The sequence below is a fragment of the Schistocerca americana genome, chromosome 8 (assembly GCF_021461395.2).
Source record: "Schistocerca americana isolate TAMUIC-IGC-003095 chromosome 8, iqSchAmer2.1, whole genome shotgun sequence".
Lineage (NCBI taxonomy): Eukaryota > Metazoa > Arthropoda > Insecta > Orthoptera > Acrididae > Schistocerca > Schistocerca americana.
Window position 1 is genome coordinate 29,163,575 of NC_060126.1, and position 72,089 is coordinate 29,235,663.

A 72,089-nucleotide genomic window follows, 5' to 3' on the forward strand; every position below is an offset into this window, starting at 1 on the left:
TGAAACCGAAAGAGATCGGTTAGTATAGATAAATTATTAACTAAATTTAAGGATGACCAGTATTTTAGCTCCGTTGATCTGACGGCTGAGAACTGGCAAATCCGGTTACATCCCGATTCAAACAAGTATACTGCTGTTTTGTTCGATGCGAAATCTTACCACTTTAATGTACTACCTTTTGGACTAAATATATCAGTATCGGTATTTGTAAGAGCACTTGATAAGGCTATTGGACGAGAGTTACTGAAAGAACTAGTTAGTTATGTGGATGACATCTTGATTATTTCACCTACTTGGGAAGAACATTGTAGGACATTGAAAAAACTTTGGAGCAATTTAAGGAAAAGGGTATCACCTTAAAGTTAAGCAAAACTTACTTTGCGAGGCAGGAATTAAAGTTTTTAGGACACATCTTGGGAGTAAAAGGCATTAAACTAGACCACAAGAGAATCGAGGGTATTAAAAACTGTCCATCTCCTCGAAACGCTAAACAACTAAAATGGTTTCTGGGAATGGCAGGTTATTACGACGCTAGATGCAAAGCCAAGAAATGAACGACCCTAGACTTTTAAGATTATTACGTAAAGGTATATCATGGAATTGGGACCAAGGGACCCAAGAAGCCTTTGACAAACTAAAACAAGCTTTAGTAAATGCGCCTGTCTTACAACATCCCGTAATTAATGAACCTTTTAAGATAGCAACTGATGTCTCAGATTACGGTATTGCAGCATAATTATTCCAAGGGGAGTGGGAGATAAAAACATATGATCATAGATCTATAGCGTTTATTAGTCGAAGCTTAAATAAGCATGAACGAAATTATGCAGCTACCGAGAAGGAATTGCTAGCGATGGTGTGGAGTATACAAAAGTTCCAAACTTTGATATGGGGTTGGGAAATCTACATTCATACCGACCACCAGGCTTTGTCATTCCTAATGAGTAGTAGGTTGTTACACAGTAGACTAATGATGTGGATGTTGTTTTTACAAGAATATGATATTAAAAGACAATATATAAAAGGATCAGAGAATATAGTACCCGATGCTTTGTCGCGACTACCTCAAAACATGAAAGATCTACAACGTACAGAAGGACCTGTGGTAGTTCTTGCGATCAATTTGATAACAACAGAATATCCAACAAGGGAAGTACACGAGTTAGCCCAAACGATAACGGAAAATATTAAACATGACCCTTATTTTACAGAGATCTATGGCATGTGTATAAAAAAGTCATTACCGGTAAACAAAAGGGAACAGTGGAAGGTAACAAATCACAATTTGTACTGGAGAAACAGCAAAGAGTCAAGCTATTGGCGGCTGTGTCTATCACAAATAGCAGAGTCTAAACTAGTGGATATGGCCACTTTGAAGTGAAAAAGTGTATACCTCACATGAATAAGTTTTATTATTTTAAGCGATTAGGACGTAAGGTAACTGCTACTATTGAAACGTGTGACATCTGTCAGAAAGCTAAGGAGAATAACACCCATGTAAAGTATAAGATGTATCCGATTATTGCTAAAGCATTAGATGATGTCACAGCTGCCGATTTTTTTGGACCCATACCCAAAGGGAAGGGAGGCGTGGCTTATATATTAGTACTTATAGAATGTTGGTCGAAATATGTAATTAAGATGGCTAATGCGCAAACCCTGATCAAGTGTTTGCAACAATATTTTATACCTACAAGTACACTTATGCGTTTTCTTTCTGATAATGGACCTCAGTTTACCAGCCATGAAGTTAAGGAATTTTTAGCCTCGGAAAATATACAACACATTTCAATATCCAACTATAGTCCATCTTCGAATCCTTGTGGAAGAGTAATGAAAGAGATTGGTAGGTTTTGCCGCACATATTGCCACGACACTCATACCTCATGGGCGGAAAGAATTAAAGATTTTGAGCATATTCTAAACGAACTACCCCATTTCTCTACAGGAATGACGCCCGTAGAAGCCATTGGCAAACCATTTATAGGAGAATCTCTAATTAAATGTTTTACGTGGACGAGCAAAAAGCTACCGATGACCAAGCAATTCAGGAAAGAATTGGTAGAAACTTACATAGGAGCGCCCAACAAAGGGTAGATAAATACAATGCAACCGCAACTGACCCAGAATACCACGTAGATGACTTAGTATTAGTAAAACAACACCTTCGAAGTGAGAGGCACCCACGTGCCTCGCTCATACTGTGGCATCAAGCAGTCAGGCCTGCAAGATGAGTGGTCTGCCAAGCGAGTGGATTCATTCTTATTTATCGAGTAACATGAACTCTCGTACTCACAATTAAGTTACAAATTATCCTCCTGTATGAATAATACGCAACGGAAACACGCATCTGACTATCAGTAATTTACCGATCTCTGACTGTTCACTACGCACTGGCAATACCACATTTTCTTTTTGTCTTTTTTTTTATTTAACGGCTTTTATCAACACGTGGCCATCGCACTGAATATGAGTGGCGCACACATTATAATTTCTGGATATCATGACAACATACAATTCGAAGGAAAAGGCCACCAATGTTTTTCTTTTCACTATCTTACTTATTCCGATAAATTCTATAACCTAAACACATGCCCAGTGGGCATGGCCTTACATTGGTGAATCTCTATCTTATGGTCTCGTAATTATTTAACGCTACAGTGCACTTTCTAGATAGGATGGTGGATCTTTTATTATTTCTCACACTTCGACTCTCACAATCATCATCACGAAACTTTCCTCCAGACCTAGCAGTACAAATGGAACACGCATAACCCACTACCTCTGAAACTACCTTGCTACTCTCCCATGCAAACCACACATACTTAAATTACATGACATACACCACACTACAAAATGAAATACTACACAATAAATAGTCACAACATTATCACTTTCAGCTTTCCCACTTCAATTAATATTTATCCCAGTTTCACACGACACTGCCCCACTTTGTAATTCTACTTTCCTACTATGAACTCTGGAGATATATGCACGTCTTCCTGTGCAATGCAAGCCAAGTGGCGTTGCTGGATAGACGGCCGACTCACCTTGCTTCTCTCTCAGAGTTTGAATCTAGCGTCACACGGAATCATATCACGCAAAGTAATATTAAGAACATATTCATCACACACGCGAGTCCTCAACCGATACCATGGACGAGTACTTCTCTTTATCCTTTGTCTCATACACAGATACACAGAAAGAATTATACCTAGATGTCATAAACTGAACATGTGTATGAAATACAAAGTGAAGTGACTAACTGAACAACTATTTGATTATAGTGTGTATAATTTCTATTTTTATAGAATGTCTTATATTTTTTGTAAAGTGTGATGTGATTAGGGAGGGTTTATATCTAATTTTGAAAGGGGTGGGTAGCATAGGCACACATACGACCTTCATACAACCCTTCGCACAACCCTCGCAAGCAAGTGTGACTGGTTCTTCATCATTTGCCGTTCCATAGGAGTTGCTAAGATCTTTTCTTCAGGGACTTCAAAGGTGACGGTGAGAATGTCCGTTCTGCATGAGACGCTGATCATCATACCTCCTCCGGCTTCTCACTTAAGTACCGGCGAAGTGGGGATCCTGGGGAAGGGGGGTGGGAAGGGTTTCCTGTCTTGGGGCTGTCTTATTTCTTTCTTCGATCTTAGCATCCAATTCTTTTATTTGCTTTCTTACTTCTCTTAAGAGTATCAATTTATCTTTCCATCTCTCCACATTTATATACTTCTATCGCTGAAGCCCTCTCTTTTTCGTGATTTCTATAAATCTTCAACCAAGAACCTTAGTGGGCCGGAGAATCAGGACGCACGATCACACTTCCACACTCAGACAATTAAATACAAAGACGCAGACAGGTAATACACAGGGAAATGTAACATCCGTCACAGATAAGGGGGGACGTAGTCCTCAGGAAGGGCTCGAGCACATGTACTAAGTAATGACGGTTGCAGATCTCAAGTGAAATGGTATACTAAGCTTAATCTAAAGGAACAAGGGGGGACGAAGTGTATATCCACCTGTGTTCCTAGCTATAGTAGTACAAAGTAATATGAAAGAAGATAAAAAGAAAGTGAGCTGTAAGCAATGAATAAGCAAAGAATTTAAGCAGGTAGGCTGAAGGACTCAGGAGGAGGAAAGGAGAGGACGATAGAAATTTTACCAGGTAATTTGAAATAAAATAGTGTGCAGAGGAGTAAAAAAGAGGTAAGACTATGAATCATTGTTAGAGAAGATAGGGAGGGCGCATCCGATATAGATGAAATGAGAGAAAGAGAGGCAGGTAGGCAGAGAAGGCTGACCTACTGTATATTGTGCGGGCAGGGGCACCAAAAATGGGATTGACCTGTACCACAGTTTATTATAAATGGATGAGGAAGAAGCTGTTTTCATAGTATCAACGCTTACGTAGATTGGAACCCAAAGGTAAAGGGTGGTATAGTGACGGATTACCTCAGGGCTCTGTTCTTGCTCCTGTGTTATTCAAACTCTACAAAGCTGACCTGCCGAAAATTTCAATATGCAGATGGCCTGGCAATTTCATGTCAGAGTGAAGACCTTTCTGAATGTGAAGAACACCTAACGACCAACCTTACTACACTTTATGAGTATTTTGAGATGGTGACTGATACCAAGTGTTTCTAAAACCGAGGTAAGCCTTTTCCACTTCTCTAATCGCCTTTCACCAGCAAAGATCAATCCACAGTTCGGCCCTCTTGGCATAGTCACATATAACGAAAGTCCCAGATACCTGGGAGTCACTCTGGACAGAACTTTAACACACAAAATACACCTTTCCAACTTGGCCAAGAAGATTCAAACACGAGTGAACCTTGTGAGAAAGCTGACAGGCAGTACATGGGGAGCAGCCACATCAGTACTCCGAGAAGCATCCCTTGCACTAGTATACTCTGCAGCAGAATAATGCACACCAGTTTGGCTCCGAAGCGCCCACGTAGTGAAATTAGACGTCCAACTGAACTCAGTTATGAGAGTAATTGGTGGTACAGTCCGGTCTACACCTACTTGCCGGCTATCAGTGCTTTCAAACATCTGTCCACCCGACCTCCGTCGAAAGGCTGCTCTTTACAACCTCTGTCAGCAAGTTTCTGAAAACAACTCCATCCCTCTTCATGACGATTTGCTATCACTGCCAAGTGAGGCGTAGCGCCTTCTCATCGCACCTGTCACTTGTTAGGACGATATCGTTATAGGCATGAGTCATCGACAGATGTCACCAGCTGACATGGACCTGACTAACAGAGCTGCACGTAGTTGTACTAGTAGGCGGCAGAGGTCAGCAGTTGACGGACATTGCTAGCAGTCGTAGTCAAAACAATTTGTAAAGTTGTTGTTGTCTTCAGTCCTGAGACTGGTTTGATGCAGTTCTCCCTGCTACTCTATCCTGTGCAAGCTTCTTCATCTCCCCGTACCTACTGCAACCTACATCCTTCTGGATCTGCTTAGTGTATCCGTCTCTTGGTCTCCCTCTACGATTTTTACCCTCCACGCTGCCCTCCAATGCTAAATTTGTGATTCCTTGATGCCTCAGAACATGTCCTACCAACAGATCCCTTCCTCTTGTCAGGTTGTGCCACAAACTCTTCTTCTCCCAATTCTATTCAATACCTCCTCATTAGTTATGTGATTTACCCATTTAATCTTCAGCGTTCTTCTGTAGCACCACATTTCGAAAGATTCTATTCTCTTCTTGTCCAAACTATTTATCGTCCATGTTTCACTTCCATACATGGCTACACTACATACAAATATTTTCAGAAACGACTTCCTGACACTTAAATCTATACTCGATGTTAACAAATTTCTCTTCCTCAGAAACGCTTTCCTTGCCATTGCCAGTCTACATTTTATATCCTCGCTACTTCGACAATCAACAGTTATTTTGCTCGCCAAAAAGCAAAACTCCTTTACTACTTTAAGAGTCTCATTTCCTAATCTAATTCCCTCAGCATCACCTGACTTAATTCGACTACATTCCATTATCCTCGGTATGCTATTGTTGATGTTCATCTTATATCCTCCTTTCAAGAGACTGTCCATTCTGTTCAACTGCTCTTCCAAGTCCTTCGCTGTCTCTGACAGAATTACAATGTCATCGGCGTATCTCAACGTTTTTATTTCTTCTCCATGGACTTTAATACCCACTCCGAATTTTTCTTTTGTTTCCTTTACTGCTTGCTCAATATACAGATAGAATAACAACGGGGACAGGCTACAACCCTGTCTCACTCCCTTCCCAACCACTGCTTCCCTTTCATGGCCCTCAACTATTATAACTGCCATCTGGTTTCTGTACAAACTGTAAATAGCCTTTCGCTCCCTGTATTTTACCCCTACCACCTTTAGAATTTGAAAGAGAGTATTCCAGTCAACATTGTCAAAAGCTTTCTCTAAGTCCACAAATGCTAGAAATGTAAGTTTGCTTTTCCTTAATCTATTTTCTAAGATAAGTCGTATTGTCAGTATTGCCTCACGTGTTCCAACATTTCTGCGGAATCCAAACTGATCTTCGCCGAGGTCGGCTGCTACCAGTTTTTCCATTCGTCTGTAAAGAATTCGCGTTAGTATTTTGCAGCTGTGACTTATTAAACTGATAGTTCGGTAATTTTCACATCTGTCAACACCTGCTTTCTTTGGGATTGGAATTATTACATTCTTCTTGAAGTCTGAGGGTATTTACCCTGCCTCATACATCTTGGTCACCAGATGGTAGAGTTTTGTCAGGACTGGCTCTCCCAAGGCGGTCAGCAGTTCCAATGGAATGTTGTCTACTCCTGGGGCCTTGTTTCGACTCAGGTCTTTCAGTGCTCTGTCAAACTCTACACGCAGTATCGTATCTCCCATTTCATCTTCATCTACATCCTCTTCCATTTCCATAATACTATCCTCAAGTACATCGCCCTTGTATATACCCTCTATATACTCCTTCCACCTTTCTGCTTTCCCTTCTTTGCTTAGAACTGGGTTTCCATCTGAGCTCTTGATATTCATACAAGTGGCTCTCTTTTCTCCAAAGGTCTCTTTATTTTTCCTGTAGGCAGTATCTATCTTACCCCTAGTGAAGTAAGCCTCTACATCCTTACATTTGTCCTCTAGCCATCCCTGCTTAGCCATTTTGCACTTCCTGTCGATCTCATTTTTGAGACGTTTGTATTCCTTTTTGCCTGCTTCATTTACTGCGTTTTTATATTTTCTCCTTTCATCAATTAAATTCAATATTTCTTTTGTTAGCCAAGGATTTCTACTAGCCCTCGTCTTTTTACCTACTTGATCCTCTTCTGCCTTCACTACATCATCCGTCTGAGCTACCCATTCTTCTTCTACTGTATTTCTTTCCCCATTCCTGTCAATTGTTCCCTTATGCTCTCCCTGAAACTCTGTACATCCTCTGGTTTAGTCAGTTTATCCAGGTCCCATCTCCTTAAATTCCCACCTTTTTGCAGTTTCTTCAGTTTTAATCTACAGTTCATAACCAATAGATTGTGGTCAGAGTCCACATCTGACCCTGGAAATATCTTACAATTTAAAACCTGGTTCCTAAATCTCTGTCTTACCATTATATAATCTATCTGATACCTTCTAGTATCTCCAGGATTCTTCCATGTATACAACCTTTTTTTATGATTCTTGAACCAAGTGTTAGCTATGATTAAGTTATGCTCTGTGCAAAATTCTGCCGGACGGCTTCCTCTTTCATTTCTCTCCCCCAATCCATATTCACCATGTTTCTTTCTCTCCGTTTTCCTACTCTCGAATTCCAGTCATCCATGACTATTAAATTTTCGTCTCCCTTCACTACCTGAATAATTTCATTTTTCTCATCATACATTTCATCAATTTGTTCATCATCTGCATAGCTAGTTGGCATATAAACTAGTACTACTGTAGTAGGCATGGGATTCGTGTCTATCTTGGCCACAATATTGCGTTCACTATGCTGTTGGTAGTAGCTTACCCGCACTCCTATTTTTTTATTCATTATTAAACCTACTCCTGCATTACCCCTATTTGATTTTGTATTTATAACCCTGTAATCACCTGACCAAAAGTCTTGTTCCTCCTGCCACCGAACTTCACTAATTCCCACTATATCTAACTTCAACCTATCTATTTCCCTTTTTAAATTTTCTAACCTACCTGCCCGATTAAGGGACCTGACATTCCACGCTCCGATCCGTAGAACGCCAGTTTTCTTTCTCCTGATAACGACGTCCTCTTGAGTAGTCCCCGCCCGGAGATCCGAACAGGTGACTATTTTAACTCCGGAATATTTTACCCAAGAGGACGCCATCATCATTTAACCACACAGGACAGCTGCATGCCCTCGGGAAAAATTACGGCTGTAGTTTCCCCTTGCTTTCAGCCGTTCGCAGTACCAACACAGCAAGGCCGTTTTGGTTAGTGTTACAAGGCCAGATCAGTCAATCATCCAGACTGTTGCCCCTGCAACTACTGAAAAGGCTGCTGCCCCACTTCAGGAACCACACATTTGTCTGGCCTCTCAACAGATACCCCTCCGTTGCGGTTGCACCTACGGTACGGCCATCTGTATCGCCGAGGCACGCAAGCCTCCCCACCAACGGCAAGGTCTATGGTTCATGGGGTTAGGTTATGTTTGATTAATATTTAATGTATTTGCATAGTTATAATTGTTTAGTATGTGTAGTAATTAGCTGTGTGAGTTATGTATGAGTGAAGAAGAACAGAAGTAAATGAAAATTGTTTTGTTTATTCACGAAATACCAGTTAAACTATACAGGGGATTTACTATAGTTAAATGTGCAGTCAGTTTATGGTAATAATAAATGGTGAGTAGAACACAAATTAATCGGTAATTTCAGAAGGGCTAATTTTATATTTGATACTTTTCTAAATTTATTTATTAAGCAATTGCCATAGAAAGAAATGTTTTACTATGATTGGTCATTGAAGTAAAGAGCTGGTTAGCGCGGGATAATACTGCAACCTGATTTGCTGTTTGTGATATCAGCCAATCAGAAAAATGCAGACTCGCACCAATCTATGCTGGGAACAAAGCCTTTGGTGTGATCTAGGGGCGTCAGGGCTAAGGGTTCGAACGAGTAACATCTCTTTCCGACGAAAGTACTGTAAAATCGCGGAAAAATGCTAATTACGAGTTCGCGAAGTCGTACAAAGTGTATTTAAGTGAACGGTATAGTGGAAGTCGTGTGGAATTTCTGACGGAATATCAAAATTATTGCTTTTGACTGTTGGTTAAAACCGCGTGGAATGTTGTGCGATCTAAGACTGGAACAGGTATTACGTATAGAGCTGAGTGCACAACATTTGAGCGAGCATTTTCATAACTAAACTATCCAGTGAACTCTATTAACTTCGGTAACGGGTGTAAATACCATAAACTGGCTGCATGTGTGATTGTGGTGTGCGTGTGAACTTTACATTGTGTTGCCAGTTAGTACGGACTTGGCAGTATTAACTGTGATCTTTATCGTAAAAATACACCTGAAAATTTACATTGCCAAGTTAAAACTTTTATTTCAGTACTAGCCGCATCCCGTTTACCGGACAATTCTATGTATGTTGCTACCTGCAGTAGACAGTAGTCGTCTAGTATTTTCTGCTACAGCTTTTAGCTAGACAAGTGAACATTGCTGGACATTGGCAGGGCGGTATAAAGTAACGTGCCGCGCCGCACATGGTGCATCGGCCGGGAAGACTATCAAGCTGTAGGAACCGAATTCGTGATCGAGAGGAACCGTCAATAAGCAACTTTGCAACAGTGACTGTAGGTGCTAGTGAGATATTGCTGTGAAGACGAACATACGTTTTGAGATGCCATGAGGAGGGAACTTGTGGAACGGAGATTTAATAGTGAACTGGATGCTACGGGACTGAAGGCGCAGCGTAGAATTGGTCCGCTGAGCAACAGTTGGCACAGTAAGCGGACAGCAAGGCGCAGCAGCTTCCATCGCAGTGGCAGCGTGTGGGGGCCCTGAATCTGGTTACCGCGGGGAGAAAGGCAGATTGCTGTTTTCAACATGCTGCGACGATGTCGGACGAAGAAATATGACTTAACCAGAATGAGATTTTCACTCTGCAGCGAAGTGTGCGCTGATATGAAACTTCCTGGCAGATTAAAACTGTGTGCCCGACCGAGACTCGAACTCGGGACCTTTGCCTTTCGCGGGCAAGTGCTCTACCAACTGAGCTACCGAAGCACGACTCACGCCCGGTACTCACAGCTTAACTTCTACCAGTATCTCGTCTCCCACCTTCCAAACTTTACAGAAGCTCTCCTGCAAACCTTGGAGAACTAGCACTCCTGAAAGAAAGGATATTCCGGAGACATGGCTTAGCCACAGCCTGGGGGATGTTGCTAGTTCTGCAAGGTTCGCAGGAGAGCTTCTGTAAAGTTCGGAAAGTGGGAGACGAGATACTGGCAGAAGTAAAGCTGTGAGTACCGAGCGTTAGTCGTGCTTCGGTAGCTCAGTTGGTAGAGCACTTGCCCGCGAAAGGCAAAGGTCCCGATTTCGAGTCTCGGTCGGGCAGACAGTTTTAATCTGCCAGGAAGTTTCATATCAGCGCACACTTCGCTGCAGAGTGAAAATATCATTCTGGAAACATCCCCCAGGTTGTGGCTAAACCATGTCTCCGCAATATCCTTTCTTTCAGGAGTGCTAGTTCTGCAAGGTTCGCAGGAGAGCTTCTGTAAAGTTTGGATGGTGGGAGACGAGATACTGGCAGAAGTAAAGCTGTGAGTACCGGGCGTGAGTCGTGCTTCGGTAGCTCAGTTGGTAGAGCACCTGCCCTCGAAAGGCAAAGGTCCCGAGTTCGAGTCTCGGTCGGGCAGACAGTTTTAATCTGCCAGGAAGTTTCAAATATAAGTTAAGTTTATACAGTGTATTATTTGCATGTGTAAACAGACTTGCTAGTATGGATGGGAATGATAATTCTGTGGTTGTGAGAGAGGGCGATGTAAATCAGTTTGATGGGAGTGCTAGTCAGGCAAGTACTCCTGAACAAAAGCAAGTAGGGGATCCCGTTAATATGGAGGTATTAAGTAACGATGTTCCTCGGATATTTCCAGTTGTAAAGATGGAAGTGGAACATAATGTTCCGACAGATTCTGGTATTGGTGACAGTTTAAATCTTGACGATAGTCAGTTGAATGATTTCAGTATTAATAATTTGTTCGGTGTCAGTAGTGTTAATGTGAGTGAGGAGGCTGACAGATCAGATACCAAATTTGGTTTTGTGCCTTTACAATTAACTGAACAAAAAATTGTACAACAGGATAAGAAACCAGTAAATTTACAAGATATGTTTGCAGCTTTAATGACAAATATGAATCATAATTTTGGAAAGTTAGATCAGAAAGTTGAACAACAGTCTTGTAGTATTATCAAGCTAGCTAATGATCTGAAACAGTTTAAGACTGAAATTAATGAGAAAATAGAACAACAGGCTGTTGAGCTTAAGAAGATGTGGAGGACGGATTTGCAGGTGTTTGATACTCATGTAAATAAGAAAATTTCTGGTGCAGAAAGTAGGTGTAAAAAGTCTTCAGAAAATGTAAAAAGTGAATTAACAGAGCTGGTTAGCAAGGTTGCTATTGGAAGCAAACAGAATACAGATCAGATAAGAAAAGAAATAGGTCAATTCAAGTCAAATCTGACGTCAGTAGGATCTATGTGTCAAACTGCACATGGAAATTTAAATAGAAAAATTGATTCTGTGAATGAAAATTGTTTGGACAGTGTTAAAGTTGTGTCTGAACGAGTGAATGCGGTTGTGAGTGGCGTAGAACAAATTACTAACTAAACTGAACAAATAATCCTTAAATTAAATGAGCATGACAATAGACTAAACAAAGTGGAACGTAATATTAGATTGGGTGCTAACGGTGTGAACTGTAGTATGGTGACGGAAACTGCTGAAGTGTCGTATATTACAAACAGACAGTTTCTTCGTTTTGATCCAGCTGGAAATGTTCATCCGAAAGAGTTCTGGAACGATTTTGAAAATGTTTTGCCTAGTCTGTGGAGTGACCGACAGAAGATTGGTTCTGTAACATAGAAGTTTTTGGGTGAGGCTATGGTTCCGTATCATCGAAGCTTTTGGGTGAGGCTAGTATATGGGGAACGACTGCACCGGAACAGTATGAGATGTTAGAGCAGTTTAAAGAAACGTTTTTAAAAGAATATTAGGGCAAGCAAAAGCAAATAGAATTTCAAAACAGTTTCTGGGCTGGGGAAAAGTTCAATCCCAGGAAAGAGAATATAAAAAGATTTGCTTTAAGATGGGTGACTAATTTGTTATATTTGACGAACAAATTAGAGCCTGAGCAAATAATTATGGGGTTAGATGAAAAGTTGCCTCTAAGCTGCAGGAATAAAATAGTTGCCGCTCCTAGGGACAATGTTGATAAGTTTATTAGCTATTTGGAAAGAGTGGAGAAGCTTATGCAGGATGAGGAGCAGACCAATCGTAGTTTTAGGCCTCAGAATACAGTTGAGAGAGGTCAGAATGTTAATGCAAACAGAATTGGTGTGTCACATAATAGCCGAAGAAGGAGAGGAAGGGGTTGGCGCTATGCTCCAGTTCCTAGGACAATTGATACTGATCAGGGGCACGCTTACAGATCGCGATCGCCAATTCACGATGACAGTGATTTTCAGGAGAGAGACCAGGTGGGGGCGCGAGCCAGAAATGAAGCAGAATCACAGGGTATGGGAAACTAGATCCCATCTGTGAAGGGGCTGGCATTTGCAGAACGGGTAGAAGTAATTTGAATCCGCTGGCCATACCTTTTGTATACAATAAGAATAAAGTAACTGAAGTACAAATTATTGACAATAATGATACAATTGAAAGTAGTAAAGCGAAGGATGATAGAATAGGCATGCTACAAGGTGGTTATGTAGATGGGAGCAGGTAAAAGGAGTACTGTGCTGCAGGTTGTTTGGTGGAAAAAGATGTTGAAAGTGATGTAAAATCTAGCAGTGAGGGAGAAGTGTACAGTAGAGCGAATGAGGAATCTTGCCAGGGAGAAGGAGATACGAATATACATGGACTGCAGGAGCTAGATGAGAACTGGGTAGAAGAATTATTGATGTCAGTAAATAGGGACTTAGAGGAAGCTATGGAAGCATTTCATGCCGGTGATGACCAGGATGGGGGTCAGCCGAGTAAAAATAATGTAGAAGGAGAAGATATGGTAGAGGAATTAGTGGAGAAACTAATTATTGTAGAAAAGGGAGCTGCAGATTTGCAGAAGTGTTTTAATCTATCCATAGTGGATAGGCTAAAGAATGTAGGAAGGGAGAGTAGTGAAGCAATCCTGTAGATATTTGTATAATCTCTGGGCACAAGGAAGGTTTCGAAAGGAGTAAAATTGTACACGACTTGCTGGAGGAGGATGAAGTCACCGTTATGAAAGAAAAGAAAGTTCGACCAGTAATCAATCTTTTAGTGCAAGGGCAAGAAGTACAGTGCCTAGCTGATAGTGGGAGTGATTTTTGTGCTGTTAGTCAGCAATGGTTAGATGCTTTGAATAATAAAAGAGAGCTAGTAATTATGCCTGTCATGGGAATCCAGATAATTATAGCCACAGGAAAAGTGAAGGAGCATGTAAAATATGAAATGATGTTGCCTATCAGTATAAATGGTAACCAGTTGTGTCATAACTTTCTAGTTATTGAGGGCTTAAGTATAGATATGTTAGTGAGAATTGATTTCTTAATGAAGTACAAAGGGAGGCTGGACTTTTAAAATGACAGTATAAGCCTAGACGTGAGTGGGAAAAACATAATAGTGGCTTTCTCTAAGAAAAGAAAGCTTACAAAGAGGGGAGGTGAGCAGATTCCGATTAGATATAGTAGGAAGAGAACAGATCTGGAAGGGTATAACAAATATGGGGAAGAAGTGGAGGTAGTTCCTGATGAAATGCTCTTAGTAGAGAATAAAATGGAGGAAAAAGTTAGAAATATTCAAGGTTTAGACGAAACTCAAAAAGGGGAGCTGAGAGATGTCTTACTCACACTTAAAAAAGTTTTCTCCGATCAGCCAGGTTTGGTAAGAGACTATGAGTGTTATTTGAACGTTAAAGAAGGTGCACAATTTTTTAAGAAACCAATACCAGTTGCTGAAAAACATAATGAAGCTGTGAGGGATTTAATACAGAGCATGCTTAAATGGGGAATAATAGAGAAACCAGTAAGTTTATTTAACAATCCATTAGTAGTGGTGATGAAGAAGGATAAGTCAGTAAGGCGATTACTAGATGCGACAGCTTTAAATAAGGTGGTTTCACCAGAAAGTGACCGACCCGAAAACGTTGACGAACTGCTGCAAAAATTTAAGGGAGCTAAATTCTTTACATCAATGGACGTAACTTGTGGTTACTGGAACTTGCCTCTGGCTAAAGAATCAAGGAAGTACACGGCATTCTTGTTTGAAGGCCGGTGTTATCAGTTCAAAGTCGTTCCTTTCGGATTTAATATAAGTGTGTGTGCTTTTGTTAGAGCAATGTCACAGGTTTTAGGTGATGAGCTGCTTGGAAAAATTACAGTATATGTTGATGATGTGCTGCTTTCAACATCTACTTGGGATGAACATTGCATGCTGGTAGACAAGGTTTTAGAAGCTATTGAAAAAGGGGGAATGAAATTTAAGTTGGACGAGACAGAATTTCTGAAGAAAGAGTTGAAGTTTTTAGGACATATTATTAGTGGGGAAGGAATACTTCCAGATCCTGGATAATTGGAAGCAATTAGGGAATATAAGGCCCCTACTAACCGAAGAGATTTGAAGGGTATGTACGGATTATTTGGATTTTATCGTCGTTTTGTGCCAGGTCAACTGTTTAGTACTCCATGTTTAAGGAACCTTTTAAAGAAAAATGTACCGTTCAAATGGACAGCTGAGCGTCAGTCACCATTCGAAGAACTGAAATCAGCGTTATGTAATAGTCAAGTACTACACCACCCAGACTTAACAAAGCCGTTTTGTTTAGTAGCAGATGCATGTGGGTATGGAATTGCTGTTGAGTTATTTTAAGTGGATACAGAGGGAGAAGAAGAAAATCACAAGCCTATAGCGTTTGCAAGTAGGTCCTTACAGCTGTCTGAGAAAAATTATTGCATTTGAGAACAAGAAGCCTTAGCTATTGTTTTCGGTTTGGGTAAGTTTTAACAGTATTTATTGGGACATAAAGTGACTGTATATAGCGATCACAGGGCTTTGACTTACATACAGACCTGTAAACGTAAGAACCAGAGACTAACCCAGTGGGCAATGTATGTACAGCAATTTGACATAGAAATTAGATATATAAAAGGATCTGAAAATGTGGTAGCAGATGCATCATCTAGAAGTGTGGAGAATGAGGAAGAAAGTGAAAGTCCAATGTTGAGTAAGGCAAGGGTATTTCATTTTGCAGTTATAATGAAAATAGATGAGGAAGGAGAAAAAGATTTATAAAAATCTACGAAGGAAGCAGAATCAAGGTGACAATGTCAAGTTGGTAAAGACTTATTTGGGTGATCCTGCACACCCTAAAGTAGCGGAATACTATCAAATACATAAGGGCATTCTGTTTAGAACAAGGAAGAATACCGACAGTCAGTGGAAAATTTGTTTTCCTGGGCAGCATGTAGATCTACTTATTGACTATGCACATAAAAAATTTGGAACTTATGGGGCAAAGAAGTGCATAGCAAAGCTGTGTGAGACAGTAATATTTAATAAAATGTGGCGTCGAGTACAGAAGAGACTAGAAATGTGTGACCGATGTCAAAAAGTTCGAGCCAATAGCAGAATTGTGCAGGGCGAAATGTACTCGGTAGATCCTCAGAAGAGACTAGATCCAGTCGCGGTGGATCTTTTCGGACCATTGCCTGTATCTAGAGGGGGGTGTGAGTATGTGTTCGTTTTGGTAGATGGGTTTACGAAATTTGTGAAGTTCTATACAATTAGGAAAGCAAATGCAAAGGTATTTTGTTACAATAGGGGCACCAAAAGCAATATTATCGGACAATGGTCCGCAGTTTGTATCAAAAAGATTTAAAGAATGTTTGGAAAGTAAAACTATTGAACATATTAAAATTTCGCCATACTTTCCTCAGGGGAATATGTGTGAGCGAATTATGAAGGAGCTCAACAGACTGTGTTTAACGTATTGCCACAGAAAGCATACTTCATGGGCACAATATTTAGAATATTTTGAGGAAGTGATAAATCATCTAAAGCATGAGGCAACCGGTTTTGCTCCTTGTGAACTGATGTGTGGTGTAAGACCTAATAACTTATTATTCGATGTTGTGGAATTTCCAGCTTTCGTTGATTTAGCCCAGAATCAGAAGGAAACTGTAGCTCGAGAGAACATAAAGAAGAAGGCACTAGAGCGAAAGAGGAGGCATGTTGTAATGACACCGCCTACAAGCTTTAAGATAGGAGACCTAGTTCTTGTTAAAACCAGAGAAAATTCCAAAAAGATAACTTCAGAAACTAAAAAGTTTACTGACGAGTACATGGGTCCGTTCAGAGTTATTGACAATACTACTTCACTTTCTTTTCGTGTTGTCAATCTTCCTCTTCTGTCTTTATGAGCTTATCTGTCATCTTTCATATTCTTCACTCTATTGGAAATGAGAAGGAGTAGCAGGGAGTGTTGTTGTGATGAATAGTGATAACAGTGCGAGTAAAGTATGTGTGGAAAAATGAGGTGAGGAAGTTAGAGTAATGAGACAGGCGGATATAATTTGAAAAAGAAAATGATGTGTTATGGTGATTTTGCAGTAGTGAGGTGTTGTCATGTTGTATATGAAGGTATACGTTTTGAAATAGTAGTGAGAGATGTAACAGAGATTACTAATTATAGAGTATAATAAAAGGGGCAGACTAATGAGGAGGAAGGGCATAACTTGTTGTAGAAGAGAGTGTTATCCTGTTGGAAAATGGTAAAGGAATTGTGGAGTGTTGTTACAAATGTTAATGTTTGAAAAAAAATAAAGGTGTGAGTTACCATTTGATTACTAATGGAAAGCGAGTAAGATGATTTGCATGAAGATGCATGGTCATAATGGATAATGAATCTATCCCAAAAATGATATGAAATTTACCGGAGGTGACTAATAAAATAAACCGATAGAGATGACAACCAAAATATTACTAATACTAATGCTACCAGGTGTGAACGGTAAGAGTGAATGGGCGTATATAATGGATTTTGTAAATAGTTATATGAATTGAATTTAATATCTTATGTGATTTTGAAGTCGTGCTCAAGTTTTGAATTTTGTGTATTATTTGCTGTTGTAAAAGACTTCTTAAAAATTTTTGAAGAAGAAATCATAAAGTTTAGCGTATTTATGGAACCGGGTGAAAGCTGTCATAAAGACTTGGCTGTAGTTGTCAAGTTTTGAGAAAAGATTTAGTGGATAGGGAATAATCAGAATTTAACCTAATTAAGTGATTTCAGTGTATGCCTTCAATAGCAATGCATAATTTTGCTGAAGTAGTTAAGCACTTTAAAAGAAAATGCAAATTTTCTTGCAGTTTAAGAGTTAAATGTTCTGTTAATTTGCTTTGAATAGTTAAAATATAATTAATCAAAGAGTATAGCACAGGGAGAACAATTTTATACTATGTGTTGAGACGTTTATGTATATTAATAGTCTTAGACGAAACTACGTTTTGTAGGTAAAAACCACTGTACAATAAGGACTGGCCTGAGAGTGTACCAATGTGCAATGCTATGGATGCCAACCAACCAAGGTGTTGTGACATGTGAGAAAAATCGTGAGATAGAGGACACTTGTGCAGTGCAACTTGTAAGGTAGGAGTGATCTCAAAATTACACCAGGACACCAATCAAAGTGTGCGTGGAGATTCAATGAAATATTGAGTTCATGTAAATAAGAGGAGGTAAAAGGCGAAAAATTTAATTGTAATGGACAAGAACCATTTTATGTAAAGTCACAATTTGTGGAAAGTTTGGTTTTGAAGGGAAAAATTAATTAGTTCAGCTGTAAAGCTTTGTACAAAAATTCCTAAAAAATTAAATCAAAAATCAAAAACTTTTGTAAAATATTAGACATAGTTAAGCTAGTATGCCAAGTCTGAAGTAAGAATTCTGTAACTTAGATTAGTTATTTTCAAATTTCACATTTGTTTTGAGAGTAAGGAGACAGTCATGAAGTAGTAAAATTATAAAAAGTTATTTTCAACAATTTTAATAATTACAGGGTGTGTGAGGCGTAGCGCCTTCACATCGCACCTGTCACTTGTTAGGACGATATTGTTATAGGCATGAGTCATCGACAGATGTCACCAGCTGACATGGACCTGACTTACAGAGCTGCACGTAGTTGTACTAGTAGGTGGCAGAGGTCAGCAGTTGACGGACAGTGCTAGCAGTCGTAGTCAAAACAATTTTGTAAAGTTATGTTTGATTAATATTTAATATATTTGCATAGTTATAATTGCTTTATATGTGTAGTAATTAGCTGTGTGAGTGTTGTATGAGTGAAGAAGAACAGAAGTAAATGAAAATTGTTTTGTTTATTCATGAAGTACCAGTTAAGCTATACAGGGTATTTACTATAGTTAAATGTGCAGTCAGTTTATGGTACTAATAAATGGTGAGTAGAACACAAATTAATCGGTAATTTCAGAAGGAGTAATTTTATATTTGATACTTTTCTAAATTTATTTATTTAACAATTGCCATAGAAAGAAATGTTTTACTATGATTGGTCATTGAAGTAAATCGCGGGTTAGCGCGGGATAATACTGCAACCTGATTTGCTGTTTGTGATATCAGCCAATCAGAAAAATGCAGGCTCGCACCAATCTATGCTGGGAACAAAGCCTTTGGTGTGATCTAGGGGCGTCAGGGCTAAGGGTTCGAACGAGCAACATCTCTTTCCGACGAAAGTACTGTAAAATCGCGGAAAAATGCAATTTCGAGTTCGCGAAGTCGTACAAAGTGTATTTAAGTGAACGGTATAGTGGAAGTCGTGTGGAATTTCTGACGGAATATCAAAATTATTGCTTTTGACTGTTGGTTAAAACCGCGTGGAGTGTTGTGCGATCTAAGACTGGAACAGGTATTACGTATAGAGCTGAGTGCACAACATTTGAGCGAGCATTTTCATAACTAAACTATCCAGTGAACTCTATTAACTTCGGTAACGGGTGTAAATACCATAAACTGGCTGCATGTGTGATTGTGGTGTGCGTGTCAATTTTACATTGTGTTGCCACTTAGTACGGACTTGGCAGTATTAACTGTGATCTTTATCGTAAAAATACACCTGAAAATTTACATTGCCAAGTTAAAACTTTTATTTCAGTACTAGCCGCATCCCGTTTACCGGACAATTCTATGTATGTTGCTACCTGCAGTAGACAGTAGTCGTCTAGTATTTTCTGCTACAGCTTTTAGCTAGACAAATGAACATTGCTGGACATTGACAGGGCGGTAAAAAGTAACGTGCCACGCCGCACTAGGAAACGCCTCAAATCTCGAAGAGCCGCATATGAAATGCGTGTCAAAATGCCATCCACAGGATTCGACCAGGACGCAGTGGAAACGTGAGTGGCAAGCTACAAGAACCCAAAACCACGAATTTGTAGACAGTCCAACAGTTCCAGTTCCAGGCTTCCACCAACCAAGGGAGGTGTGGGAGCAGTTAAACAGATATCTTACTGAAGAGGGTAGGTGCAAATACAACATGAACAAGTGGGGCTTTTCAAGTGACAGTGTGTGTGACTGTGGTGACACCCAAACAATGAACCACATTGTGAATGAATGTGCAATCAGACGCTTCTGTGGTGGCATTGAGAAGCTCCATCAAGCATCCTACGAGGCACTCTGCTGGATCGAGTCCATCAACATTCCAGTGTAGTGTGAGCAGTTTTAAAACTTGTGTACTGTATGTAATTTCACATGTTTATTTTTATATATATTTCTTTGTTTTGCTAAATGTGTATGGCTGTAATTGATGCATACGATAACAATAACAATAATAATAAGCACGAATACCGTTCAAGAGGCACTGGAGGGTAGACCACGGGGAAATAGGAGCCCGTGGAGCCACTTTATGGGTGACTCACTGTGGGCAGGCTGCACAACATGTGTGACTTCATTGTCAATACCCATCCAAAACACTTGGCAGTCGCCCACCAACTTTGTGCTAGAAACACTCAAATGTTAAGGTGGAGAAGGCATGTGATGTCTTGCCACAGTGCGGGTGGTACCACGGCGCCATCTCTTCAGTGGCCAACTGTAACCCACAATCAAGAACTGTTAGTTGATGGTGGAGAGCATCAAACGATTGGTCCGGTAGTTTATTCGGTCAGCTATGGTTGACAAATTGGACAGAGGATTGGTCATGACATCTGCCAGAATCTGAGAACTGGTAATGGGAAAACCATTGGTGATGTTTTGAACTTCTAAAAGGAAATAGAAGTGTTCATCCTCATCAAATGCTGGATTGCAGCCATTGGAAACTGAGAAAGAGCATCTGAACTGTGTTGTGCTGTGGATTAGAAATAAATCGTTAGCTCGACAGGGCCCAGCACTCCAGGTGATGGACCGCTTTGCCAGGTAAAGACACCAAAGAATTGAAAGAGATACCAGAGGATTATGATCAGTAATCAAATAAAACTTTGATTCGTATAGAAAAATATGAAGTTTTTTGAGTATGTACGCAACAGCAAGGCCTTTCTTTTCTATTAGCGAGTAGCGCTGTCACGCCTGATTCAGAGTTTTGAAAGCAAACACAATAGAGCGACTGGAGCTGTCCACATATTTATGCATGGGAACAGCCCGAAGGCCAAGCAAGATATTGGCCTGGTTGGATGGTAACCAAGCAAGCTCTCGTAGAAGGGCGACCAGTGAAATGGAACAGTTTCACGTAAGAGAGCATTAAGTGACTGGGCCAGTGTGACCACACTAGTAAGAAATTAACAGTAGTACACAATCTTTCCGAGAAAGGCTTGCAATTCTTTGATATCGGTAGGACGCGGTAAAGCTGTAATGGCATCAACATGCTGATGTAGAAGCTTGATGCGAGCGCATGAGACTTAAAACCAGAGATAGATGATAGAAGGCTAAAAAAATTGTGATTTGACCATGTAACATTTTAAACTGACGGCCTGTGGCACTGTGAACAAGGCACAAAGGTTCGCAACTGTTCATCTGTTGAGGAACCTGAGATCACAATATTATTGAGGTAAAGATGGAAACTGAAGATATGAATTAAAATTTGTACCACAGCCGGGACTCGAACCCGGGTCTTCTTGCTTACTAGGCAGGAATGCTAACCATTACACCACTGCAGCAGTGTGGTACAAGACTTCCCAATACGTCCAACGTTGGGATGCTATTCCAATACCGGAGAGCCCTGACATTATTGACAATGCAGGGGGGAAAATAAGTTGAAGATATGAATTGAAGTTTGTGTTGGGGATGGCAACCGACTTGAGTGGTTTGTGCAGAAATATTGACCATTGTGCTGCGGTGGTGTAATGGTTAGCATTTCTGACTACTAAGGGAGAAGACCCAGGTTCGAGCCGTGGCCATGACACAAATATTAATTCATATCTTCAGCTTCCATCATTATCGTAGATAATGATGAGACTTAAATGTGTCAGGAAAAAATCAATTATAAGATTATTGAGGTAGTTAATACAGCCCAGCATGGAGACCACGAGATACTCCAAAAGTCGTTGGAAAATGGCAGGGGCGCTAGCCACGCCGGATAGGAGGCGCTGGTATTGATATAACTGAAAGAAGGTGCTCAGAATGACATTTGGAATTATCAACCAGCGGCAGTTGAAAGTAAGCTTCTGACAAGTCTATCTTAGAAAACTATTGGCCCCTGGAAAGTCATGCTAAGAGTTTATCCTGATGGGTTAAGGGACAGGTATCAACAACAGCTTGTGAATTTGCAGACACTATAAAATCATCATTGAGCTGAAGGTTGCCATTATGTACTTTGACAATTACCCGTTGAGTAGACCATTTACTAGAGGAGACAAATATGATAACACTCAAAGACGTCGATGCGGCTTGCTGCTGTAAAGTTACTGGTCTGGTTGGGAACGGAAAAAACAGGGCACGTCGTCTGTTTCATTGTGATGTGAGCCTCTAAATCGGTAGCACACCCTAAACGTTCTGAAGACAGGGAGAAATATCCCGAGCAGAGCACTTCCAGTTCTAGGTGTGGAACTTAATCCAAAATCAAATACGCTTTGTCAGAAATAGGGAAAACAAAAATTTTAATGACGTTTGTCCCAAATAAGTTTTCAGTGTTGGATCACCCACTAAGAGAAAGGTCAAAGGCCGAAAAATGTGGATATAGAAATCTGCCTCAGTATGTATATTTGGTATCTGTTGTAACCCACCAACCGATGAGAAACAGGGTATAACGCCGGCGATCCAAGTTCGACAGAGATTTGAGAATTTAACAAAATCACTGCTGCATCCGTATCTACTTGCATTTTTAACATATCTACTATCATGCGTACTGTAATGTAGAGTTTTTTGGTGCTACCATCGCTTGGGAAACACTGTTTACCATTCATGCTCATGTCTAATGATGGAGGTTGAGAGATGTACACAGACGCAGTATGTACTTTTTTTACAAGGGTAGTTGTAAAGGTTCGGCTATGTGCTCTTTTGGTTTAAATGTGTTATTAAATTACAATAAATTACAATTTTGAAGTGAAACTGACCGCCAACTTATGTGGCCCTTTCCACAATCAACTGTTCTGCCCTACTGGTTTAGTTGGCGTTTCAACGCCTGATAATGTTGGATGGGAGTGAAACCTAGGTTCTCCTGTTTACTAGGCAGTTGCCCTAGCCACTGCAATACTGGACACAGTGTTTATTGCAAATACATCGTATATCTCAGCACGCTCCCCAACTGACCCACACTCCTACATAATGTCGCCTATCTCTGTACCCCATCCACTGTAGATTCCTGCTGGAGGTCGAAGGTAGATTTGCTTCTGGACTGAAGGTTGTGGATTCATTGGCTATAAAGGCGAATCAACTATTTGAATGTGTGGTGTCTGATCTTTAGGTCATGCCTGAAAGAACAGACGCCACACAGAATCTACAGCTGTTATACATGTTATGTAAATTGAATGTGGAGTGGGGAGAAATGAAAGGAAAAGGAAGGAACTACTAATTTCAGCTGCATCAAGAGTTCGAGAAGAATCATCGGTCATGAGTGAATATGTACGCTGTACCAGGGCTCAAACTTCGATCTCCTGCTTAGTAGCCAGTTGTATTAACGACTGGACAAACCAGACACAGCTGTTATCGCAAAAGCGGTGACTATCTCGACACACTCCATGGCTACCAACACTAGCACCTAGTGTCATCTATTAGTAGCTCCACCCATGCCCTATATGCTCGCTAATTTTAGATCACTGTTGGAGGGTGAACGTATATGTGCATCTGCAGTGAAGGTTATGGATTCATTGCCCATGTTTGAAAGAGCAGACACGACATTGAATCAGCAGCTGTGATATGTACCACATCAAGTGAAGATGGAATGGGGAGAGAGGGAAAGAGAGGGAAGGGATGTTAGTCTTCTGGAGAGCACGCCGTGATCCTCCTCGCGTTTTCTACAAACAGTGTGTTTGGGTGGCAATGTGGTTAATGCAGCTGCCTAGTAAGTAGAAGGTCCCGGTTCCAGTTCCGATCCTACGAGTATTTTCGCTACTCACTGTCGGTTTCACAAAGGGTCCCGTTGCAGCTGATAGCACTAGTTCCTACACTTTCCTTTCCTTACTCTCCTCTCCACCTTCAGTTTACATAACGTGAATGACAGTGGTGGATCTCCCATGATATCTATTCCTTCAGACATATCCAAAAGAATAGACCCCAAAAATTCTTATAACTGGTTTGCCTCGATGGGCAGTGAGTCCACAACCTTCATTGCAAATGTCTTTTTATGTTCAACCTGCAGTGGGAATCAAAAATTAGCGAGTATTGAGGACATGGACGAAGACTGTGGATAGGTAGCACAAGGTAAGAGTGTGGGACAGCTGGGGATGCCGAGGTAGCCACGCATTTGTGACAAACTGTGTGTGCATGAAGCACACTGGTTAATGTAACTGCCTTGTAAGTTTGATTCCCAGTCCACCGCACAATTCTGCTCATCACTACTGATTCCGCACAAAGTCCTGGTGCAGCGTATCTCTTTACTTCCTTCCATTTCCTTTCCTTATTCCCTCTCACCTTCAGTTTACATAAAAAGTATATAAATGATGAATACAGGGTACAGTACAAAGCAGGGAAAAGCTGTACACTGGATGTACAGCAGTTACAGAGTGCCAACATGTATAAATTACATTAAACATAAAATGTAGTGTGAAAATATGTGGCATTGAAACATTATATATTTTTAGAATGTAGTGAATATTTAGCAATAGCAAACCGCAAGAAACTTATAAAGGATGGTAAGTAGAAGGAAAAGGAGGTGACTTCTGTGGAGTGTAGGCTATAGTGAGTACAAGAGACTTTTAAGGTCAGACTAGATATGAGGTACAACCATTAATGGAAAAATTAAACACTACCCAGTTCATGTGTTGTTTTTAGCTTGTAGTCCTTACACATCACATTTTCGCTGCTACAGGAGCCAAAGACTAATAATGCCTATCAGAGTATTTTCTGGTAATAAAAACAACATTCTCTTCATAGCAGTCTAAAATAAATGCATGATAATAGCAACACTGTTTCGAGGGTGTTTATTCTCATTGTACTTTCAGATAGCGTTATTATCGGCGCTGGATGCTGGTAATCAGTAAGCCAATTTACATAAGATAAAATAAATAGGAGTTATGTATGTAGCGATAGAAATAGAACCTTAAGAATTATAAGAGCACCAAATGTGCTACTACTGATAACAGATGCGTCTGTTATATGGGGACACACATAGTTCTATAAAATAAATTATAGTAATCGTATGTATGGTGGTCTCTGTTTTTTCACACATGTCTGAAAGAACAGAAAACATTGGAATCCGGGTCAGTCAGGGAGCGTGCTGAGATAGATCACAGTTGTCATAAACACTGTGTCTCGGTAGCACAGAGGTGAACGCATGTACCCAGTAAGTGGGACTGTGCCTCTTCAAGTCCTCGTCCGGCACATATTTTCACCTGTCGCTCAATGCAGCAGACATCATTATTTCCTTCCATTTCCTTCCTTTTCTCCACCCTCCACCTTCAAGTTACATAATAAATATATAAATTCTGACCACAGGGTGTATTATAAAGTATAGAAAAGCTAAATAAAGGTTGTAAAACAGGTGTAGACCGCCCTTAAACCATTACATAAATGTGAATCTTCAGGTTTTGTTAAAATCTTATTCATAGACGTCGATTTTATAAAATGTAATAGCTCTGGCAAACTTCGGAGTTATACCCTGGTCACGGCACCTTAGTTACATAAATGTCTTTTTCTTTTTTTTAAATATAGGGAAACACCGTTACAGTAAAACGTAAGGAATATCCAATGGATGAGAAGTAATAGAAAAGAGAGATGACTACTAGGGGATGTAAACAGTAGTGGGTCAACAGAGTCATGAGCAAAATATGTCTGGGATACCCTAAGAAAAAAATTGAAATTGAAGAGAACCTAATTCATGTGTTATCGTTAGTTTGTAATACTTACAAAAAAATGGCTCTGAGCACTATGGGACTTAACTTCTATGGTCATCAGTCCCCTAGAACTTAGAACTACTTAAACCTAACTAACCTAAGGACATCACACACATCCATGCCCGAGGCAGGATTCGAACCTGCGACCGGAGCGGTCACGCGGTTCCAGACTGTAGCGCCTAGAACCGCACGGCCACCCGGCCGGCGTAATACTTACAAGTCACAATTTTTGCTTAAGGTGCCGAAGGCTAACAAAGACAATGAGAATATTTTGTACCAATAAAAACAGCATTCAAATGAAATTAAAATAACATGATGATAATTGTTTTTACACCAGCTGAAGAGGCATTGAAGGCCGAACGGTACGAACCAGCTGCCATCTCATCGTCAGCCCTTGCGCCACACCGGATGTAGAAATGCGGTGTGTCATGTGGTGAGCACGCCGCTCACCTTTCCGTTGTCAGTTTTCACGACTAGTGTCACTTCTCAGTCAAGTAGCTCCTCAACTGACCACACAAGGGCTGAGAGCGCCCTGCCTGCCAACAGCACTCGTAAGACCTGTACAGTGACCTATTCATCTGCAAGACAAGCCGGACAGGAACCAGTAAAATCATGATGATTGTAACAGTTGTTTTAGGGTTGTATTTACAACGTACTTTCACATAGAATCGTTACTGGAACTGGCTCAAAGTATTCAATAAGCCAATAAGCATTTTCTAGAAGATTTAAGGAAAAGGAAGCACTTATGTAGCGATGGAAATAGAACCTTAATAATTACTACAGTTCTCATATGTCCTACTACTTATAATACAACTTGTACACTTGATGTACGAGAACACATACACAGTAGTTGTATAACAGGTATAGTATGTAATGTAAAAATGTGAGTTATTAAAATATCATCTAAATCTTTTTTTAAATATGGTGGAAATATAATTATAGTAAAACCAATGGCATAAAAAATGATGAGAAGTAGTAGGAAAGAGAGGTGATTAATATAATACATAGCTTGTAGCAGTTACAATAGAATTTTACTTGTGTACTAGAGATTACACTAATTAAAAGAAAAGTTAAAAACAACCTAATTCAACTGTTGATGGGAAGTTATGCTCCTTACATGTCACATTTTTTGTTGATATTGAAGCCAAAATCTAAGAAAGCCAGTGAGAGTATTTGGTAGAAGTAGAAGCAACTTTCTCATCATATAATTTCCAAGTCGGGTAAAATATAATCGTGAAAACTGTAACTGTTATTTCAGAGTGTATGCTAACAAGGTACTTTCATATAACATTATTCCTGTCGCTGGATTAAGGTTTTCCATTAGCGAATAAAAATTTTCTGTATGATTAAAGGAATAGAATCTGCTTTCTTAGCAGTGAAGACAGATTCTTAATAACTGCCCCAAATGTGCTACTACTGATAACACATCACATGCACCTATTGTATAGAAACACACATGGTTGTATAATATAAAATATAGAAACTGCACTGGTGGTGGTGCTTGATGTTTTGGACATGTCCAAAAGACAAAAGAATAGACACCACTTGGAATCCGCTGCTCTGATACATATTGTGCAACTCTAAGGTGGTGGTGGGGGGGGGGGGGAGGAGGGCAAAGGAATGGAAACGTAAGGAACTAATGATATCAGCTGTATCCAGTTCAAATGGCTCTGAGAACTATGGGACTTAACTTCTCAGGTATTCAGTCCCGTAGAACGTAGAACTACTTAAACCTAACTAACCTAAGGACATCACACACACCCATGCCCTAGGCAGGATTCGAACCTGCTACCGTAGCGGTCGCGCGGTTCCAAACTGTAGCGCCTAGAACAGCTCGGCCACATCGGCCAGCAGCTGTATCCGGACCTTATGCAAATCAGCAACAATGTGTGAAAACGTACGTTGGAATGGGACTCGAACCCAGGATCTCCTGCTGATTAGGCAGCTGCATTGACCATTGCGATACCCAACACAGCGTTTATCGCAAATGAGTGGTGTGTTTCGAAACGCTCCCTGGCTGAGCCACACGCCCGTCTGGCGCCATTTGTCTCCATTCCTCGTCCATGCCCCTCAAGCTCTCCAATTTTAGATTCCCACTGGAGGTCCCACGCAGCGTGTATCCATACCGAAGGTCGTGGATTCATTGCCCGTCGAGGGGAAACAACTATTTGAATGTGTGATTTCTGTTCTTTTGGACTGTCCTAAAGAATGTACACCATGTGGAATCTGTAATTGTGGCACATATTACATAAACTGAACGTGAGGGAGCAGAAAGGAAAGGAAAGAATTAATGATACCAGCTGTACCGAGCCTTTGAATGGGATCGGCAATGACTAGTGAAAATGTATATCAGACAGGGACTGCCACCTGAGATCTCTGCATACTAGGCCGCTGTGTTAACCACTGCACAGCCCAGACCCAGTGTACTGCAGAAGCACTGCTTCGGCACGCTTCCCAGCTGACCAATACTCCCTCCTAGTGCCACTTGTCGGCAGTCCCCGTCCGCGTCCTGTGTACTCGCTAATTTTAAATTCCTGCTGGAGGACCAACGTAAATGTACACCCAAATTGAAGGTTGTGGCTTCATTGACCATGGCTGGAAGAACACACACCATCGTGCTGTGACACATAATATAAATTGAAGATGGAAGGGGGGAAAAGGGAAGAAAATTGAAGGTTGTGGCTTCATTGACCATGGCTGGAAGAACACACACCATCGTGCTGTGACACATAATATAAATTGAAGATGGAAGGGGGGAAAAGGGAAGCAATGGGACTGGGCGTGTGTCAGTGGTGGAGCATGTTGATAGACTGATGACCTCAGATGTTAAGTCCCATAGTGCTCAGAGCCATTTGAACCAATCCGCATGTTGATACAGTTCGCGCATTTGCGATAAATGTTGCGTCCAGGGGGTGTAGCAGTTAACGCAACTGCCCAGTAAGCAGAAACCCGTGTTCAATTCCCTGTATGGGACACATTTTCAATTGTCACCGCTGATTCTGCATAAAGTCAGGAATCATCTGATATCACTAATTCCTTCCGTGTCCTTCTCTCCCCCCCCCCCCCCCTCTCTCTCTCTCTCTCTCCGAATCTGCAGTTTACATAATGAGTATAGAAATAATGAATACAGGGTATAATACAGAACAGAGAAAACCTGAATACAGGTTGTACAACAGGCAGTGGTTGCAAATGTCTGTAAAATATATGCAACAAGAAACGTAATGTATAAAATATAATTTCTTAAAAAATATGTTGAAAATATAATTATATTAAAATGCAAAATGTATGCAACGCCCAAGGAGTAGTAAGAAAGAGAGGTGACTATTATGAGGAGTATGCTGATTGGGGTTACAGGAACAATATCTAGGAACAATATCTCACACAATTAACGCATTACTAAAACGCACTAATATAAAATTTGAATACTGGACTCGACAATACCTTCAAACACTACTAAAATCTCGACGAACAAAACCAACAATGTATTCGAATCCAGACATATAAAAAAATTCAATGTAAATTATGTGATAAATTCTATACAAGTCAAACTGGATGGAATTTCAAAATTAGATATCGTCAAGACATTACACAGAGCGACATTAACCCATCAACTTTCTCACCACTTAAAGTCGGAATGAAAAACAGCAGACGATATAGAACAGTCTGTTAAGATTTGCAACATTGCACAAAAAGTGCAGCTGATGAATATTATTGGAGAAATCGAAATATATTCACACACACTTTGCCTCAAGAAATTCTAAATGAACAGATCGACTTGAAACACAAACATTACATAGGTAATTTTATTGAAATTATCAATCCAAACACGAGATGAGTGGAAAAACGAAATTTAGAAAAAAAAACTGTTCAAATGTGTGTGAATTCGTAAGGGACCAAACCGCTGAGGTCGTCAGTCTCTAGACTTACACACTACTTAAAGTAACTTATGCTAAGAACAACACATACACCCATCCTCGAGGGAGGACTCGAAACCCCAGCAGGAGGGGCCGCGCAGTCCGTGACATGGCGCCCCAGACCGCGCTGCCACCCCGCTCGGCAAACATAGAAACATATCAGAAATCATGGTACCATGAAAGTAAAAATAACCACAAGAAAGCATACGTTTCCGGATAAAACAACACAGAGAAATTGTCATAAACCTTGCGCACTACAACACTATCTGGCGTAACCAATTTCGAAAATGCAGTAGGATTAAATAATATATGAACCTAGAACCAAATAAACACGTGTCACATAACCAATAATATAGCTGGCGAGGATAAAGATACGACCCCCAAAATGCCACATAAACAAACAGCCTGTGGCCATGTAACATCGCTGACTCTATTGTCAATGAGCCGTGGCGCGATCGAGTTAGCTACTGGGTCAGATGTAGTATCGGCTATCCTTCTTGCGGCCCCATTGCCAATGTCTATGAGGAGAATTTACTGACGTACTTTGTGACAGGTTCGGAGTAACAGACGTCGTTAGGTACCACATTCGTCTCTTGGATGTGCCGGTTCGCCAGTCTTCATATCGCGTGTCTCCGTCTAAGAATTGAGGGCTTGTTAAGAGACGGAGTTATAAGACCGTCCACCTCTCCCTACTCTTCCACGATTTTCTTACTATCTAAAGATCAGGGGCAGGATTTCCTACTGCGGTTGATTACAGGCTTCTCAATAAAAAGATGATCTTGGAATCGCTGCCACTGCCTTATCTCCACAACTGTTTCACCTGATTCGGTCTTAGGTCTTAATCAGGCTTAGTGCCAGATGCCCTTTACGGAGAAATCTAAGAATCTCACAGCGTTCGCTACGAATTGGAATTTGTATAACTTCAGCCAGGTTCCATTTGGCTTGTCAGCCGGTGCAGTAGTTTTATCTCGTTTATTGGATAACATGTAAGGTGATTTAAAGTTTAATTGTATCTTCAATTATTTGGACGATGTGGTTATACTTAGTGCCTCCTTTGAAGAGCATTTAGAGCACATCCGGGAGGTACTATACAGTCTGAGGGACGTATCGCTGGCTGTGAAATCCTCAAAGATAACCTTGGCTAAGAGCCAATTGTCATTTTTGGACCACTTGGCGTTCAGGGACGGAATTAGCATTGATCAGGAACGCACTAAGGCGTTGAGGAATTTTCTGCAGCCACAAAATAAGATGGAGGTTGCCCGGTTTGCAGGAATGGCTAATTATTTCCGCTGATTTGTACCAAATTTTGTGCAACTTGCAGCTCGGTTAAAACAATGAGAAATTCGTTTGGGCTGAAAGTCAGCAGGCAGCCTTTGAGGGAATTAAAACTGCGATTGCCAACCCACCGGTTTTAGCAGTATCTGACTTTAAGAAAGGATTTGTGGTCCACACTGATGCTTGAAATACTGGTGTGGCGGCAGTTATTTTGCAGGAAGGTCAAGCTATCAGACGTCCGTTAGCATTTGGTTCCCGACATCTGGAGGGGCCTGAGTTGAATTACTAGGTATATGAGTGCGAAGCGTTAGCTGTGTTATTTACCCTGCAAAAATTCCTGTTCTATCTCGAAGGTCGTGAATTTGACCTAGAGACGACCAATCAGGCCCTTAGTTGGGTCCGAGCTCGTTCTAGGAAGTCAGAGCATATGGCGAGACGAGCGGGACGCATTTCGACTTTCCATTTTAAAGTTCGGCAAGTTAAGGGATCTGACAACCATGTTGGTGGCGCCCTTACCACGAACTTGATGAGGGAACGCCGGACAGTCACCTAGTATGCTCGATCCTTACCGAGGTACCCCAACTGTTTAATAATTTGAAGAAGAAAACAAGAACATGACCCATTGTGCGGGGGGGGGGGGGGGGGTCTCAGGTAGGTTTGGAGAAGTTAGAATTTGTCTCTCACAAACCTTAGTTATTCCGGCCTTCCAGTACTTCCATGACTCTCCTGTAGGAGGGCATTTAGGTTCTTATAAAACCTTACAGAAGGTCAAGGAGCAGCTGACCTGGCCGACACTTTATAAAGACATTAGATTCTTAGTCAAAGAACGCCGAGACTGGAAGAAGGGAAAACCGAGTGACTCCCTGGCGAGGGGATTGCTGCAGTCGGAACGGAAAGATCATCCGTTGGACAAATTGTTTGTCGATTATCTGGGCCCTCTTCCCCTGACGAAAAAAGGAAATTCGTATATTCTCGTGGTGGTGGACGCCTTCCCCACGTTCGTTTGGTTGATACCTAGCCTGGGTGTGACCGCTCTTATCACCATCTCTCATCTTATTAATACATTTAGGTGGTTCGTGCCATCGCGCGCTCTGATTACGGATAACGCTCCTGGCTTTCTGGTAAGGTCTTTTAAACAATTCGGATTTGGCAAAGGGATAAAACACGTTAGCACCACACATTATTACCACCAGGCTTCCTTTGCCGATAGGATTAACCGCAACTCGAAGTCAGCGTTGATTATTTACCCAAGAAGTGGGATACCACATTGCCCTGGTTAAACTTAAGAGTTTAACTCCGCGCGGCATGAAGCATCCCAGGTCACCCCAGCTAGCCTAATGCTCGCATATCTTATAAATTCCCCGCTCTCCATCTGTCAATCCTGAGGTTCTTAGGGAGAAGTGGGGGCGGGCTCGGACAAATATGAGGAAGCCTCACGATCGTCAGGTCTGTCGCTATAACAGAAACAAGCGCCCCTTTCAAGGGAAAACAAGGAATCTTGTCTACATCAGGAACGTTCCTGGGCGGACTTCCCGGGATAAACGCTTACTGAAGCTTGCCCTGAGTTTCCTAGGTCCGTATTCCATTGTCAAAATTTTAACACCGGTCAATCTTTTGGTCAGGGACCCGGGAAAGGGGAATCTCATAAGGGTTCATCTCGCTCATATTAGACTTTCCAGTGGAGTGAGGGGTTCTTGGCCCCAGGGGAGGCTTGTACAGGTTTGAGAGGGGGAGGTTGAGAAGTGGCGCTATTGAGTTTGTTGTCTGACGCCACTGGCTCACGTGCAGTATCGATTAGCCCTCTTGCGGCCTCATTGCCAATATTTATGGGGAAGACTTGGTATCTGTGCGTTGATTCCTTAGCAGGTCTTTGCTTGCCGATATATATATACGGGTTTCTCTGGCTCGAGGGGGGGGGGGGGGGGGGGAGAGGCACGAAGTTTGTGGATTGGCGGTAGCGTCGCGACAAGAGGCGGTCACGGAGTCCGAGCGGCCTAAGCCACGATCTGCGCAAAGAGCGCCTGCGCAGAGCGGAGTTAGCGGAGCACTTCACCGGCGTGAGGCCGACATCCCGTCGGTTGGCTGGCGACATTCGTGTCGGGTGACCGCTCGTGGCCTGGCTGCCCCCTTCTACCTGGCTGTCATCAGCAACCGCTGCGACGCACCGTGGATCCATGGATCTGCTTGCTGATAAAGGGGACTAACATTCTGTAATGCTCGTGGTGATTTGTTTCGTTGTCTGCCTGCCCTCCTTATTATTTTTCGATTTGTACCCGATCCTCAGATTTTAACTAGGTCGGCTCTTTGGTCGTAAATATAGGCAAACGTATTGTACTAAGACACTAGTTGTCACCTGAAAATTTGTCCTGCTATTATATTGCCTTCGCTTTCTGGTTTGTACCCGATCTTTAATTTTCTAATTAAACAGCTCTTGGTCGTAAACACAACCCGAGCAATTGTACTGAGGCACAGGTTGTCGTTAAACAAAAGAGGGACCTTGTGGCTAGATTTAGCTGGTAACCAGTTCAATTCCTTGATAGTAATATCATTCCGCAGTCATTAGATATAATCTGAACAATCTGTTGTACTAAGCTGTTCGTTTCCGTGTTTGAAAGACCGAATCATTACTGGTGTGTTGTGTTGTGGACTGGCAAGACAGCCAATCCACAGTGACGGGTAGCCGAAAGGCACGCGTTAAGCTCACGCAGGATGGCGTGAGGTCTGGAACAGGTAAAGTAATTATACTAGCAAGAAAAGTACGTAGCTGCTGGAATACTTTAATCCATAATTGGTGAACATCGGTCTGACGGTACATGCATCACAAGATAAATAGCAATTGATAATGGCGCCTTGCTAGGTCATAGCAAATGACGTAGCTGAAGGCTATGCTAAATATCGTCTCGGCAAATGAGAGCGTAATTTGTCAGTGCACCATCGCTAGCAAAGTCGGCTGTACAACTGGGGCGAGTGCTAGGACGTCTCTCTAGACCTGCCGTGTGGCGGCGCTCGGTCTGCAATCACTGACAGTGGCGACGCACGGGTCCGACGTATACTAGCGGACCGCGGCCGATTTAAAGGCTACCACCTAGCAAGTGTGGTGTCTGGCGGTGACACCACATGTTGTAGCTGAATATTATGGTTCCGCCGAATGAGTTCTTTTGAAATAAGTGTCCACAAGTAACGGCTTAAGATGTTCCTTCAGAGCGGTCTTAGTAACTGACAATCAGCTTAACTTTGAAAATAATAACAGCCAACTGTCACCAGAGCTTTAGTCACAATAAATTTGTCAGAAGATAGGGGTTTGGATCCAGTGGCACCATGGTTGCCGATTGAAATTAAGAGGTTGGTTGCTTTGAAGTAAGCCTTATCATTGTCATGTTGTCTGCTAATCTGTTTAACCTTTAATTCCGAACCTTACAGAATACAGCTTTCAAATTAAAAGTTAAGTCATCTGTTTTGAGTAATTGAATCACTCTTGTCATCAGTGGTGCTTATGCGGTTTTCACGTGTTCCAGAAGGGCATTTAATAAGACAGTCCGTGTCCAACGCGGTAGTAAACCCCGCTGTTTCACCCGACAACGGGAGGGCTGTAGGTCCGGCCGTCTTGTAATCATTGTCATATTGTTTGTTGTTTTGCAATACTGCACTTCAGATTTCTTTTGAAAAGATTAAAAACTAATTCAACGTAATGTTTAAGGTCAAAATAATTTTACAGATTTGTTCATTTTGTTAAAGAAAATTTTATGGTTAAATGATTCGATTATCTTTAAACACAGTTTGTATATTTTTAAATAAACAGGTTGTGTGAAAAGAAAGTTATATTGGTGGGTTTTACCTTCCACGTTTTTCTTAATTCCATTAAGCATCACGTATCAGTCAATACAGATGTCAAGCAAAGTCATTATGAAATAAACTTTCGTAATTGGAAAACCTCAGAAATATGTGTTCGTAGTTTAACATCTACTATAGCTCTAGCAACACCATAGGATCAGACTTATACAATAGTAACAGCAACTGAGACAGCGATATCTTATGGACATCAAGACCGCCTGATGTACGTAGCAAAACATAATTCTAATTAAGTTATCTACTTCAAAATCTGAAACATTTTTGGGAACTGTATATTTTCTCAGATAAGCTGACGATGGTAGTCCCGCCGAAATAGCCATGTTGTTGTTGTGGTCTTCAGTCCTGAGACTGGTTTGATGCAGCTCTCCATGCTACTCTATCCTGTGCAAGCCTCTTCATCTCCCAGTACCTACTGCAACCTACATCCTTCTGAATCTGCTTAGTGTATTCATCTCTTGGTCTCCCTCTACGGTTTTTACCCTCCACGCTGCCCTCCAATACTAAATTGGTGATCCCTTGATGCCTCAGAACATATCCTACCAACCGATCCCTTCTTCTGGTCAAGTTGTGCCACAAACTTCTCTTCTCCCCAATCCTATTCAATACTTCCTCATTAGTTATGTGATCTACCCATCTAATCTTCAGCATTCTTCTGTAGCACCACATTTCGAAAGCTTCTATTCTCTTCTTGTCCAAACTATTTATCGTCCATGTTTCACTACCATACATGGCTACACTCCATACAAATACTTTCAAAAACGACTTCCTGACACTTAAATCTATACTCGATGTTAACAAATTTCTCTTCTTCAGAAACGCTTTCCTTGCCATTGCCAGTCTACATTTTATATCCTCTCTACTTCGACCATCATCAGTTATTTTGCTCCCCAAATAGCAAAACTCCTTTACTACTTTAAGTGTCTCATTTCCTAATCTAATTCCCTCAGCATCAGCCGACTTAATTCGACTACATTCCAGTATCCTCGTTTTGCTTTTGTTGATGGTCATCTTATATCCTCCTTTCAAGACACTGTCCATTCCATTCAACTGCTCTTGAGCCATATTGTAATACAAAATGTAATCGAACACAGCAGTGTCTCGGTCTCATACCATAATATATAATATACTTATATGGTATACATGACGCAGCGGGCGGGGTGAGTACATACTTCTATCGTGTTTGAAACCGACCTCCGTTGACAGGAGCGACGCTCGATGCATGTGCCGGTGGGTGAGGGTGCTTCTACGACCGCCTTTCCTACGCCGTGCTAACTGGCTGCTAGTGATACACCATTCCTTGTAAACTTGGCGGACAGTTCGCGTAGGTACACCAATAATGCCGGCAGTGCCATTCACGGTGTGCTCGTAAGCTCACCCAAGCAGTGCTTCACTGCCGAAGCTTACGTCAGCAGAGGCGAGTAATGTGGCGAGTAAGGTGGCTACTTGGTACCAGTTCAGCATCGTCAGCAGCACTCCATATCATCCAGTCTGTGCTTACAACGCGACTGCTAACAATTTCTGCAGTGATCTTGTCACGTTATAACAAAAAGTTGTACTTACGAAGAAGTTGCTGATTTTGTCAACAACTGTATTTTCATTTTCTGTTTACCTCACTTTATATGTACGACAATTCGGCCAATGTCCGTCGTATTTCACAGATAAAATTTTGCAGTGTTGTAATTTTACTCAAATTACTGATTGCTGTGTACTGTTTTTTCGACCTAAAGCCGTCCTCAGGGGGGACTCGAAAACGCTCGTGGACGAGGCGATAGCGATTCCACAGCGTCCCACTACACTGCAGACCGTGAAATAAGGAATTTTACGCCGTGGAGAGGTGCGTGGCCAATGAGAAAACCTCAGTTCCCCAATCACACTGTAACATCGGTGGGGATTTCACAATTAACTGGGAAAGTTACAGTTTTGTTAGTAGTGAGCGTGATAAGAAATCCTGTGAAACTTTACTAAATGCCTTCTCTCAAAACTACGTCAAACAGATAATTAGGAACCCAGTCCATGACAGAAATACATTTGATCTAATGACAAGGGCTTTGAGGATGTCCACATCGAAACTGGTCTCTGTGACCATGACGCTCTTGTGGCAACAATGATAACGAAAGTACAAACAACAACCAAACAAAGCAGAAACATATATATGTTCAGTAAACTAAATAAGGAGGAATTCGAAAATTTTATCACAGAAGAGGAGCATGTTGAGGAACAATGGCAGGAGTTTAAAAGAACAGTTCACCATGCATTGGATAGATATGCACCCAGTAGAACAGTTCATAATGAGAGGAAACCTCCGTGGATTACAGTCACTGTACAGAAACTCCTAAAGAAACAGAGATTCCTGCATAACAGATGTAAAATAAAGCTTAGGGGTATAGACAGAGAGATGCTGAATGAAACGTGTTGGGCTGTCAAGAGACCAACGCAGGATGCCCTCAATGTCTACCGCAGCAGATTATTGCCAAATGATGTTTCGCAAAACCCAGAGAAATTCTGGTCGTATGTGAAGGCTGTCAGTGGCTTCAAAGTTAGTGTCCACTCCCTCCACCTACACGAAGGACAGTAGAAGTGATCCACGAAACAACCGGCCAAAATCCTTGACATCAATTTGTTGTAGAATCTTCGAACATGTTATGAGTTCAAACATAATGAGGTATCTTGAACAGAACGACCTCCTCAATGCCAACCAGCATGGATTCCGAAAACATCGATCATGTGAAATCCAACTCTCACTTTTCTCACATTACGTGCGGAAAGCTTTGGATCAAGGCAGTCAGGTAGATGCACTATTTCTTGATTTCCGAAAAGTATTTGACTCAGTACCACAGCTACGCGAATTGTTAAAGGTACTGTCATATGGGGTACCAAGTGAGATTCGTGACTGGATTGAGGACTTTCTGGTAAAGAGGACGCAGCATGTTATCTTGGATGGAGGGTCATCGTTGGATGTAGAAGTAGCTTTGGGTGTGCTCCATGGAAGTCTGTTGTGTATTAATGACCTCGCAGACAATGTCGGTAGTAAACAGTAGACTTTTTGAAGATGATGTAGTTATCTATAAAGAAGCTGCGTAAATATTCACTCAGGTGCAAAAATGCGTAACTTGCTTTAAATCTTCTGAAATGCAAAATTTTGCACTTGGCAAAGCGAAAAAACATACTATCCTGTAAGTATAACATCAATGAATCGGCCGACTCATAAGAATACCTGGGTGTAGCATTTTGTAGGGTTATGAAATGGAATGATGACATAGGTTCAGTCGTCGGTAAAGCAGGTTGTAGACTTCACCTTATTATAAGAATACTGGGGGAATGCAGTCAGTCTACAAAGGAGATTCCTTACAAACCACTAGTACGACCGGTTCTAGAATATTGCTCAGGAGTGTGGGGCCTGCAACAAATAGGACGATAAGGCATAGCGAACGTATATATATATATTTATTGGCCACGACATCTTGGTAGACGATTGTTGCAGTGTCTGTGTGTTTATGGGTTGCATTTTTTCATACGACTTGTCAACCCAATGGCAGCACGGCATTTATTGCCGCAATTGTCACAACTGTATCTGGCTGCTGAGGCAGGAGCAGTGGTAGCATTGCGAAGCTTTTTCTGCCTTAATCTGTCTAACAAGCCTTCATCATGCTTCGACATTCCAGATGATATATCATCACGCCACTCTGGTCTCATGCTAGACCGTACCTCCCATCTGTTTGTGTCGATTCCAGAGCTCTCCATATCTCGTTTACAGGAGTCCTCAATACAGGACGTCCTACAGGTCTTTTGCTATAGAGATCTCTCCAAGCATCACCTCACGTGGTAATCTGTTAGGATCCATACGGTGGACGTGTCCCAGCCAGCGGAGTCGTCTCTGCTTCAAGATAGCTGAAATACTGTTGCAATTAGTTTTAGATAGCACTCCTTCGCTGGTCACTCGGTCCTTCCACGTTACTCCGAGGATGGATCTCAGACACCGCATGTGGAAAGCATTAAGGCGACGTTCTTGTTTGGCATAGGTAGTCCGTGTTTCCGATGCATACAAAAGGATGCTGAGGACGCAAGTGTGATACACAAGAATTTTGGTGGTCAAAGAGAGTTTGTTGTTTATCCAAACACGTGTAGAGAGTTTGCCAAAAGTTGTCGCAGCTCTTCCAATGCGAGCATCAATTTAATTGTCAACAGACATGTTTGATTCTATAGTAGATCCATAGAAGAGCAGCAGGAATGGTGATAGGTTTGTTTGATCCTTGGGAGAGCGTCACAGTGATACCAAGGACCTGAACTGAAATTTTTTCAAGGTAGACGTACATTATTCCAGGAAAGTCTGAAAACAAAGTTTCAACAAACGGTTTTAAATGGTGAATCCAGTAATCCCCTACGTGTCGCCCACATAGGGATAGTGGGGATGAAATTAGAATAATTGCTCCAGGCACAGAGGCATTCAAACAATCACTCTACCCGCTCCCCACATGTGAATGAAACGGGGAGAAACCCTGGCAACTAGTAGAATGCGACGTACCGTGTGCTATGCACATGACGTTGGCTTGCAGCGCGTAGATGTAGATGCAGATGAGGCGTGACACCGTGTTAAGTTACAAACAGAACAGAGGAGCCCTCGTATCGTATGGCTTTGTACGTCGTATTTGACGGATTTTCTTTCTCTTAGAGTATGTGGTACGAATACATGCTGTTTCAAAGCAGCAGAAAATGGAGGACCTCTCGAAAACGCGTCGTTTTAGCTACGTTTCTTTACAGAAAAATGACAGGAAAGTACATATCGGCAGGTAAAGTCTTCCTATAGTTGACGTTTCTGTTGTTATAACATGTGTGCTATAAAAGTATATCGTTTCAATGTTCCGGCGCAATGATTTGTCAAAAACCCGTCTTTTTGGTACAATTTGTATGTTAAATATCGAATAGTGACATTTGTAGTTAGAGTTGAGGTCCTTGGTATCACTGTGACGCTCTCCCAAGGATCAAATAAACCTATCACCATTCCTGCTGCCCTTCTCTGTGTACGTTCGCTATGCCGTATCGTCCTATTTGTTGCAGGCGCCACACTCCTGAACAATATTCTAGAACCGGTCGCACGAGTGGTTTGCAAGGAATCTCCTTTGTAGACTGACTGCATTCCCCCAGTATTCTTATAATAAGGCGAAGTCTACAACCTGCTTTACCGACGACTGAACCTATGTCATCATTCCATTTCATAATCCTACAAAATGCTACACCCAGGTATTCGTGTGCGTCGGCCGATTCATTGATATTATACTTACAGGATAGTGTGTTTTTTCGTTTTGCCAAGTGCAAAACTGTCGGAGGTGTGGTGGAAGTGGGATGTCGTGCTCTCTTGTGAAATGAAATTAAAGGTGGGGAGTTCGCTCTCCTCTGGTACTGAATACCTTTTTTCCCCTCGCCTTTTGTTTTCTATGATATTCTGGTTCGTTCTTATTTATTTAATAGAAATATAATCTCAAACGTCAATGTTAATTTTTATAAATAGCGTATTTGGTGCAAAAGCCAAAGGTTTTCTCAGTGGCCAGAAATCTTAACGAGACTGCCAATCTACGTCTGACAGTAAAAGCAAGCTGCGTACTGGAAGTTTTTGCTATTTTGAAACTTCTTGTAACATATATATACCGATCTCTTGGTTTATGGATCGCTTTCGTTTATATCTCGTCTGTAAGTGTTTTTTTCAATGATGGTGAGCTGTTTCTAAAAACTTGTCTCTTACATTGCAATAAAATTACTAAACGAATCCAGATCTTGAAATCTATGCGATGAATTACGTTAATTCAGAGTGTTGGTAGTCAATGCAACATCGAGAATATGGATAGTATGCATGTGAAAACTGACACCATACGCTGTACTTTAGCGATATTCAATTCAAAACTGAAAATGTTGTTAAAATTCAATTGAATTAACGAATAACTTTTAGTACTATGTGTCTCACACCGTTGTACAGCATTACGTAGTGTTCCTCTACCAATAACTGACTATTAAAGCCTTCTATCGGTTCACAATGTTCTTCGCTCTTCTTCGACTGTCGCTAAGAGAGTGAACGCAACTACCTCAAACGCGTCCATTTTCGAAAAGAAACCTTGTGGTCTGCGATCCAGATAAGGCCGACGACAGCCGCTGGAGGGCGCTGAGGGAGCAGGTCGTGTCCCGCGTGCCGGCGCAGCTCTGTCTCGTGAGGTGGCACGTCTCGTCCGCGTCCACGTCGGCTGTAGCTAGCTGCCTCACCCCGTGTGTGGATGGCTTGAGTAATATCTACATCTACGTCTACATCTACATACTCCGCAATCCATCATACGCTGCGTGGCGGAGGGTACCTCGTACCACAACTAGCATCTTCTCTCCCTGTTCCAGTCCCAAACAGAGCGAGGGGAAAATGATTGCCTATACGCCTCTCTACGAGCCCTAATCTCTCTTATCTTAGCTTTGTGGTCTTTCCGCGAAATGTAAGTTGGCGGCAGTAAAATTGTACTACAGTCAGCCTCAAATGCAGGTTCTCTAAATTTCCTCAGTAGCGATTCACGAAAAGAACGCCTCCTTTCCTCTAGAGACTCCCACCCGAGTTCCTGAAGCATTTCCGTAACACTCGTGTGATTATCAAACCTACCAGTAACAAATCTAGCAGCCCGCCTCTGAATTGCTTCTATGTCCCAAACGCTCGAGCAGTACTCAAGAATAGGTCGTATTAGTGTTTTATAACCGGTCTCCTTTACAAATGAACCACATCTTCCCAAGATTCTACCAATGAAACGAAGACGACTATCCGCCTTCACCGCAACTGCCATTACATGCTTGTCCCACTTCATGTCGCTCTGCAATGTTACGCCCAAATATTTAATCGACGTGACTGTGTCAAGCGCTACACTACTAATGGAGTATTCAAACATCTGCATTAATTTACATATATCTATATTTAGAGTTAGCTCCCATTCTTTACACCAATCACAAATCCTGTCCAAGTCATCACTCAACGACGACACCTTCCCGTACACCACAGCATCATCAGCAAACAGCCGCACATTGCTATCCACCTTATCCAAAAGATCATTTATGTAGATAGAAAACAACAGCGGACCTACCACACTTCCCTGGGGCACTCCAGATGATACTCTCACCTCCGATGAACACTCACCATCGAGGACGTACTGGGTTCCATTACTTATGTAGTCTTCGAGCCACTCAGATACTTGGGAACCAATCCCATATGCCCGTACCTTAGTTAGGAGTCTGGAGTGGGGCACCGAGTCAAACGCTTTCCGGAAGTCAAGGAATATGGCATCCGTCTGATACCCTTCATCCATTGTTCGCAAGATATCATGTGAAAAAAGGGCGAGTTGTGTTTCGCAGGAGCGATGCTTTCTAAAGCCGTGCTGATGCATGGACAGCAACTTCTTTGTCTCAAGGAAATTCAGTATATTCGAATTGAGAATATGTTCGAGAATCCTGCAACAAACCGATGTTAAGGATATTGGTCTGTAATTTTGAGGATCCGTCCTTCTACCCTTCTTATATACAGGCGTCACCTGCGCTTTTTTCCAGTCGCTCGGGACTTCACGTTGGGCAAGAGATTCGCGATAAATACAAGCAAATTAAGGAGATAATGCAGTAGAGTACTCTCTGTAAAACCGAATTGGAATCCCTTTAGGACCTGGCGATTTATTTATTTTCAACCCATTCAGCTGCTTCACAACCCCAGGGATGTCTATCACTATGTCCACCATACGGGAATCTGTACGAGACTCAAACGGCGGTATGTTTGTACGATTCTCCTGCGTGAAAGATTTCTCAAATGCTAAATTTAAAATTTCAGCTCTCGTTTTGCTGTCTTGAACTGGACTGGATGGAAGCCTTCGATCCGCTTACCGATTTTACGTAAAACCAGAATATCCTTGGGTTTTCAGCAAGATGACGGTGGTAGTGGTTGAATGCTTCGCACATCGTTCTTTTTACAGCAGCACGAATCTCTACTAACTTTTACCTGTCTTCATTCTCCCGATCTTTCTTGTACCGCGAGTGCAACTGCCTTTGCTTCCTGAGCATTCTCCGAATTGCGCTGTTAAACCACGGTGGGTCTTTACCGTCCGTAACCCACTTTTTTGGCACATACTTGTCCAATGCGTGATTTACAATGTGTTTAAAATTTGCCCATAATTCTTCCACGTTCATCATTTACTAACAACTGCTTATCTGCTCTTTCTAGTAAGAATACTCTCCTAGCCTTCTTGATCGACTTTTTAACTTTCGTAACCATAGTCGTAATGTCAACATCATGATCACTAATCCCTGTCTAATCACTGACACTGTCGATGAGGTCTGGTCTGTTCCTGGCTACCAGATCTAAAATATTTCCATTACGCGTTGGCTGTCGAAGTGTGAGACGTAAAGCCTCTCTCTTATTTCAACGTTTTCTATGGCCCTAAACGAGTTACGTTGTGTAATATTGGTGGCACGAAGCGACGCCGAAAGAATTTGGCTATAAATGGAACCACTTTCGACCGATGCGTGGTCGGCGACGGTCCCACTATTAGCCACACAGCCGCGAGAAACAATGCCAACCTGGCAACCTGGCGCACACGTGGAGAGTGCACGGCTAAAAGCATCCGCGGCATGCGGTGTGACGGGCGAAAGGGGCAGGGGGGGAGGGGGGCGCGATTACGACAATGAGACTTGTTTTGTCGGGAAAATGGCCATGACCGCCACCGCCTTCTGGCGTCGCTAACCGAATCCCTCGCTCAGGCTCTCTCTCTCTCTCTCTCTCTCTCTCTCTCTCTCTCTCTCTCTTTCCCCTGTGTGACAAACTCGCACACTCCTGGGGCTCAGGAATTCGCGTGGTCGGAGTGAGCGCATCAGCAGCACGTAAGCTGCGTCGCCCGTGTTTTTTTTAGCGGCTGTCTGTGCCAACGGCAGTGCCGCGGAGAAATTCTTGCCCAGTTTCCTCCAAATTTCTCTGAAGTACTGGAAACAGAAACGTCATTCACTAGCTTTTTCGTGACGCCATGCGCGATTACTACAACCAGACAAATCTGCGGTGGCTGAACACTGACTTACAGAGACACAAGTGGTTGCCAACGCCTCGAGTTACTGGGATTGTGTTTTAAAAGAATCTGTAGAAACCAGACTGATAAATAGTATCATTAACCGTGATAATGGGTACCCGCTAAGTAAATGATGGAATCCTATTTTATCAGATATGAATAAACAATGGTATCTGAATCAACCGGCTCCGAGAAATTATCTTTAAAAATATATCATGTTTCGACGGTTTTCGCCACTGGAGGCAATGCAACTCTTCTTGCGCCAGGTGGCAGCAGAAACGGTTGTTCCCTTACGCATCTTAGCGCAATCGCTTTCGTGTTTTCGCCGCGTATAAAGGCTCCGTCATTCACGGTTTGAATCAGTTAACGGCGAGAGCGGGTGAGCTTTTGTAACCTGGTGATGGCAGCCAGGTAGATAGCGGAAATATTGTGTGCAGATGACAGTTTGATCTGGATGAAGACACGACAAGAACGACAAGAATTTGATCTGTTAATACCCCAGGAAACTCTACATATTCATATTCCAAACCGTATAATGAAAACCGTTACTTAAAAATTGTTCATAGTGCCCTTCTTAGACCTGAGGCTAGGTAACATTCGAGGCTGCTCGTTGAATTCAATTTATTTAATTTATGAAAAAATGGATGAACTATAACATTTTAAACTTCATGTTTAAAAAAAACTCAAATTTTATCTCAGTTCTTACCACTTTTTAATAGATTTCAAAAATTCTAGAGTTTAATACACCTGTAAGCATGGTTTGTATGCTGTGCAAAATTCATCGAAGAAATTCTCTTACTTATGAAGAGAAGTGTACCTATAGCAACAAATGCAGCCAATAGTAAGTGAAAAAATGAAGAAATTTCACATGTAAAAATAATTTATTTTGTTGTGTTTTTGAGCTTCCACTGCCACGAGTGTGAATCTTGAATCCTTACTGGTCATGCTGATGAAATTTTATGAATTTATTTGTAATAGACAGTGGAAATTAAAATGACTTGTGGTGCTTCTCCTGTCCCACGTCGGCCCGTTTGACGTTCTATCCCCCTTAACAACACGTAGCCTCCGTCCACGCACGTAACTGTACGAGTACTGTACATTGTGAATATGAGAAAATGGTGAGAATAACTCGTACTTTCGAATGACGGCTGCAGAAATTTGATCACTATTACCTTATCAATAAGTAGTTTCAAACATTACTACTAGCCATTTACAAGAACGTAATGAAAACCATATCTTCTTTCACTGTTGATTTTTGTCTTGGCAGAACAACTCAGGGATCACATGGCGAACATTGGTAAGGCGGGGTACACTTAATTATCGTTACAATGCGCCTATTGTCATTATCCGTAGAGAAGATGAGCCGGCACATCGATAGCAGCCCTTCTACTACAAAGAAAATCACAAAGATTACATTTCTCGTTCCTGAATTTTAATTTTTTTTCCAAATAACTCCTTGCTTTCCTTACCACATGCTCAGTGTAGAGATGGAATATCATCGGGGATACGCTACTACTCCGCCTCTCTCACTTCTCGACCTTTGATTCTCTTCCGGGCCTTTCGACTCTTATAATTTCGGTCTGGTCGATGTACAAGTTGCAGTTAACCTCGTTCCCTCCATTAATCCCTGCTGCTTTCGGAATTCGAAGGATTGTATTCCACTCAACATTGTCAAAAGCGTTCTTTACATCTACAAATGCTGCAAGTGTGGTTTTCCCTTTCTTCAGCTTCTATTCTAAGACAAGTTATAGAATCAGTATTGCCGCACGTGTTCCTACATTTCTCCAGAACCCTAACAGTCACTTTCCGACGTCGTCTTCCACCAATTCGTCGATTTTTTCCGTAAACGATTGGTGTGATTATTTTGCAATCATTACTTATTAAACTGATGTTTTAATAACATTTACATCTTCCAGAATCTGCCCGTTTTGGAACTGAAATTATTACATTTTTCTTGACATCTGCAAGTATATTATCTGATCAAAAGTAACCGCACAACTATTTGTGTACATTAATATGATGTGTGTCTGTCCTTCGTCTTACAAAGCCTTGCACTTTGCTGGGAACACGCAAAAGAAGTCTTTGAATCTGTGGAGGAATAGCGGACCATAATTCCTCAAGATCCAAAACCAGAGAAGCTAGTGATGTCAGACACTGTGGCTTGAAGTGAAATTGACGTTGTACCTAATCCCAAATGTTGGGTTCACGGCAGGACACTGCATGGGACAGTAAAATTAAGAAATGCTACTCAACACAAGCCACTGCCTCACAGATGCTGCGTTATGACAGAGTGCATCGCCTTGCTGATACAGTAATGACCCTGGAACTCTTCCTCTAATGTATGCAGTACACAATGATGTAACATGTGCTTACGCCCTTCCTCATTTAGCCTTTTCTTAAGCACACTAAGGGGACCACGTGCCAACCACGAAAGACGCCCCAGTACCGTAACACCACCACTTCCGTAGTTCACTGTTGGCACTACATATGATGGCAAATCTACATTTACACCTACATCATACACCATAAGCCACCTGGTGTGTGGCGGAGAGTACTTTCTGTACTATTATCTGATCCCTCCAACCCGCGAATAGTGAGTGGGAAGAATGATTATCGGTAAGCCTCTGTATTGCCTCTAATGTCTCGAATTTTCTCTTCGTGGTCAATACGCGAGATGTTTGTGGGGGGAAGTTCAAAATAGTTCAAATGGCTCTGAGCACTATGGGACTCAACTTCTGAGGTCATTAGTCCCCTAGAACTTAAAACTAGTTAAACCTAACTAACCGAAGGACATCACACACATCCATACCCGAGGCAGGATTCGAACCTGCGACCGTAGCGGTCACGCGGTTCCGCACGGCCACTTCGGCCGGCTGGGGGGAAGTAATATGTTGTCCAACTCCTCCTGAAAAGTGCTGTCCCGAAATATCAATAGTAAATTTCTCCGTGGTGCACATCGCCTCTCTTGTAACGTCTGCCAGTGCAGTTTGTTTAGTATCTTCGTAACGCTCTCTCGCCACCTAAAAGATCCCGCGACGAAACGCGCCGCTCTTCGTGGGATCTTTTCTATCTCCTCTATCAGTCCTACCTGATAGGGATCCCAGTTAGACGAACATGCTCAATAATCGGGTGAACAAGTGTCTTATAAGCCACTTCTTTCGCAGATGAGTTACATTTCCTTGAGATTCTTCCAATGAATCTGAGTCTGCGTTTCCCATTACCTGTTTTATGTGGTCATTCCTCTTAAGGTCGCTCTAGATCGTTACGCCTACATATTTTGCGGCAGACACTGTCTCCAGCTGTTTGTCAGCAATAGCGTAACTGTACAGTAGTGAATTTCTTTTCCAGTGTATGCGCAATATGTTACATTTATTTACGTTCAGGGTCACCTGCCAGAGCCTGCACCAATCATCAATTCTCTGCAGGTCATTCTGCAAATTCTTACTACCTTCTGGCGTTGCTACTTTGGTATAGACAATTGCATCATCTGCGAAAAGCCTTAAAGAGCATCCGACGCTTTCTGCTAGATCATTTATAAATATTGTGAACAGCAACGGTCCTATCACACTTCCGTGTCGAACTCCGGTTATTACCTTTACATCTGTCGATTTTTTCCGTTAAGAGCGACATATTGAGTCTTGAATCCAGTCGCAAGTCTACACCGATACTCCGTAAGCTCGTACTTTTTTCATTAAACGGCAATGTGGGACGGCGTCAGATGCTTTACTGTCTAACGTACCTCCACTTCTACTGCCTACTGATGGCATATACGTGCGATGAGTACGTACAAGTGATAAGTTGCGCAATGGATATTTTAACGCTACGGAAGTCGCCCTGACACTTATACGTCTCCCAGTAGGAGTACGTTATTCTCATGAATTATGTTGACATGTGATAACCTACCCGTTTCCTAATCTTATCCTGTGGATACGATAGAATGTCAGGATAAGCCGACAAAATCCAGTCCTCCTTTTAATGAATAAGTTATAAAATGTACACAAGAGACAAGAAAATACTACGCAGAGACTAAAGGATAAATGCCGTGATTTTAATACATTTAGTCATCATTAAAAACGATTTAAAGAAACTAAGTAAGGCTTACAAATCTCAGTTTCTCCATGTATTAATATAGGCCGTTAAACTGCCTTGCTCTGCCCTATAATGTACTCGCGATCTGTGGCTAGGCGCGGAGTAACTGACATCCACCGTTGTGCTAAATAGCACGGAGGAACTGCTATCTCAATGAGCAGTGTGAAACCTCAGTGCAGAACGGAGTAGAACACGTGATTCACCAATGTGAATTCACTTTCCCACACGCTGGTACACAAGCAACATCACAGTAATGATCAGAAGCTATAACCGCAGGACTTTTATCGCCTCAGTGAGATAATAGCAAAATTGTTCTTCACCATATTACACCAGTAAGACGTCCGTCGACTGCTGTGGACCTCCACGACCCCCCAACGACTCTCTCCTTTATTCTTCTCTTCTCTTTTCGCTCCTCTAAGTCTTTTTCCCCCCTTAAATTTGGATAGCAAATCATCTTTCCGGAAGGCGCTCTGTTCGGAACGCCGACCAATTGCAGTTTAGAATCCAGATCGAAGAGTGTGGAAGTTCTTTCTATGTCCGTAGGAAAGAACTCGAATACCTGCTGCCATGTGTTTTTGGCCGACCAGGCCGCCTTCTCACGCCTGCCCGCCGACACGCGTTCCCGTTTTGCAGGTGGTCCAACTCACGGGCGGCGCCCGGGATTAGCGCCAGAAGCGGCTGTGGCGTCCTATTGTTCGAAGGAACGTGTGAGCTTCCTGTGTCCTTCCGTTCTACCACGGGTTTCACAGCTCTTCTTGTTCCCCAGTCACCCAACATGCAGACATAATACAATAAATTAAATGTGCTAGACGATGTCAGTCACATGCATGTTTTTCATGAACGAGCACAAACCTGTCTTTTCTATCACTGAAGGGGCTTACTTATGTCATACTGGATGTAAGCGCGGTTTCTAAGTTGTAAAATAACGACGCCTTACAATACATTCCCATTCCTATCAATTTTGTACTAGTCTGAGACGACTCTTATAGTGTCGTCTCATGCAGTACAAAATTATGTTGTGCCCTTATCAATTTATCAAATCTGTCGAGAGGAGAGGGACAGATAAACACCAATATGCCTTTATTCATTCACCAAACATTCTCTCCTGGTTCAAAATGGTTCAAATGGCTCTGAGCACTATGGGACTTAACAGCTGCGGTCATCAGTTCCCTAAAACTTAGAACTACTTAAACCTAACTAACCTAAGGACATCACACACATCCATCCCCGAAGCAGGATTCGAACCTGCGACCGTAGCAGTCGTGCGGTTCTGGATTGAGCGCCCAGAACCGCTCGGCCACCACGGCCGGCATTCTCTCCTGGGATGCTACCAACTTTCATTTATTTTTATTGACGTGGTCATTATTTACTTCTTTGTTCGTCGGTGCCTTGTAGTCTGAATTAATTTTGGTTTGCAGCGCGACTATTACAATGTTGATGTGCAAAATAACGCATGTCAGCCAAAGAAAAATGTAAAGAAACAATATAATTTATCTAGTTAATTGTGACATACGGCAGTCCCTCTATTTAATTTAAGCTCTTATATTAGAAGAGGGCAGTCTCGTCTTTATCATTTCAACAAATAGGACGTTGTCATTTTATCATTTTAATAAATTAATATCCGTTACGTATAACAATTTTCTGGTGTAATTGTATGTGGAAGTGTTTCTGTCCTTGTTGAATGAGTCAGTTAGCTCTATCCCGCGTCCGCCCATCCTGATTTAGGTTTTCCGTGATTTCCCTAAATCACTCCAGGCAAATGCCGGGATGGTTCCTTTGAAAGGGCACGGCCGACTTCCTTCCCCATCCTTCCCTAATCCGGTGAGACCGATGACCACGCTGTCTGGTCTCCTTTCCCAAACCAACCAACCAATCAGTTAGCTTTACATAATTTATAAACGGTATGGGTAAGTTCATTGTTTGCTTTTAGTGTAAATTCTGTAAATTGAATAAACACATGGTTGCAATCATATTGCTTACTTTGACAATCTGCATTTAAAAGAAAATTACTATTGTTCGTTTCCGGATCGACATTTCGAGGTTAGAGTAACAAAAGGCAATGCAAAAATATTCAATGTGTTCGCTTACAAGGAACATGTAGAAACAATATTAGTATGATACATTTTAAATTGATACAGTTAACAAAAAATGTTTCAGAAAAACATCGATGAATTTTGTCTGTGGGTGTTGATAAGAATCTATCAGATGTGGCACAACTGTTTGTATGATTCTAACACTGTTCACTGATTGACACTTCATTGACACTATTGATGATAGTTTATTTACAGGAGCACACTGTAATCTGTGTGTGGTGGTATGTGGTGTGAACTGACGCACGTCTGTGGTGTGAATTAACTCCAGTGCGTTTGCAAGAAGATCGATGGGCGTTCAGCTTTCTCCTCGATAGGCACTAATCGCCGAGGTACAGTGACGTCAGGGTATGGCATGTCTGTTGACAAGGTGCACAGCAAGGTGAAGTGTTGCATTGGCGGGCAGTCTCATGTGGTGTTCTTTGTTGAGACATATAATTGTTTGATAGGAAGGTACACAGGTTTTATGTGGTGCAGGTAGTGGATATTAGGAAACCTAAACTTCTTCTGCGTTCAGTAAATGTCTAGTTGTCCCTATTTCACTCTTCGTGTATTTCAGCTTCAGCCATTAATTTTAGTGTTCCTAATCTTCTTGCTTCGTGATCTCCTATCTCTTGTAAACTATTGTAATTAGGTAAGGAACATAGGTCGTTGTAAGTTAATTCGACTCTTAGCATTGGTTTAGGTTTTCGCTTCTAAACGCGAGCTTTTGTAGTTGCTCGGTTTCTCTTGGATGGTTTCAGAAGACACTAAACTATTGGGTTCGTGAGGAAAAAGTCACTCTTTAAGCTTTGGTGGTGCTACAAGGTAGCGATAATGGTTTCTTTTGCAGTACGCAAACCTCATCTCTGCAAGGTCTGCCTGTGGTGTCTGTATCAGTTTATCTGCCATGTCATCTGGGGTAGAAGCCTTGCTGAACATGCCACCACTCTACAGACCATTAGCGCGGGCCCCGTTGACACCTGTGAGTGCGACGGCGTGTGTCCGCTGTCCCGCCACCTTTTGTCCGTGATGCGCTCGCCAGGAGTGGTTTTTCCGTCTGCGTCCGAACCAGCAGTTCGGCCACCCCAGCAGCTGGCTCCTTTCGTCCGGTGTTATCTCGAACAGCTCGTCATGCTAGCGCCGGTCATCTGAATACCTGATTAAACGTATGTCTGCGAGAGTGGAAGCTGTCATCAAGGCTAAGGGTGAGCCAACACCGTACTGAATTCCAGCATTACCGATGGAGGGCGCCACGGACTGTACGTCATTTTCAGCCTGGTGTCCGGATACTTCTGATCACATAGTGTAGTTCATCAGTACAGTGTTATACTTTACAGGCATATTCTAGTGTAGAGGAATGACATTCTGGGGTTACATTTGTTTAGGTAACATATTTAAGTGATTAACATTACAAGATACAAGTGCGAGATAAGCCATTCCAAAAGTGAAATGCTGGTACGTTAATAACCGGCGCAGTCGCCAGAATGTTGAATCCAAGGATTCAAACGTGACTGTATTGTGTTGCATAGGTGCCGGTTGTCAGTTTGTGTCATGGAGTTCCACGCCCATTGCCCCTGGTACGTCACTACAGCGACAGTCAGTCCTGTTTGTGGATGACGCTGGAGTTGTCCAGTGATGTCCGATATGTGCTCGATTGGAGACAGATTTGGTAACAAACCAAGAAAAGGCAACATGTCCACACTCAGTAGAGTATGTTGGGATGCAGTAGCAGTATGTGGGTGACCATTATCCTGTTGGAATATACCACCAGGAATGCTGATCGTGAATGGCAGCACGATTGGCCGAATTACAGATCTGCAGTCAAGGTGCCTGGGATAACCACGAGAGTGCGCCTGCTGGCATACGAAGTCGCACCTCAGACCTTAACTCCAGACGGAGGTAGACTGTGCCTGCCGGCCGGAGTGGCCGAGCGGTTCTACGCGCTACAGTCTGGAACCGCGCGACTGCTACGATCGCAGGTTCGAATCCTGCCTCGGGCTTGTATGTATGTGATGTCCTTAGGTTAGTTAGGTTTAAGTAGTTCTAGGTTCTAGGGGACTGATAGAAGTAAAGCCTCATAGCGCTCAGAACCATTTGAACCATTTTTTTGAACACTGTGCCTATCACACAGACAGGTTGGTTGCCGGCCACTGGCTGGTGTCCTAACCAACGCGCGGAGAGCTCTGGCACTGCCGAACGAGTTTTCACCAGAAAACACGACGTACCTCAACCCTGTTCTTCAGTGAGCTCTCGCTTGACGCCATTGAATTCGGAAATGGTGGTGGTTTGAGGTCAATGGAAGGTACGCTACAGGACGTCATGCTCGGAGGTTTCCTTGCAGTAACCGGTTTGTAACAGTTCGTTGCGTCACAGCGATGCTAGCTGCTGCTCTTATTGCTGCTGCAGATGCAGTACGAAGCTCAGAGCCATACGTCGAACAAGACGGTGTTTCCTCTCGGTAGTGCCTCGTGGTCGTCCGGAGCCCAGTGTTGTTGCTATCGTACGTTCGCGTGGCCATCGCTACCAGCAGTCATGTACATCGGGTACGCTCCTGCCAAGCATTCTGAAGTATCGTCGAACTTCTCGTAGCCCTTTCAATCCCGCGTCCGGCCATCCTGATTTAGGTTTTCTGTGATTTCCCTAAATCGTTCCAGGCAAATGCCGGGATGCTTCCTTTGAAAGGGCACGGCCGACTTCCTTCCTCTTCCTTCCCTAATCCGATGAGACCGATGACCTCGCTGTGTGATCTCCTCCCCATAAAACAACCTCGCTTGAACTCAGTGAGCTGTTGATAATGGCGTCATTGTCGCCTTAAATGCATTCTTGACTAACATGAACTCACCACGTCTACTCTCAAAGGCAAATAACGCTCACGACCGCTGCAGCATGTATTTAAAGAAAACCTTACTTGCAGCCTCATAGAGTCGTACTACAGCCACTCTTACGCGGTTGGCAAGAAATCTGAGCAGACTTCATCTTTCAGATATAGAGACACACCTAGCAACTTTCGTTTATGTCGGACAACTCGTTCTTGCGGCCGTGATTTTTTTTTTTTTTTTTTTTTTTTTTTTTGCCGCCAGAGAATTTCTCTTTCCCGTCGCAGTATTTTTGTCCCAGCGAGAGTGTGACTTCCGCGTCCTTCAGCCTGCTGGCTCGGCGCAGGCGGCGACGGCTTGCGGTAGATAAGGGCTTGTCCTATACTCGGCCGCAGGAGGAAGTGTGCGGCAGCAGGTAACGACGCTCCTGGCAGCTTCCTCAGGGTCGACGGCCCGTTCACGCGCCACGCGTCACCTGTCAGCCGGCCGTCGTTGACGCCTTCTGGCGAGGGCCCCGCCGTCACGGGCCTGCTCCCTGACGAGGTCAATGGCCTCTCTGCGCCAACTACTCACCGGTTTGAAAGCGTAGCGCCGTCGCATATACATTTAACGCAAACATCTAGTCTCCTCCTACACCCTGACCTGTGTGATAACATCTCACACCGTCGTTGTAAGACAGTGATGAAAGAACGAAGCCTCATAATATCTTTCTAGTTCTCGCTCTTGCAACACCGCAGCAGCTACAGACCGCTACGAAATGACTGATTCAAAGTAACAACATACGAAATAAAATTTTCCGCCGTGGGGTGAAGGAAACGCAGTACAATTAATCTTACCGTCCAGGTGCAGTGGTAAAATTTTAGCTTATCTGTACGATCAGTGGCTACCACATGCTGTCATCTCTGACGTTGCTGCAATAAGTTGGACCTCTGTACTTAATTCAGATTTTCGTTGCTTATAATAGAACAATACTTCTCTCTGACGCCCACAATCGTCTCCGTGCGTTACTGCAGGACGACATCTACATCTACATTTACATGATTACCTTGTAAGTCACAATTAACTGCGTGGAAGAGGGTTCACCGAACAACGATCAACGTATTTACCTACCGTTCCACACTCGAATAGCGCTGGCGAAACACGACCGGTTAAATACTTCTGTGCGAGTATTGATTTCTCTTAGTTTATTACCATGATCATTCCTCTCTATGTGGATGGGGGCCGACAAAATATTTTCACACCCTGAGCACGAAGTGGTTATTGAAATTTCGTAAGAGGCGCCTCCCGTAACGAAAAACACTTCTGCTTCAATGACTGTCACCCCAGTTCGCGTCTCGTATCTGTGGCACTCTCTCCCCTATTTCGCGGCAGTAGAGAAGTAGCTGCCTTTCTTTGAACTTTTTCGATGTCCCCCGTCCATCCTACCTGATGCGGACCCCACACCGCAGAGCAATATTGCAGAGGAGGGCGGGCTGGCGTAGTAGGGTGGGCGCTGCGGCAACTGGTATTACGTACCCACGCGTTTGTTTGACGTGAGTGTCACCCTCCATGACTGACTGACCTGATCGACACACATTTACGTTCCCATAATTACACTCCTGTAAATGGAAAAAAGAACACATTGACACCGGTGTGTCAGACCCACCATACTTGCTCCGGACACTGCGAGAGGGCTGTACAAGCAGTGATCACACGCACGGCACAGCGGACACACCAGAAACCGCAGTGTTGGCCGTCGAATGGCGCTAGCTGCGCAGCATTTGTGCACCGCCGCCGTCAGTGTCAGCCAGTTTGCCGTGGCATACGGAGCTCCATCGCAGTCTTTAACACTGGTAGCATGCCGCGACAGCGTGGACATGAACCGTATGTGCAGTTGACGGACTTTGAGCGAGGGCGTATAGTGGGCATGCGGGAGGCCGGGTGGACGTACCGCCGAATTGCTCAACACGTGGGGCGTGAGGTCTCCACAGTACATCGATGTTGTCGCCAGTGGTCGGCGGAAGGTGCACGTGCCCGTCGACCTGGGACCGGACCGCAGCGACGCACGGATGCACGCCAAGACCGTAGGATCCTACGCAGTGCCGTAGGGGACCGCACCGCCACTTCCCAGCAAATTAGGGACACTGTTGCTCCTGGGGTATCGGCGAGGACCACTCGCAACCGTCTCCATGAAGCTGGGCTACGGTCCCGCACACCGTTAGGCCGTCTTCCGCTCACGCCCCAACATCGTGCAGCCCGCCTCCAGTGGTGTCGCGACAGGGGTGAATGGAGGGACGAATGGAGACGTGACGTCTTCAGCGATGAGAGTCGCTTCTGCCTTGGTGCCAATGATGGTCGTATGCGTGTTTGGCGCCGTGCAGGTGAGCGCCACAATCAGGACTGCATACGACCGAGGCACACAGGGCCAACACCCAGCATCATGGTGTGGGGAGCGATCTCCTACACTGGCCGTACACCACTGGTGATCGTCGAGGGGGCACTGAATAGTGCACGGTACATCCAAACCGTCATCGAACCCATCGTTCTACCATTCCTAGACCGGCAAGGGAACTTGCTGTTCCAACAGGACAATGCACGTCCGCATGTATCCCGTGCCACCCAACGTGCCCTAGAAGGTGTAAGTCAACTACCCTGGCCAGCAAGATCTCCGGATCTGTCCCCCATTGAGCATGTTTGGGACTGGATGAAGCGTCGTCTCACGCGGTCTGCACGTCCAGCACGAACGCTGGTCCAACTAAGGCGCCAGGTGGAAATGGCATGGCAAGCCGTTCCACAGGACTACATCCAGCATCTCTACGATCGTCTCCATGGGAGAATAGCAGCCTGCATTGCTGCGAAAGGTGGATATGCACTGTACTAGTGCCGACATTGTGCATGCTCTGTTGCCTGTGTCTATGTGCCTGTGGTTCTGTCAGTGTGATCATGTGATGTATCTGACCCCAGGAATGTGTCAATAAAGTTTCCCCTTCCTGGGACAATGAATTCACGGTGTTCTTATTTCAATTTCCAGGAGTGTATTTGACGGTACCTGAAGATGAAACTTCATGCTTCGAATAAATAAAGGAATTACTTGCAAATGGAGAGGATTTTTACTCTATAAATGTGTCCCCATTTGCAGATGTTCACCTGGTCAAGTTTGGTAAGAAGTAATTACATGGAGGAAACATGATGCAAAAATGGTTCAAATGGCTCTGAGCACTATGCGACTTAACATCTGAGGTCATCAGTCCTCTAGAACTTAGAACTACTTAAACCTAACTAACCTAAGGACATGACACACATCCATGCACGAGGCAGGATTCGAACCTGCGACCGTTGCGGTTCCGCGGTTCCAGACTGAAGCGACTATAACTTCTCGGCCACACTTCCCGGCAAACATGATGCATAACCTAATGTTCGGAACTGTACTCTGGGTATCTTAACCTAATGTTTGGACCTTTATCGGCACATAACCTATTGTTCTGTTAAGTGGGCCGGCCGCGGTGGTCTAGCGGTTCTGGCGCTGAAGTCCGGAACCGCGGGACTGCTACGGTCGCAGGTTCGAATCCTGCCTCGGGCATGGGTGTGTGTGATGTCCTTAGGTTAGTTAGGTTTAAGTAGTTTTAAGTTCTGGGGGACTTATGACCTAAGATGTTGAGTCCCATAGTGCTCAGAGCCATTTGAACCATTTTTTTTTTTTTTTTTTTTTTTTTGTTAAGTGGTTTTTCCATGTCACCCCCATTTCCTTCAAATATTCTACCGCCATTGGTACCAAATTAAGTAATTACTTATGTCCTCCTACGATTTTCTGGTACACTTTACGAATTTCACATGCTTTTGAACGCCATTTCTGGCGCATTCTTCTTTGCCACACACCCCCTTAAACTCTTGTACTGCGTTTTACATAAAAATTATGCAAATTAACCTAGTGTTCTGCACTTAGGGTGCTGTTCTGCTCCATGTCACCCACTCATGCACTGCCACCCTTTAACTACTGTTCCGCTAACACCACATTGATATAAATATTTCTGCAAATTAATTAAATCAGTATTCTTCACATGCATGGGGTAGTTTTTCTACCAGCATCCTATTGGTCGGTAAAATCGATGGAATATAGGTTAAACAAAATATTGCCAATAAAAAACACATCGCGCCATTCGATGCCTGACGCCGCCGCCGCCGCCGCCGCCCCCGCCACAGCAGCCGCCGCCACTGCGAGCCTCCGATGGACGCAAGGCAGCGCGAGCCATCGCTCTCACACCGCTGCAGGTGAGTTGGGTCTGTTTTCGTGTATACAGTTAGAATTCTTCGAGTGTTATACTGACGTCACAGAACTCCAAGGCGCGCTCAGGCTGGTCCCATACGCCATGACACATAGCTGCGGGACGGTCCAGCACTGACAGAGATGTTCCTATGCTTCCCAGAATAGCACAGGGTGAATTGTTCCCCGCGTAACATGAGAGACACGTGTAACAGTGTTAACTGCCCAGCGTGACTAGCGCAATGTTGCAAAGTGCGCTCGCATAACTACAGACCCTCTCAAGCGCAACTAACAAGGTTCTCAATCTTATACTGATGTCACATTACTACGTAAAAATAAAAATCGAGCCGACCTCGTGGAACTTGTGCAGTGTCCCAGAGATAGTTAACGCTCGCATTCTAGAGGTCTCAGCCTGTATGCGCGGAAATTCCTGCCCTAACAGAACCTGTTTACGAGAATAGCTTTGAATAACGTCGAATGCAGTCTTCCACGCAGACCTAACGTGGTTCCCCGTCAATCACGTGTTACCCTTCCTGCTTTCAACACACACAAACGCTCCCTCTGCTATGTAGAGGCTCCTATATATCCGCACAAAGGATGTGAATGAATCGAGCATTATGACTGGCTCTTATCGAATTTACTTGCCGAATTACTGATACCACTGGTATGAAAACACCATTCGCCTTTTCTTTCTTTTCCTCAGACGAGACTTACGGCGGTTATTTTACACAGATCGTTACATTGCACTAGCAATTAAATCTTACAAACTACCATACATATCGTCAAATACGGAAAGACTCTTACTCTGCATTGTTCTCCCACCGAGACAGCAGCTTGAATATTAGAATGTGAAACCGAACTGCGAACCATCAATGTGTCACCGCATACCCTATATAACGTCAAATACGGAAAGACTTCTACTCAATTACAGGAGTTTGAATATTACTGTTCGAAACCGATATCCAACCCAGCAATATATCATCGCATAACATGTCGATGAGTAAACATACAATTCGTATCCTGTGCCAAACAGAATCATCCCTTTTATATAATTCGTACATATACCGTGAAGACGGACAGTACCATATATACTTCTCTAAGCACTAGATATTTTCCCGCAGCCGACGATCACAAGTCATCCACCCCCAACGCACGACCAGAGCACCCACAGCGGACCAAAGTCACTCTCAGAACTGCTCTACAAATGGGGGAATGTTTCCCTTCAGCTCAAAAACGTTACTGTTTCTGCTCCGAACCTGTTTCTTTGCTTGCTCGCTTTTCTACACACATCTCCAGACTCGGGGATTACAAGAACACATGTATTTTTTCACATGGTTTGCGATAATATTATACCATTTTCGCTTTACTTCTCGGTTACAAGCACTAGGGAGCATCCTACCCATCGCTAGCGCAACATAATTCCCAAGATATTGACTGGAAATTAGTTCTCTGCAAAACCCAAACTTTAGCTAGGGGGGCGTGCTGTAAACCACTGACTAACTAGAAACTTGTCACATTCTCGAAGACATTTACTCGGCAACTCGAAACAAATAGAGGAAATTGGTATTTCCACGCTCGAATACAGACGTCGGTGATGCAATAGACTCCAGTGTTTCTCATATCTAGAGAACCGGCAAACGTGTGTTCCACACACCACGATCGATCTTCTCTAAACTAAATAAAGGCGCGAAATGTGCAGAAGCAGTCAACCGAACAAGTTATATGGGCGGGAATAACGATCCACTGCAAACTCACCTCCATATTCAATCTTCTCAAATTTCCACGCAATCACGGAAGCTATCCAACACATACTTAGTTCACTATTTGGGCGTCTAGAGGACAACACGGTTAATTCATCTACAAATGGTTCAAATGGCTCTGAGCACTATGGAACTTAACATTGGACTCATCAGTCCCCTAGAACTTAGAACTACTTAAAACTAACTAACCTAAGGACATCACACACATCCATGCCCGAGGCAGGATTCGACCCTGCGGCCGCAGCAATCGCGCGGTTCCGGACTGAAGCGCCTAGAACTGCTCGGCCACCGCGGCCGGCTAATTCATGTACATTCCTACACTCCAACAGGCATTTCCAGTCTGACAGCACCTAAAGTTAACGGGAAACGTGAATCACCCCCCACACAGGCCACCGGCGCTGCAAGCCGAGCACGAACAGGTAGAATGTTTATCCCTGTACTTACAACTAAATATTACCATCGCGGTCTCAGTTGATCGGCATCGACAATGAGCAAAGTATCGGAAATACACTCTGTTGACGGCTGTGGCTCTGGAAATAGAAATATCAGTACTATTCTTATGGCTCTACATTCTCTTCCCACCGTAGCGCGGTACTCCATGTCAAATCCATACCTGCCTCATGACTGGATATATTCACCTCCTTTACATATGTCGGAACACAAACACATGCTTTATAAGCCTGATGCTCAAAAGGCGAATGTATTACGCACACCCTGCTGCTAAGTATAATACTTCGTCAATAACCGGTCGCTGGTGATACGAAATAATACTAAGAGAAAATCAACCATGGGTGGACATGTCTCATAATTTTTTCTTGCGAGTGCTACAACCGTGTCCTAGAAAGAGAGGCGTAATCGGCCGGTTGTTAAAAAAACTCGATCCCAACATCTACTGTATGTTACTGACACAAGCGGTCATAGTTCTACAGGTGCACGTAAGTATCCATGCTAAAGGCTCTACTGGCTTTATAAATCAAGGTACGACATTACCTCTGAATGTGGTGGTTTTTCTATCAGGACAAACACCTAGATGGTGATCGCTGGAGTTTATATTATCAGACCAGCACTCCAGTTACAAGTAGCCCACGATGCAACCAAGTTATAAAATCGCTGAATTTTGAAAGTGATTCAGCTAAGGGACGAGGTATATAAGCGTATATCTGCGACTCCCTTACAGTGCCCCAACTAGATATTTCTATAGTACTTGTAACGTATTCTGACTCGATACCATATCACAGGTTGTGCAATATACCCACTGAGTTATAGACGATGACTGACTGAGAAGGAACACAAACAGTAGCAGTAGATGATGTGCTGATTGAGGTCGTAAGAAAATGTACACATGCTTTTCAGATTTCTACTGTTACACTATCTCGTAGAAATGATGTCCATTATTTGGAATCAAGTCCTTCCATTCAACACATACCTGTGTCGGATCACATCCACAAATGAATCATATTTCTGGCACTCTCATATTTCGAATACGTTTGCTACAGTAAAATTCCAATATGGTTTTAGTCATTCCCTGCGCATATTGCAACTGCTCCCATTTCTACAGCTTATCGCAGGTGATAGTTCCACTTTAAGTCATAACTGAGCAGAAATCGGAGAAAGTCATATCCACACCTTCTGCAACCCATGTAGAAACAGAGCGACGAGAGTTAGTGCAACAGGACCGTGTTTTAACCATTCGGTTGGAATGCGCACAATGTAGTACGTCTCCGAACTAGATACAGATACTACAGACCAAAGCACATCCGCGTCCATTCAAATCTATCAGCCCACATGCTATCATTTTTATTCTGCACCGTACAACAGAGAAAAATTACCAACTATAAAAGCTCCACTAACTTCGCCCAATGTAGAACTCACCTAGGATCCATTGCTCACGCGATGACACATAGCTGTGATGTGGATATGGCAGAGAGGGAGAGTTGTCTCAATGCTTCCCAGAACAGAATTCCTCCTAGCATTTTAACAAAACACCCAGTCTGTCATCGAATTTACCTGTCAAACTGCTACTGCTGCCTATGCGGGACGATCCTATTAAATATACAGCTTTTGATCGATTGCACAGGTCAGTTTATGATTTCGTCAGCCGTAATGTAGGATGACGAGCGTATTCCACAAACTATACTGTAACTCACAAGAGGTGCACCCTGTGACTCTGTGTCGTTGTTAGAAACACTGTTTTTTAACACGCTTTGTACACTGCCATGCACTTGTTTTTCTGCCACGGCTTTGAGGTATGTCTCAGGACCTAAACTGACATTAAGACGCTCTGTTCCACGGCCTCTCACAGAAAACTAGACTTGGCACAGTGTAAATCATTTTGTTACTGCAACTACCATACCACGCGACACAAAGTGGATGATTTTAAATAAAAGGCAGTTACAGAATAAGGAAACTAGAAGAGTTTGACTGCGTTGTGGAGAGTTTTCAAACTGATGTCCGAAAGTGATTGACGACTTCCACATTTAAACTCATCTGCCACAGCAACGGAATAGATGATGTCTCTGCGTTCCCTTTTGACTGGTTTGATACAGCTGTTCAGGTTGCTCTATCCTGCGCAAGCCTCTTCACCTCTGACTAACTACTGCAAACCTAACATCCTTCTGAATCTCCTGTATTCATCTCTCGGTCTCCCTCTACGATTTTTAGCACGCCCGCCACCTCCCATTACACACACACACACACACACACACACACACACACACACACACACACACACTTATTTCCAGTACTAATTTGGTGATCCCTTGATGTCTTAGAAACTTTCCTATTACCCGATCCCTTCATCTAGTCAGGTTATGCCACAAATTCACAAATTTCTCTTCTCCCCAACTCTATTCATTAACTCCTCATTAATTATGTGACCTACATACATAGTCCTCCATGGACTCCCACCATAACGTTGGTGGGGAGGTTTGCGTATCTCAGTGATCCACTGAGCTAAGCTAGCGGGAGTTGCGCTCCTGGTAGGGTCACCCATGACAGACAGGTCAGTTGGTGGGATTCCAAAGCGTAGTCCCCACAGGGGGCTCCCATCTCAGGAGTATGTGGGTGGCAACCACATGGGCCCTTAGTTAGGTCTGGCATTACTTCCACTTACTTGTGTCGGGATTTATCTGTTTTCTTTCCTATTGGCCTCCCTTGAATAACTCTTGGTTTTTTTCGACCACAACGGTATTAGGTTTCGAGGCCCAAGGAAAGATACCCTGCTACTCTACTGTTCTCCTCTCCACTATCTTCTCTACTTTCTACTAGCAGAAGAAGACTCTTTTATCTCCCAGGCTCTCAACGATCATGGAGATGGAAGAGGTGATGCCGGACAGACTTGCTGTAAAGGCGCCACTCAGCCGTCATTGGGCTCGCGGCAGTACGTTGCAGTCCAGGTTCCTGAAGTTACATGACTCATGCATCTGAGCCGTGATGAACTGTTCCAGAATCATAGTGTTTGGGTTACTTACTCACAAACTGCAATCCGCCTTAAACAAAAGCACGCAAGTGGTAATTACTCCTGTCATTTTCTTTAAAGCCCAATGGCGATGGGATAAGGATGGTGGTAGCAGGCTCTGAGTCAAGATGGTAGCTACTAGTCTGGACCTGCACATATGCGGCAGGTGTGTGATGGTCGCCTGCCTGAGAACACGTGACTACTCGAGCATCCGGTCCTGCATCTGTGACTGGGCAGGCCTGTAGGATGACCGCTGCCCACCCTGAATGGGGAAGGCCCTAGAAAATGTGGGCTAAACATTGGAAGTCACACTTGAACTGCTTATAATGCGGACGACAACCAAAGAAGAATGATATGATAATGACCATAGGAATGTGGAATGTAGGGACCCTCCTGGACGTGAACAGTGACAGGCCAGAGAGAAGAACCGCTCTCATCAGGCATGAATTAGCTAGGCTAGATATAGATTTAACTGCCTTGAGTGACACTAGACTATCATGTGAAGGACACGTCAGTGAGGCAAGTACAGGGTACACCATCTTCTGGAAAGGAAAGGATGCAGGATAGCCACGCATCCATGATGTTGGATTTGCTGTAAAAACAAAAATAGTGAATGTACATCGACTTACATCTGTTTCAATTAATGAAAGGCTCATGACTCTTAGAATATCCTTCGGTTCAGACAGCTTCATCAGTTTCGTCTCTGCATATGCTCCTACTTTAGATAGCGATGAATATTCCTGATACTTGGTAAAGATAAATTAACCCTACTGGCTGACCTCAATGCCGGAGTGGGAACGGACAACCGTTTCTGGAGGGAAGAACAGCAACGCAGTTGTAATATTACTTATTGATCTATGTGCTGACACGAGCTCTCCATCATCAATACGCAGTTCTGCCTGCATAATCGCTATACGACCACATGGATACACCCACGCTCCAAACATTGGCATGTTATAATGTCATCACTCGAAAGCGTGACAAGAGAGGCATACTCCTCACAAAAACAGCTCGAAACACGAATGATTACTGGACTGATCATAAACTTTTAGTTAGCCATCTGAGGTTACCAAAGTATCGCAAGTCACAATTCCACTTCTCAAACTCACCGTGCAGAAAATTCGACATTAACAACATCCAGAACAAAGACGTTTGCTCACACTTCCAAGACGTGCTGCCAGAGCAACTCCACAAATCTCCAGCAATCACAGATGGTGTCGAACAAGAACGGACCCCATTAAAGAACATTATCAAAGAGACTACAGCGAATGTTATTGGTTTTGGTGCACGGAAGAGAAGTGACTGGTTTGATGACAGAAATGAAGAAATCCAAGCCATCATCAGTGCAAAGCGTTGCTCAAGATCCGTCCTGCGCAGAAAAGAAAACACACTTTTAAGACCTCAGGCAGAAATGTCAGAGTAAAATACGAGCAACTCGGAACTCCAAAGCCTTTCCGATGTCAGGAACCTGTGTGGCTTCTATGCTGTAATTAAAGAGCTTTATGGACCCACCCGCTCCTCATCAGGAGCACTGGAAGCTGCTGACAACACCACCATCTTTACTGAAAGTCAGGAAATCTTAAATCGTTGGAAAGTGCACTTCAGCTCGTTGTTGTACCGTACTTCTGTTGCCGCTGGAGACTTCCTCAAACTTGTCCCACAGCGTCCTCCACAACCCTGGGTGGCTGATCCTCCAACTTTTCAAAAGTTCAGCAAGGCTCTCGATAGTATGAAACGAGGAAAGGCTCCTAGACCTGACAAAATCCCATTGGAACTTATTCAGGGTCGCGGGTTGCCTCTAAAAACTAGGCTCTTCTCTCTCATACTATTCAAGTGGAAACCCACAAGGTACCAGCCGACACAAAGAATTCCACAATTGTCACCATCTTCAAGAAAGGCTTTATAAAATGAAGAAATAAGCCATAACCAGTGCAAAGCGGTATGCTTACCTAGTCATTCCTCAAGATCCGTCCTGCGCAGAAAAGAAAACACACTTTCAAGAGCTCAAGCCCTGTGGTAACTACCGTGGAATATCCTTGCTCTCTGTCGCTGGTAAAATTTTTGCCAGAATCCTTTCAAATCGCCTTCAGACACTTTCAGAGACTGTTCTTCCTGAGTCTCAATGCGGGTTTCGCCCATCAAGATTGACGATTGCCACGGTTCGCTGTGCACGAGAACTGCAGGAGAAGTGCAGAGAACAACAAAAGCCTTTACTATTAGTTTTTCACGACCTAGAAAAGGTCTCTGGTGCAGTTCCCAGAGAATCCATGTGGATGGTCTTAAAATGTTTCGGCTGCCCTGAACATTTTGTTGACATAATTGAATCTCTCCATCATGACATGACTGGACAGGTCATCTGCCAGAATGAAACATCTAGTGAATTCCCAATAACGAGTGGGGTCAAACAAGGATGCGTTCTTGCACCAACATTATTTGCCTTGTACCTGGCAGCTATGCTTTATAAGACATCTGTGAAGAACGCTGGGGTAGAACTAAGGTACAGGTTCGATAGAGAATTATGTAACCACCCCAGACTCCACTCGAAAAAGTTCACAAGTACCACTCGTGTAACACAGCTGCAGTATGCTGACGACAATGTCTCTCCAGTTGATTCATCTGCTGGGATGCAGCAGTGTGTTAATTGTTTCAGCAAGGCATACAAACGATTTGGTCTTTCAATCGATATTCAACAGACAAATGTCCTTGCACAGACAGCTCTTGGTTCTTCTCTTCCCGGTTTCAGTATATCCATTTCTGATACAGCCTTGGAACCAGTGCAAGCATCTAATTTCCAATCTGTAAGATACGTGGAGAACAGAATACGTGCTTCCTATGTAACATTAGGTCATCTCAGAGAACGTCTCTTCCTGAATAAAGACCTAACTCTATACACCAAACTGATGGTGTACAAAGCTGTTGTCATCTCAACGCTGCTCTATGGTTGTGAAACCTGGATATTATACCACAGCGATGGAAGAATCTAGAATGCTTCAGCTAACATGAGCTAAGATACATCATGACGTGAACTGGGATGACTTTACATCGAATACCACGGTTCCTGAGAAAGTGGAAATGAGTAGTATAGAAGCATTCATTATTTGGCACCAATTAAGATGGGTTGGTCATGTCCAGCGAATGAGAGATGACAGACTTCCACGTCAAATGCTGTACAGTGAAGTTAGCGCAGGTAAAATGCCGCGAGGTGCCCATCTTAAACGCTATAAGGATCAGTATTAGAAAAATCAGAAAATGTTGAACATCGATCCGAGTAACTGGTCCACCATAGCAGAAAATCGCAGTCGCTGGCGCTCAACTGCCTCAAATACTCTTCAGAACTTTGAGCGGGAACGTCGAAGACTGGAGAATGATCAACGCCACAGACGTAGATTCCTCCAGGCCCAGCCACATCCTCCACCTTCCATCATTTGTAATTTATGTGGTGGAATGTTCCATGCTAGGACTGGACTACTAAGCCTGAACCGTGGCAAAGGAAATCTCACGAGAGAACTGAAAACTCGGATACAAGTATCAGCCTACGACATACGTGATCTTCAGCATTCTTCTATAGCACCACATTTCAAAAGCTTATATTCTCTTTATATCCAAACTGTTAATCTTCCGTGTTTCACTTCCATACATGGCTACAGCCCACACACTGACACTTAAACCATATTCGATGCGAACAAATTTCTCTTCTTGTCGTTACCAGTCAACATTTTATATCATCTCTACCGTGCCCAAATAGCGAAATTCATCTACTACTTTGTCTCTCTTCATAACCTGATTTAGGGATGGGTAAAACCGAATGGCTAAAGCCAATATCAGTGTTTTAGTTCTGAATAACTGTTCTTTTTTTGCGGATTGGTTGGTGCATGTCGCAAAAGGTGTTTTTATTTCTTTACTGATAACCGGATAAAGGAAGAAATATCAATTAGCCATAGCACTAGTGCTAACATTTTTCATTTATAAACACACTTTTTTAAAGAAAAATTCATAAAATTTGTATTGCTGTAAAATATTGAGTTATTACAGAAAATGAGGAAAAGCGATAAGTACCATCTCAATAAAAATGCCGACAGAAACGAGGAACAAACAATGGCATAAGAACTGACAGGCATCGCTGAGACAATAATGTACCTGTTACGATGTGTCGTGGCATATTAGGCAGTACTCGTGTACACGCCATGTGCGAGTCTTGCCGAGCCTGGCCTGTACGGTAGTTTCTCACTGTCATCGTCAGACAGCAGTGGTCCTACAGAACGGCACCGTCCCTGGTCTGCAAGTACTTAACTAACTGCAGTGTCAATGAAGTACAATGCTCCATTTGCTTTCAAGACATTAAAACAAGGAGGAGCGACAACAAACTTGCAGTGGAGATAGAGAGCAGCTGATCTGTCGCATGTGTCTATATAATACGCCTTTATCTGCTTTTAGCCCTTGAAAACACAAATTAACACCAAAAATAGACTTCTTCAAGCTCAGTCTTCATGCTATTCTAAATTACGAAGTACTGGTATGGTCCCCGATTACAATTTGATTTTTGTGCAGTGTTTCAAAAATTTAGTGTCAGTAGGAGTCACCTACTTACCACTGTTCGAGAAAAGCAGCGAATGGTGGACGAGCTTTCTTCTATTTGACTGTTTGACTTAATATTTTGATTCTGTGGATCTTGTAACTGAGGGAGTCAAAATCATTCAACGTTTCTTCGATTTCCTCGTTTACTATAGGTTCAAATGGCTCTCAGCAGAATGGACTTAACATCTGAGGTCATCAGTCCCCTAGAACTTAGAACTACCTAAACCTAACTAACCTAAGGACATCACACACATCCATGCCCGAGGCAGGATTCAAACTGAAGCGCATAGAACCTCTCGGCCACAGCGGCCGGCGTCTAGTACAGGAAATAATAGAAGCAAAAAAAAAAAAAGCAAAATCGGTTATTTCAGAAACCAGTAATTTTGAGCGATTTTAATAGGCCAGTTATACTGGCGTTGCCTTCCGGTGGGGCCGAGCGGTTCTAGGCGCTACAGTCTGGAACCGCGCGACCGCTGCTGTCGCAGTTTCGAATCCTGCCTCGGGCATGGATGTGTTTGATGTCCTTAGGTTAGTTAGGTTTAAGTAGTTCTAAGTTCTAGGGGACTAATGACCTCCCATAGTGCTCAGAGCCATTTTTTTAAACTGGCGTTGAAAAGAACCGAGGTACCCGAAAACCGTTTGTTTCAGCGATAACTGTTATCGCTAATCTTATTCGATCAGCATCTACTGATTTACTTCGACTACATTGCATTATCCATGTTTTGATTTCATTGATGTTATATTTTCCTTTCGAGATGCTATCCATTCCGTTCAACTGCTCTTCTAGCCGGCCGAAGTGGCCGCGCGGTTCTGGCGCTGCAGTCTGGAACCGCGAGACCGCTACGGTCGCAGGTTCGAATCCTGCCTCGGGCATGGATGTGTGTGATGTCCTTAGGTTAGTTAGGTTTAACTAGTTCTAAGTTCTAGGGGACTAATGACCTCAGCAGTTGAGTCCCATAGTGCTCAGAGCCATTTGAACCATTTGAACCAACTGCTCTTCCAAGTCATTTGCTATCTCTGACAGAATAACAATGTCATCGGCAAACGACCAAGCTTAGTTAGTAATACGTAATACAGTAACTTTGTGTCCGTCGTATTTGTCGCGAAGTTGGACTGCGAACTGCGCAGCGACAGTCGGGTGGCTCCGGGGCGGTTGGGAAATACGCCGAGTTTAGCTGCGGAGTGGAGAAGTCAAGGAGGGACGGAGGTGTGACGGAAACAGCGGGCGTTTGTCGCTGTCAGCCGGGGCGCGCGCCAAACAAGGCGGCAGGTAGCGCCGGCTGCTGGCAGGTGGACAGAGCGGCCGCTCTCTTTGCGCAACGGCCGCCACGTGCGCCGCCCCCGCATTCCGAAGCCGCACCGCGGCTCACACGCTCTGCCCAGGAGGCCGCCGCTGCTGCGCGGTCAGCCGGCTAACGTAGGCCAGCTCCGCCCAACGTATAGTCCGAAAGTATGTATCGTGACAGCTGTTACTGCACATTAGTGTGTGCTCTGTGCGCAGCTTCGCCTCCGTGACCGCTCGAACATTCCTAGGGACACTTCCAATAAGGTAAACATTCTGGAAATTTGTGGTAAATCCCTATGGGACCAAACTACTGAGGGCATCGGCCTCTAGGCTTACACACTACTTTTTTAAAAAAATTCTTCATTCAACTCATTACATTATACATATTAACCCACTACCTGACTGTATTAGTGGGTCCTATTTTCATACAGAAAAATGCAGCTCTCTATTCTACACTGCAGGTAATCTTAGTTATGTTCTCACCGCTATGTGGTTCCTTATTCTACTTAATCTACGAAGAAACTTATGCTACTTGCAGCGTTACAGGTGTGCCAGTGCGCTATAAAGCTGATGGATGTTGGCCTGGCCCACTGAGCTAATCCCAATAGGCGTGCCCCTGGCTTGGGGCTGGCCAGTAACTTAATTTCGCTGCAGTCTATCCTAAAAGCCTTATGCTGTCTTCTACGTCTAACCTAATTTTACATCTAGTATCATAACTGATGCGTGGTCCTATCTGGTCATTGTACACCCCCCCCCCCCCCCCCCCCCTAGTCTAGAGCAAGGCGGATTCCAGCCGTGAAGAGGCTGGCCAAGTCCCGTTACACACTACAACTGTGTATTGTCATTAGCACAAGATTGTTTACGTTAGATTAAGTAGTTACACACTACTTAATCTAACTTAAACAAACTTACGCTAATGACAACACACACGCTCATGGCCGAGGGAGGACTCGAACCTGCTATGGGTGGAGTCGCGCGAAGCGCCCACACCGCGCGGCTACCCCGCGTGCTTCCAGTGTGGTATCTGAATGTCTGTGGACCAATGGCAACTCATTCTTCCTCATGAGGCGGAACCAGAAAGCGTAGTGAAGTCAGACGCTGCTGTCTAGACTGAAGTCCACCTTGTAACTCAGCCCAAATGTGTTTCATGGGACTCGGGTGGGGACTAGGAATGGCAGTTGTCGCTGAAACAACCAGTTTTCGGTTGCATCGCATTTTTCGACGCCGATTAACCTGAGCGCTAAAACCGCACAAAATAACCGGTTTCTCAAATAACCGACTTTCGGTTTCCTTATTCGTATTATTTCCTGTAATAAACGTACAAGTACAACAAAGACTGACAAATTTTTACTCCGTCAGTTTCAAGACACACAGTATCAAAGTATTTAACAGGCCAATTACAAAACATTAGTCCCTCCACTGTTTCATTTTTTTCTTGGGAAGTCATAAGTGGTTGAATACTACAAGACATCACCAGTATTCTCCTACTGTTTCAGATTTTTTGCTACTCTGCTCAAAAATCTTCTAATCGAGGATCGTACCACTGAAAGGGAATTACGAATAGTTAGCCGTAAAGGGCTAAAGCTGGGGTTGGAGAGGCCTATTTTTTTTTGTCTAAATTTGTCAGTTTTCAAGGACTACAAGCAGATAAAGGCATACATTGCAGACAGAGGCAAGAGACGATCTACTCTCTTCTTTTATTGTAAACTATTAATGAAATATTAAGTTTTAAATTTTCTCGCTATGTGATGTCGCAAGTTTGTTGCGACTCCTCCCATTCTTAATCTTTTGAAGGAAATCGAGCATTGTACATCACTGATACGGCACTTTGCAAAATACTTGCAGTGTAGGACAGTAGCCTTTCTGTAATACAACTAATGTCCTACACCAACAGGGAGAAATTATCACATACATCAAGTTTCGCACATTGCATGTGTATGCGTATCATCCAATAGGCCACGCCATATGGTAACAGGTACATTATTGCCTCACCAATCCTTACCAATTCTTATGCCTTCTGTTTGTTGCTCGTTTCTGTCGGCAGTGTAATTAAAATAGCACTGACCACGTTTCCCAGAATACTCCAAAGCAACGGAAATTCTACCATTAAAAAAATAAAAATAAAAATAAAAAGTTGTTACAACTAAGACCAAACAAATACAGACAAATACTGGTCATTCATAACTAAAATATCGGTAGGCAGTCGCTTTTTCTCACCCGTAGTGGGGACTTGTGGCAGGCCATTACATTTCAGGAATGTTATTGTTCACAAACCATTGCCTCACACACACTGTTTTATGACAGGCTGCCTTTTCTTGGTGATCGAAACAGTGACCGTTTCCGAAGTGTTGTTCTACTGGAAGCAGTGCAGAACGTCTGCATATCCTTCCACATTGGGCGTTTTCTTAAGCGCAGTTAAGGGCACCACGCACTGATTAGGAAAAATGCTCGTACACTGTGACATCATCCCCTCTTGAGTTCACTGTTGTAACTACAGATGATAGCAAATAAAAGTCTCCAGGCATTCACCAAAACTAAACCCTTCCATCGGACTACCACAGGGAATGGGGTAATGCATCATTCCAAATGACTCGTTTGTATCCGTTCACTGCATACCAGGTGTAGAAGTATGAAACCGGAATTTCCCTGTAGATGGCGCTAGCCGTCAGTGTAGGGCCCGTGATACCGCGTCTCCAGCGCCGTCTGCTTCCTGTAACGGCTGACGACGAATGTCAACACACAGTAACCCAAGATCCATACATCGGTATCTATTTCAAACGCGCAAATATGTCGTGTTCTGCGCCTACGATCTACGATTAGCGGACGGCGTTGGTTTTCTGTTAGCATTTGAAGAAAACTGCTGCAGAATCGCATCGAATGGTTGTCGAAGCTTGCGGCGAACATGCTCTTGGGAAAACATAGTGTTTCGAGTGGTATAAAAAAATGACGTGAGAAACGACGAGCGCGGAAAAAAATCAAACAAGTTCAAAGACAACGAATTGCAGTCCTTATTGGATGAAGATGGTACTCAAACTGAACAGGGACTCACAGAACGATTGAATCTGACGGAGAAAGCCATTTTTCTGCTGTTGAAAGCTATAGGAAAGGTACAGAAAGTGGGAAAATGGGTTGTGCATGAACTGAGTAAAAGACAGGAAGAAAATCGAAAGATTCCTTGTGAAATGTTGCTCGCCAGATACGAAAGAAAGTCATTTGGTCATCGAATAGTGTCACGTGACGATAAAGGGATATATCTTGAGAACCGTAAGCGTCGTAAATCATGAAAAAAAATGGCTCTGAGCACTATGGGACTTAACATCTATGGTCAACAGTCCCCTAGAACTTAGAACTACTTAAACCTAACTAACCTAAGGACAGCACACAACACCCAGCCATCACGAGGCAGAGAAAATCCCTGACCCCGCCGGGAATCGAACCCGGGAATCCGGGCGTGGGATGCGAGAACGCTACCGCACGACCACGAGATGCGGGCCTCATGAAAAGAAGACAATGCTCTTTGGTGGGATTAGAAGGGTGTCATCTTTTATGTGCTGCTAAAACCTGGTGAAACCGTTAACACTGATCGCTGCGAACAGCAAATGATCGATTTAAATGGAGCATTACGTGAAAAACGACCGGAATATGGAGAAAAGGCAACACAGTCATATCGCTCCCTGATAACGCACCCTCACACACAGCAAAACTGGTCAGGGAAACGACCGAGGCGTTCTGTTGGGAAATACTTGGACATACGGCTTATTCTCCAGACTTGGCTCTGTCCGTAATCATTTCTTACGAAAATGGCTCGCTGACTGGTTCGCTTCAAAAGAAGAACTGGTTTTTTTTTTTTGTTTTTTTTTTTGGGGGGGGGGGAGTGGCATTCATTGTCAGTCGGAGAGGCGGGAGAAATGTATAAACCGCAATGGAGATTATTTTGAATGGAACATTGCTCATCAGTTTCAAACAACAGACGTGTAACTATTGCAAACCACATTCTGGTTTCGTACTC

General features: G+C 43.1%; 2 non-coding genes across 2 annotated transcripts; one reads left to right on the forward strand and one right to left on the reverse strand.

Annotated features, from left to right (window-relative positions):
- The first annotated feature begins 10,786 nt into the window (after window positions 1–10,786).
- Window positions 10,787–10,861, forward strand: Trnas-cga. The gene has a single exon. It is a non-coding gene; the product is annotated as a tRNA-Ser (tRNA).
- A 10,426-nt stretch (window positions 10,862–21,287) lies between these two features.
- Trnat-agu lies at window positions 21,288–21,360 on the reverse strand. Its single transcript has one exon. It is a non-coding gene; the product is annotated as a tRNA-Thr (tRNA).
- Between the last annotated feature and the right edge of the window lie 50,729 nt (window positions 21,361–72,089).